The sequence below is a fragment of the Leopardus geoffroyi genome, chromosome X, assembly GCF_018350155.1.
Source record: "Leopardus geoffroyi isolate Oge1 chromosome X, O.geoffroyi_Oge1_pat1.0, whole genome shotgun sequence".
Taxonomy (NCBI): domain Eukaryota; kingdom Metazoa; phylum Chordata; class Mammalia; order Carnivora; family Felidae; genus Leopardus; species Leopardus geoffroyi.
Window position 1 is genome coordinate 39,137,805 of NC_059343.1, and position 72,089 is coordinate 39,209,893.

Genomic DNA, 72,089 nt, shown 5'->3' on the forward strand with positions numbered 1-72,089 from the left:
TAGGCAGATTTCAAACTAAGGTGACTTCTGCCTTGGGCAGGACTTCTTTTAAATATCCTTCTGGGGAAGAGGTCAGTCCCCAGACATGGAAAATCCATATTATTTTTTTTAAGTTTATTTATTTATTTTGAGAGAGAGAGAGAGAGAACCAGCAGGGGAGGGGCAGGGAGAGAGGGAGACAGAGGATCTGAAGCAGGCTCTACACTGACAGAAGACAGCCCGAGGTGGGGCTCGAACTCACAAACCGCGAGCTCATGACCTGAGCCGAAGTCCCCACAGGCGCCCTGGAAAATCTGTATTATAACTGTGGGCCCCAAGTGGTTGAGCTGTAGGTGCTAGGTACCCCATTAAGGTTGCTCAAATAGCCAAAGACTTCCTTTGCCCAGACTCGCCCCAATTAAACAACGGAATTTTTCCAACTATAGTTGATAAGAATCAATCTCTTTATCAAAATGTTTAAGCACAGCTAAGTGTGTAAATAAAGAACAGATAAAGTCTGAGCCAAAGGAGGTCTAAATTCTCTCCATTTTCCCTCTACCCCTTAATTGTTTTCATTCCTAATCCCTTTCATCTTTTATCCCCACGTTCTACTTTAGGAGGAAGTGCTCACCTACTTAATTCCATGCCAGAAGTCTTTCCTTGATACAAGATAAGGCCAGTCAACTGACTCAATCTTATTATTTGCTGTGATTACTTTCCTTCCCAGCCTTCCCCCCGAACTTGCCTTTACTACAGCTTTTAATGCGGTTTTCTTCTGGTCTGTTTGAAGTGACTGTTCTCCTCTAGAAAGGACAGGAAATCAACTTTTTTTCATTAGAGGAGCCATGCATTGACGATTGCCAAACCCATTCCTCCCTTGTCTTTCAAACTCGGCTCATTCCCTGACATGATGAAATGCACAGGGCTTTCCTGAGGGTGAAACGTCTCTGTGAGTTTCAGAGAACTCCTGTAACAAATTGCCACAAACCAGGTGGCTGACGACCACAGAAAGGTAGTGTCTCACAGTTCTGGAGGCCGGGAGTCTGAAATCAAGGTGTCCGTAGGGCCACGTTCTGCCTGAAGGCTCTGGGCAAGATTCTTTCCTTGCCTCTCCCGGCCACGCCTTGGCTTTCCTGGGCTGTGGACACAACCCTCCAGGCTCTGCCTCCATTTTCCCGTGGCCTTCGTCCACATTTGTCCCCTGGTTTCTCCTCTTCTAATAAGGTCACTTGTTTTTGGATTTAGCGCCCCCCCCCCCCCCCCCCCCAGTTAATGCAGGACACTCTCATCTCAAGATTTTTAACTTCATTGTATCTGCAAAGACCCTTTATTTCCAAATAAGGTCACATCCACAAGTACCGGCAGCTAAAACTCACACGTACCTTTTGGGGGCTCCCCTTCAACCCCTAATAATAACTAATAACTAATAGCCCCTTAAATCCTATAACCGTTTTTCCCTTTTAAAAAATTTCCTGTGTTTTTGTTATGAGTATATGCTTCCTGTGTAATGGAATCAAAGAAGACATTTTATTTTATGTTTACAGTTTATTTATTTTGACAGGAGGAAGAGAGTGAGAAAGAGACTAGAGAGGGGGAGGGGAAGGGGCAGAGGGAGAGAGAGAATCCCAAGCAGGCTCCAAGTTCAGCACCGAGCCTGACTCGGGGCTCAATCCCACGACCCTGTGATCATGACCTGAGCTAAAATCAAGAGTCGGACGCTCAACCGACTGAGCCACGCAGGCACCCCTTATCACTTTAGAGGTACGGAATCTAAGGCTCAAAGACTTGTGCAAAATCTCTTGTCACTACAAGTCGGGGTTTCTTGAATCTTCCTATTTTCACTACACATCAGATAAGAAAAGAGGGTTTTTTTTCATTGTAAATACATGCAGAACATTTTCGTCTTGAGTAGTAATATTGATAGAAGTGAGAAACCCCACCAGCCTTTCATCTTTAGGACTCAATTAGCTCACTCAATGCAACGGCATCTAACACATATTTGGCAGCCATTTATTTGAGGTCATGTGGTCAAAATATAACCTCTGACCTCCAGCTCATTCGCATACGGTGATCTGCCCAGTACGGGAATGGTGATAGTCTGTGAGTGGTTTGCACGCGTACCTTCTCTCCCGAAGCTGAGGATGTCTTAGATGGCTATAACAGAATCCAGTAGAACCACGGTGATAAATAGACCAGCTCGAGCCAGCAGGAAGGCTTCCCGAAGAGTGGCCAAAGAGGGTCACTTCACAAAATGCGCAAAACGGGTGCTTCTTCCTTCTTCAAGGGACTCTGAGCGCTTGAAAAGCTGGTATGAAGGCAGACAATAACGACTATGATTTTCCCATGAACTTGAGAGAAAACAATATACAGTCATCATGAGTAGCGTCACCTTTGGACCTCTCCGGAAGGCAATATCCTTTCCAAGCGGCCAAAGGCTTGATGGGGTTGGTTCGGTTTTGTGTTTGCTTCTAGTAATAAAAGGGAAGTGGGAGGTTTCTGGCGGCAGGCAGCCTAACCAGTCATCTACAGATTTGGTATGTGTGTGCCCACTTACTTTGAATCATGTCAGTTATTCTTGTCTGATCATTTATATTGGCTTTAAAGAAGGAAACAGTACCTATGTGAAAAGTCAACTTTATCGTGCGCCGCGTTCAGAGATGGCTTCGGATGTTTCGCGTTTCAAAGAAAACGGTGATCTGTCTAATCTCAATCAAGTCCAGGGTGCACGGAACAAAAGATCACGGAGCTAGAGACGAAATAAATAGCACTTGCTGGGTCTTTTGACAGGCATATAAATGATGAGGGGGAAAGTTCTTCGGTAAATATAATGTTAGGTACATTTTTGTGTGCTGTCTGTTCTGGGGGTGCTTTCTCTCTCTCTCTCTCTCTCTCTCTCTCTGCCTGTCAGCAGGCCAAGAGGCTCCATAGACTCACTGCCAGCCTCCATTTCAGCAGTCTACCTATGCACAGTGCCATACTCCAAGATTCTTTAGGAAGACAAGGTGAACAGGCCTTCAGTTATTATCACAGCCTGCAACCTAAAGGAATATTCTGCGAGGATCAGAAGCATACTGAGGAGAATGCAGTTGCAGTCGTTCCCCGACTCAGGAAAGGTGTCGAACAGGCTGATCATAACCCTGACCCTTACAATGGACACTGGTGGTGCCTCGTCCAAACCCCCTTTTCCAGGCCAGTGCACGTGTTTCCCTAGCTGCGGAGGAATGGGAGTTGCTGAGAGCTCACAGCCTCTCCCTTCTCCAGAGAATTGCTCTTGGCCAAACGGAGCCATCTGGCAAGGAAGATTACAACTCACCCCACCACCCCCAGGCAGCCCGAAGCCAACCACTGGCTGGAAAGCACGAAAACGTGCGCCCCCCGCCTTGCCTCAAGGTGCGACCAACTGCGGCGCGGTCTAGCTGCAGAGTTCCCGGGGGATCCAGCTGAAGCTAGTCTCCAATAAGACCACCATGTTTCTTAACATTTCCCCCTGTTCCATCCTTCTTCCCTCCCTTTCCTTCTCCGGAGAGCACTCTCCCAAGAAATCACTTGCCTAAGAAATCCTCGTCTCAGGTTCCGCTTCTGGAACGTTGTAGAAGACACTTCGAGTGGAGAGCAAGGACATCCCTAGACAGCAGAAATGCTGCCTCTTTGCAGCACCCCACCAGGAGGATCTGCGCTCTGCCCTCTGACCCAGGTCAGGTTCTCCCTCTCCCTCACCCCTGTCGCCAATGAGCCGCCAAATAAAACCCCTATCTCCTCAACATCTTCTTATTCTAAGCCCTCCCCAGTCACCACACCAATTCAGGCTCTTATGGTTTCTTAACTAAATTAATGTCATTTCTTCCTAACTGGTCTTCCTGACTTCTGGCCCATCTGGTATCTTTCTGGATGATAATTCTGATCATGTTGCTTTATCCTCACTCTCCTTGGCTACCTTATTAGTATCAGAGTAATGGTAACAGCCACCCTTCATTCTATACTAAGTGATTTGCATTCACTCTCTTACCCTGTGATGTAAAACGGCAACACAGTTATAATTCCCCCTTTTGCAGGTAAGAACCGTTGCGTCTCTGGAAGGGTCAGGTTCCATCCAAAGTCACACAACTAACGAACGGTTGGTCTGGAAAGTGTTTTAGCTGACTCCTCAGTCATGCTCTTAATCTCATCACTTGGTTGCTTCTCAAGAAATCCAGACTCAGCGTTCTGGCTTTCAAAGCCCTCTGTGGGGGCGCCTGGGTGGCTCAGCGGGTTGAACGTCTGACTCTTGATTTCGGCTCAGGTCGTGATCCCAGGGTTGTGGGATCAAGCCCCTTGTCAGGCTGCACCCTGTGCATAGAGCCTGCTTAAGATTTTCTCTCTCTCTCTCTCTCCGTCCCTTTCTGTTGCTCACACATGCATGCTCTCTCTCTCTCTCTCTCTCTCTCTCAAAAACAAACAAGCAAGCAAGCAAACAAACAAACAGAAAACAAAGCCTTCTGTGGACAGGACCCAAAATTTATCTTTATATTTGTCTTTATATTTATCTTTATATTTATCTTTATCTTTTTATATCTTTATATTTATCTTTATATTTGTCAAATTTATCTTCCCCAACTCGTCATGCCCCTCACCTCACCGCTACTGGACAATTAGCCACTCCTTCAACACACTTTGAACACCCCTCTTTCCTGCTCCTGCTGGTTTATCCGACGAGAAGTCTGTTTGCCCACACCAGCACCCGTCACCCTTGTGGCAGACTGTGTGTTCTCTCCTACAATATGGCCTTGAACCTCGAATCTGAGCTGGCTGCAGCGACCCTCTCCTCACCGACAGGATACGGCAGACGTGGTGTTGGGTGACTTCCAAGGCCGGGTCAGAAAAGTCCACACAGTTTCCGTTTGAGACCACCATGCGACAGAGGCCACGTGCACTTCAGAAGCAGCCCAGCTGAGCTCTCCAATAAATTCCGGCCGAGAGCTGACATCAACACCAGCCCTGTGAGGGCGCCATCTTGGACATCCAGCCACTGGAGCCTTCAGATGACTATAGGGTACCATGTGTGATCGCAGCCACTTAGCAGCCCCCCAGCAAGAACTGCTCTGCTGAGATCTTCCTGAATTCCTGAGCATAAGAGTTTTAGAAAATTAAGATGACTGCTTAATGCCTCTAAGTTTGGGGTAAATTATACAACCATAGTAACCATGATAGCCTGACAATCTTCCAGTGCCCTAATTAAATGCCAATCGCTGTAGGAAGCCTCTCTAGTCAGATTGAATTTCCACCCCTGGGAACTCGCATAACAATTAGCCTCTCAAATATGGCACTTATTAAAATGGGCCCTATGTTATTTGTGTGCTTGCCTTTTCCCTCTAATCCGCACATCTTGAGGGTAGGAAGAGTGCAGTATTGATTCTCATTAATCTTTAGATTCCATTACTGCTAACCCTGTGCCTAGTACTAGGTAGACAATAAATGTTTGTTGTCCTGAATTGAAGAGATAAGGAATATCTTATTCTCCACCGATAGGAGAGAGTTGCAAATCTCCTGTTGTAGAGGTTCAAATGGAATTGTAGGTGCAATGGAACTATAGCCTTTGCTGCATCCGAGACCCAGATAAAACAGTAAAATGTGCCGGGGCGCCTGGGTGGCTCAGTCGGTTAAGCGTCCAACTTCGGCTCAGGTCATGATCTCACAGTTCGTGGGTTCGAGCCCCCCCGTCAGGCTCTGTGGTGACAGCTCGGAGCCTGGAGCCTGCTTCGGATTCTGTGTCTCCTTCTCTCTCTGTTCCTCCCCTGCTCATGCTCTGTCTCTCTCTCTCTCTCTCTCTCAAAAATAAATAAAGATTAAAAAAACCAGTAAAATGTCTTTTATAGACTAAAAAGCCCTCATTAGACAGGAGAGACAGTATAAAGTCATATCATCGAAGAGAACGTCATCTGCCAACCCGGGTAGGGATATTTGCTCTACCACTTACTAGCTACGTGATCTTGGTAAGCTACTTCTCATCTCAGAACGTCACTTGTCTCCTCTATAAAATGGATGAATAGTGCCTACCAACTAGGGTTGTCCTGAGGATAAAGTGAGATCATTTCTGTAAAGCACTTAATCTGATCTTTCAACAATAAGCTTTCAATGAAGGATACCTACTCATATCATCGGTAGGGAGTGTACATTAGAATTCCTAGGACACCACCAATTTCATAATTCCATTCTTTGAAAACACAATGATTTGTCATACAACTCGCACAAAGTCACTACTTGTATGAGTCCTTTCAAATATATTCACAGACCACGAGTGAACCTTCGCCAGACCCTTTGTCCTGATTTTTGTTTGAAAAGTATGGTCACCGTATCGGATAAAGGGGTAGTATCGAAAATCTATAAAGAACTTACCAAACTCAACACCCAAAAGACAAATAGTCCAGTGAAGAAACGGGCAGAAGACATGAGTAGACACTTGTCCGAAGAAGGCATCCAGATGGCCAACAGACACATGAAAAGATGCTCAACGTCGCTCCTCATCAGGGAAATACAAATCAAAGGCCCACTGAGATACCACCTCACGCTGGTCAGAGTGGCTCAAATGAACGACTCAGGAAACCACAGATGCTGGCGAGGTTGTGGAGAAATGGGAACCCTCTTACACCGTTGGTGGGAATGCAAACTGGTGCAGCCGCTCTGGAAAACAGTGTGGAGGTTTCTCAAAAAATTAAAACTAGAACTACCCTACGACCCAGCAATAGCACTGCTAGGAACTTACCCAAGGGATACAGGAGTGCTGATGCATAGGGGCACTTGTACCCCAATGTTTATAGCAGCGCTTTCAACAGTAGCCAAATTATGGAAAGAGCCTAAATGTCCATTGACAGGTGAATGGATAAAGAAGATGTGGCTTATATATACAATGGAACACTACTTGGCAATGAGAAGGAATGAAATCCTGCCATTTACAGCAACGTGGATGGAACTGGAGGGTATTATGCTAAGTGAAATAAGTCAGAGAAAGACAGGTATCATAGGTTTTTACTCATGTGGAACTTGAGAAACTTAACAGAGGACCATGGGGGAAGGGAAGGGGAAAAAATAGTTACAAAGAGAGAAGGAGGGAGGCAAACCATAAGAGACTCTTTTTTTTTTTTTTAATTTTTTTTTTTTTCAACGTTTATTTATTTTTGGGACAGAGAGAGACAGAGCATGAACAGGGGAGGGGCAGAGAGAGAGGGAGACACAGAATCGGAAACAGGCTCCAGGCTCTGAGCCATCAGCCCAGAGCCCGACGCGGGGCTCGAACTCACGGACCGCGAGATCGTGACCTGGCTGAAGTCGGGCGCTTAACCGACTGCGCCACCCAGGCGCCCCTATAAGAGACTCTTAAATAACAGAGAACAAAGTGAGGGTCGATTGGGGGGGTGGGGAAGAGGGGGAAATGGGTGATGGGCATTGAGGAGGGCACTTGCTGGGATGAGCACTAGGTGTTGTATGGAAGCGATGAATCATGGGAATCAACCCCCAAAAGCAAGAGCACGCTGTATACACTGTATGTTCCCCAACTTGACGATAAATTATATTAAAAAATAATAAATAAATAATATGGCCACCATACCCATAGACTGCAGGATCAACATCTCCTGCTTTTTATTTTAAATGTTTATTTATTTTTGAGAGAGAGAGAGAGAGAGAGAGCAAGCGAGCAAGTGGGGGAGGGGCAGACAGAGAGTGGAACAGAAGATCCAAAGCTGACAGCAGCGAGCCCGATGCAGGGCTCGAACCCAGGAACCGTGAGATCAAGACCCGAGCTGAAGTTGGACGCTCAGCCGACTAAGCCACCCAGGTGCCCCCCCCCCACATCCCCTGCTTTTGATGAGTCACCCACTGTGCCTGGAGTACCATGGGGGACCAAGCCTTAGTCCACACCCCAGTGGAACTCAAAGAAGAGTATCTTACATTGGATTTGGTGGCCAGCTTCTGCCCTGACAACGCCGACCTCGAGTTGTTGCCCCGGGGGCTTGGCCTGTAGCCAGTGCTCCCTAAGGGAAACCAGACGAGGCAAGATCCCCCAAGTGGCATTTGGAAGCAAAATGTGACTTTCCTGAGTGATGCACCATTCTGGGGCTCACCATTTACGCTGATGGATTCCCCGGGGGTATCATTCACTTGGGATATGATATAATGGTGTCCCCTGGAGGTGTGACCCGTGGCAACCTGGATGCCCATGAATGCTACGGGTGCGCATTTGCCCTAACGGAATCTGCCTTCCCTGCTGCAGAAAAAAAGAAAAAAAAAAAAAAAGCTAGGAGCACAGCTCCAACCCCAATCTGTCAGTCCTCTCAAGGGTGGGTACCGAGGAGTGCTTCGTTCTGGGAAAGAGCACAAGATAATTTGTGCAATGGTTACACTGCAGGAGGTAAAGAGATATTCCGAAACCATTATCTAACATGAGAGCCTCAGAACGGGGCTGGCTTTCTCAGCTTTTCAAAACAGAGAAAACCCTTTCGGCATAAACTTTCGTTAAATCAATGTTCCCATGTTCCTTTCTCAAGAACGTCTCCCTTCCTCCATCAAAGCAAATAAGCCAATAAAGTTGTTCACAGCCCTGCTCTTTATACAACATCAACACTTAGGAGCAGGACGTCAGTGGGGAATATAATGGAAGCAGATAATTTGAAACTTCCCCCCATAATGGTTTTAAACATAATGAAGGGTTAAAAAAACAAACCAACCAACCCAACCCTTGGCTTTGCTCTTTTTTTTATCTTTGAGTTTTTAATATTTTAATTTTATTACCCTTTCTTTAATTTAAATTTTAGTTAACATACCGTGCAATATTGGTTTCAGGAATAGAATTCGGTGACTCATCACTTACATATAACACCCAGTGCTCGTCACAACAAGTACCCTCCTTAATACCCATCACCCATCTAGCCCATTCCCCCCCCGGCCGACCTCCCTCCATCAGCCCTCAGTTTGTTCTCTATCCTTAAGAGTCTTGTGGTTTGCTTCCCTCTCTTCTCTTTTTTCCCCCTTTCCATATGCTCATCTGTTTTGGTTTCAATTTTTTTTAAGTTTATTTATTTATTTTGAGAGAGAGAAAGCACAAGTGAGGGAGGGGCAGAGAGAGCGGGAGAGAGAGAGAGAGAGAGAGAGAGAATCCCAAGCAGGTTCCCCGCTGTCAGCGCAGAGCCCGACGCGGGGCTCGAACTCACGAACTGTGAGATCATAACTTGAGCCAAAACCAACAGTTGGGTGCTTAACCAGCTGAGCCACCCAGGCGCCCCTCCTACTCCCTTTTCAATGCTCTTTACAGAACCCCTTCCAGGGACCAAACACACTGAATCTTCATAATCACTTGGCAAGACAGGTATTATTGTTTCACCAAAAAGGAAACCAAGCTTCAGAGACAAGGTCCCCGAGTTACGAGCCAGCCACAGCTCGGATTGGATCCCAAGTCTGCTGACCTAGAAGCCCACAGCTGGCTGCTTCTGGCTTACGCAGACCACACAACAGCTCAAACCATATACCACGGGAAAACATTGGTCCAGTTTGGATCCAGAAGCAAAATCTCCCTGTGGGTCCCAAAGATTTTCCTCCCATTTGGGTATTCTGTGCGTTGTCAAGATTTCAAACAAAAAAATGAGACACCAGCCCGTCTACCTTGTTCTAACCTCAAATAAACGAATCATTTCTAACCCTTCCCTTTGCCTGATGCGCCCCTGCACCCATGCCATCTACTTCTCAGCACTTGCTGGCAGTCACAGCAAAAGGAAGGGCCGTGGAGTCGGTGGTCACACGGCTGTTGAGATGGAAACGTAACTTCTTTTAAAAATTTTTTTTAACATGTATTCATTTTTGAGAGAGAGAGAGAGACAGAGTGTGAGCGGGGAGGGGGGGACAGAGGGAGAGAGACCCAGAATCCGAAGCAGGCTCCGGGCTCTGAGCTGTCAGCACAGAGCCCAACGAGGGGGGGGGGTCGAACTCACGAACCGCGAGATCATGACCTGACCCGAAGTTGGACGCTCAACCGACTGAGCCACCCAGACGCCCCGGAAACATAGCTTTTCAAGCAGACATGTGTCCCTGTTCCTCGGGAAACAAACAAACAAACAAGTATGGCCACACTGCACCAAACGTACCATCACCAAAATAAGATATGGCACATATTCATTCTTTCACTAATATGTGTTGAGTAATGAAGATGATAAGATTTTTTTCCCTAGCACTTTCTTACATTACTAGGATGGGTCTACACTGCTAGAACCTCTATGGAGGGCAACTGAGGGACACCTGTGAAATCCATAAAAATTACATGGGCACATACCATTTGTGTTGGACTACGTTCCCTAGAAACAGAGGCTGAAACGGGGATCTTTGTGCCGATGACTCATTGAGGGAATGTTCTCAGGAGAAACCTGCAGGGGAGTAAGGGAAGCAGGAGAAGGAACTAGGGCAGGATGTGGCTTCAGATCCATCTAGCCTCAGCCTGATCCCACCAGGAACTCTTCAGTGAAAATTGCACCACGGAGGTTGTCCTGCCCAGAGGCAGAGGCCAGGCGGCCATACCCATGCATCCGTTTAGTCACTGGCCAAGGGCTGCCCCTAGAAGGGTGTATGACTTCGAAGATATCCGCAGGCCAGGAAGCAACTGTCAGTCAACAGCACTTCCCCAGAAAAGAGAGCAGGTGTGAGCTTTTAGCAACCACCACTCGCGACAGCTAGGGGATGGGTGTGCCGGGCCCGTAAAAGAGCTCTGGGCCAGGCACCGACAACATCTGCCATCACTGGACCCAGCAAGTCTGTATCTAGTAATTTATCCTCAGTACGTTTGCACTTGGGCAAAGCCATGCATGTCCAAGTTTATTCATCTCAGCACTCTTTAGAAAGAGGAAAAGGCCCATCAGTAAGCGACGGGTTAGTTACATATGGCACGTCCATACATTGGAATATTGGGTGGATGGGGCAAAAATAAGAGCAAAGAAACTTTCCATGTGTGGATACAGGATGACTTCAAAGTTGTACACGAAAGAAGCAAGGTGCAGAAGGCAATATGTATAGTATGCCACTATATGTCTTTTTTAAGAATAGGGGCGCCTGGGTGGCGCAGTTGGTTAAGCGTCCAACTTCAGCCAGGTCACGATCTCGCGGTCCGTGGGTTCGAGCCCCGCGTCAGGCTCTGGACTGATGGCTCAGAGCTTGGAGCCTGTTTCCGATTCTGTGTCTCCCTCTCTCTCTGCCCCTCCCCCGTTCATGCTCTGTCTCTCTCTGTCCCAAAAATAAATAAACGCTAAGAACATATATACAGGGGCACCTGGGTGGCTCAGTTGGTTGAGCGTCCCAGTCTTGATTTTAGCTCAAGTCATGATCCCAGGGTCTTGGGATCGAGCCCTGAGTTGGGTTATGCTCTAGGAGTAGAGCCTGCTTGAGATTCTCTCTCTCTCTCTCTCTCTCCTTCTGCCCTCGCCCTGTTTGTGCTCTTGTGATCTCTCTCTCTCTCAAAAAAAGAAAGAATGTATGTAACTATTTGTTTATATATGCTGGTTAACCCTGGAAGGGTAGACAAAAAATTGGAAACACCGTGGCTGGAAAAACAGAGTGGAAGGGAAGGTATATAGTGTATATCATTTGGTATCTTCTAATTTTATACTATATGAATATATTACCTATTGAAATGAAATGAATAAGGATGGATGGACAGATGGATACATACATACATACATACATACATACATACGTAATAGATAGATGATGGATATATACATAGATAGATTTGCCCCGAAACCCAGCCAGGAGTTTCTGCCACTCTTTTGACAACCAAAAGAGGCACAACCATGCCCCACAATGTGCATTTTGAATCTACTTGAAGATTCAAGATTCTCTCTAAAACTATTCGCAGAACTGGAGAAGGGCTCGCTCAGTTGGGCAGTTCTGGCTCGAATTCTCTCACTGACTGGACTGATCCGAAGGTTCGACTGAGCTGAATGTCCAAAATGGCTCGTTCATCTGACTGGCAGTTTGGCTGTTGGTCGGGAATTCGGTGGGGCTGTCGGCTGGAGCGCTTCCCTAGGGCCTCGACAGCATGAGGGTCTCAGGGTAGCTGGATTTCTTACATGGCACCTGGCTTCCCCCCAGCAAGCATCCCAAGAACCAAGAACCAAGTGGCTTACTTCTCCTGGTTCTCTTGGTTACAATGGAGTCACTAAAGGCAGCTCTGATTCAAATGGAGAGGCCCCAGAACCCACCCGGGAAGAGCGTCAAAGAATTTGTGGACACGTCTAAAAACTGCCACGATTCGTTTATTCCTATGATTGTACAGATGGGACCCACAAAGTCTATTTGGCCAAAAAAATAATAAAAAAAAAAAAAAACCCGGTTGAATCCATGCTGCAGAAAATGTAAAGTGGTAGTATATGCATTTCACACTCAAATACAGGGTTTCCTTAAGCACTCGGCAGATGCTGTATAAACACGCATTGACATGTCGTCAAAGGCGAAGCTGGTTTCTGCATGAACCCGCTCCGGACTGTGAATCATGTCTATTTGTCGTAGAATCACGCCATGTGTTAACTGCATGCTTCACGGACTTATTTTTGAAAACGGATGGATAAAGCCGGCTTCGAGATTAACTGTGGTGGGGAAGAAGGAAAGAATGGCCAACTACTCTACGTCAATCTATTTGAAAACCATACCGTTTGCAACTATGAAGAAACTATAGCGTTTCTGACCCATTTCACCATGTTTATGAGTATTGAAGTGTGCAGCCTTTCTGAAACTCACATTCGAGGGGATGAAATGATACTCTATGGTTAACTGTGACAAAAAGAACCCAAACCCCATTAACCTTTAGTCGAGGGATTTCGAGTTCCCAGGTTGGATCATCACCATTACTTGAGTCTTTCAACGATATTTGTCTAGGGAAGTAAAGTCGAACATCCAGATGAAAGAAAATGCTGACTCCCTTTACCATCTAACGAAAGCAAGAAAACGCCAGTTGGATTTTATTTCATCAGGACAATAAATCAAGAATGAGGACCCGCCCGCCCACCCACTTAAGCATATTACGGTAGTGAAATCCCCCGTCAGCTAGTCTGAGGATTCTGTAACCGCTGCAAGTACCTTCTCCCCAGTCCAGTAAAATGACATTAGCAGCAAAATCTCAGAATATGTGAGTAATGCATAATTAACCCATTTTGGCAACCACGTGGCTGAGGCAAGTCAATCTTTCACAAGCTCTTAACGTACAAGAGAGATTTTACGTATTCCATGAAGACAGGAGAGCAAAAACAGGCTGAGTGAAGAGGTTTGAAAAAAAAAAAAAAAAAAGATAATTTTTTTTCAGCGGGAAGGAGGCACGGGTTTATGTCCCAGGTCCTGATGCGCTTGGTCGAGCAGATTGGTCAAGGAGACAGAGGAGGCAAAAGTGTTCCTGTCCCCTCCAGCCAAGCTGGAAATAACGACACCGTTCATGAACCAACACCGAGCAAGTAAGCTGGGCCCGGACAGCACATCCTCAGTGGCAGATCATAGCACAAAACTCAGGGGGGCGGAAACAATGGGAGAAAGCTAGGGAGTGGAGGAAGGGCTGGTTTGGGCAGGAAAGCTGAAGTTATAAGAAAAACTAGCTGTGCGGAAGCACTGGGCATCACCTTCCCAATCGCAGGCTCGTGGGCCAAAGGCTCTTGTCACTTTGCTAAGAGTGGTCTGACTTCACAACCTTTCACGTTTTCCTTGCTACTGATGAGAATACAGGGGGCACTGGGGCTCTGTCCAGACCGTGTGAAAGACTCGGCATATCTCAGAACTGGAAAAGACCTTAGAGATCATCTGGTTCATCCATTTTCACTTTGGGAGTCCTCCGGCTCTCAGTACACAACGATGTTCTTGTCTTCAAAGGTCCTCGGGCTCCATTGTATGTTCCCAACTTTGCACAGTTACCTCCTCCTCCTAAGGTCTTCTCCGCAAACTCCATTTCCTCAGAGTTCTCTGTGAACTCCAGACTCTTGGGAATTGCCCATGACTTTCCACTTGGCAGTCACCATGGTCAAATGCCATCATTTCCCAAACTTCTCAAGTTTCCACTCTGCTGCTGGAAAGAAAGCTGGTTGGGTCATTTCTGGACACTTGAGACCTATAAGTCCCTGGAGAACTTTTGAGAACCGCTGGACCCCAGCCGGCGCTTTAGGTTGAAAGCATCCGTGACGGTGACTCCAGCCTTCCACGCGTAGCCGCCGGACCTCACGCCCCACCCCACCCCAGCGTCTCCATAAGCCCTTAGTTTCCTGCAACACACAGAGTGGCTCTGTCTTCCTGACGAAACCCTGTGTTCCTGTCAACGTTTGCTTAAATTGAGAGGTGTCCAAACCTTCCTGCTGCACAGTGAGAACCAAGATTGCTACTCCAAAGCAGGAGTTCTGGGACTGGGAATCCCCCACAGCGTGGGGGGCAGGAATCAAAGACATTTTCAGTGTACCTCTTGATTTTAAGTATCAGAAACCCATTGGAGGGACACCTGGGTGGCTCAGTCGGGTAAGCGTCCCACTCCTGATCTCGGCTCAGGTCATGACATTCTCACAGTTCATGGGATCGAGCCCTGCATCGGGCTCTATGCTGACAGGGCAGAACCTGCTTGGGATTCTCTCTTTCTTTCTCTGCCTTTCCTCTCCCTCTCAAAAGAAATAAATGAACTTAAAAAAAAAAAAAAAAAAAACCATTGGAGCTAGCTTGAGCAGAACTAGGGCAGTATTATAAGGATACTAAGGTGTGCCCTGGAATTAAAGGCACAGTTAGAAAATCAAACTTCAAGAATAACAGACAATGGAGAACTCATGAATTCCTCTCTTTTCATCTTTAGATTTTTGCTTCTCTTTGCATTTCTGCTTTGTTCTTTCCTTTCCCTGCAGAAAGGTTTTCTCTGCCTCCCAAGCAAATGGAAGCAAAGATCCTAGATCATATAGAAGAAGCGGGTAGAAACAGGAAGGGGGCTATTCCTTTGCATCGAACCTCTATCGGGGTCAAGTTCACAAAAATCTGAATGCGGTCTGTACGCGCAGAGGCTGGAGTCTCAGGCTGGAAAGAGGGCATAGCTGCGAACCTGGTAAGAGAGAAGTCTGAACTGGTGCAGAATCACATTCCAAGAGATGCCACAAGTTCATTGTGGATGCGGTGGTTTCATTTTCCACAAAGAGATGGTTGGTCGATAGTATACGGAGTAACAAACCCAGGAGACAGGGTGTGTGTGCCCCTTGCATTCAGTTTCCTGCTGCTAAGGGGTGCTGAGTTGAGGCAAGTGCCCAACCTTTCGACAAAGTCAGAATGTACGTGAAAATAAAACGAAGGAAAAGGAAAACAAAAGAAAGGAAAAGACACTCCGCATGAATGTGCAAACTAAAATTCTAGGGCACACAGAGAAATCTTAGGCGAAGGAAGAAACATCTAACAAAATAATCCGATATGAACTCAGTACAGGCGAAGTCAATGTTATGGAACAGACAAAGACTTCAGAATGATTATGTTTGAGATGCTCTAGATCAGTGAAGGCATAACATCCATTAGAAAGGGGGCAGGGGTCCTTCCCCGCAAACCCCAGGTTTCTGACCACAAGCACCTAACTCCTTGGTGCCACCTCACCCCCGCAGACTCACCTCCCTCCCTTCAGGCCATCAGTCCCATCAGGGCTGGTCCTTTGCCTCTGGTGGCTCTGCTTGGCCATGACTCCAGAAAGCTTGATCCCTTTTTCTCGTCCGGGTTCTCAGCTCTGTGACCACCCTCCCCTGTGCCACAGATGCCACTCTCATCTGGGAGACTTCTTACAGAAGGACAGAAGGTCTTCTCTTTTCCCATGGTTGTGAGTGCTTTTTTTTTTTTAACTGAGTATTTTTTTAGAGCAGTTTTAGATTTACAGAGAAACCAATTGGAAAGTACAGAGAGGTCCCCAATTCCCCCTCTCCCCCACCAACCCATTTTCCCTTATTATTTACATCTTGCATCAATTATTATTTAAATTATTCAAAAAAATTGTTTAATGTTTATCTATAATTGAGAGGCAGAGAGAGACAGCGTGCGAGCAGGGGAGGGGCAGAGAGAGAGGGAGACGCAGAATCGGAAGCAGGCTCCAGGCTCTGAGCCGTCAGCACAGAGCCCGATGCGGGGCTCGAACCCGCAAGCCATGAGATCATGACCCGAGCTGAAGTCGGACGCTTAACTGACTGAGTCATGCAGGCGCCCCGATAAATTATTATTAACTAAAGTCCATGGTACAAATGTATAATGATGTGTAGCCTCCCCAACCTCTAGCAACCACCAATCTTTTTATTGTCTCCATAATTCTGCCTTTTCTAGATCATAGAGTTGGAATCACACAACATGTAGCCTTTTCACGTTGGCTTCTTTCACTTAGTAACGTGCATTTAAGCTTCTTCCATATCTTATCTTGACTTGATAGCTCATTTCTTTTTAGCACTGAATAACATTCCATTTTTATGTATTCACCTACAGAAGGACATTTCGGTTGTTTCCAAGTGTTGGCAATTATGGACAGTTATGCTATAAACATCCACAGGCAGGTTTTTGTGTAGATGTAAGTTTTCAACTCCTTTGGGTAACTGCTAAGGAGCGTGATTGCTGGAGGGTATGATATGACCATATTTAGCTTGGTCAAAAGCTACCAAACTATCTTCCAAAGTGGCTGTACCATGTTGCATTCCCACCAGCCATGAATGAGACTCCTTGTTGCCTCCACCTCCCTGCCAACATTCGGTGTTGTCAGCGTTCTGGAATTTGGCCATTCTAATAACTGTGCGGTGGCATCCCATTTTTATTTGCATTTCCCTAATGACATATGAGGTGGAGCATCTTTTCATATGCTTACTTGCCGTCTGTATATCTTCTTCGGTGCGGTGCCTGTTCAGGTCTTTTGCTCCTTTTCCAGCGGGGTTGTGTCTTTTCTTGTCGTTGAGGTTTCAGTCAGTGGTCTTCTTTAACAACGGGTTTCCGAAAAGCCAGATCTCCAAGTTCTCCCAGGGCCTTAGCTACGAGCCACCGCGCTGTCCCTTGACGTGTTTCACAGATCTTGAGTTGGGATTTTTCCCTCTCTTTTCTGACTCTCTCTTTGTGATCCGTGGACATGCACCACGGAAATGCATGGGGCACCATGGGTGACTTGCTTCTGGGTCCAGTTGATAACAAGAGCTGCAGCCAGCGCATCTGGTCGAGCCTGCTAGCGAGGGAACATTAGCAGCCCACTGTGCTGTTGCCCTCGTGACAAAGAATCCAAAGAGTAACAACTGCCAACACTTGTTTGTAGTCGCGTCGGCACCCCCACAGGATCGCCTCTTTCCCAGACCCTTGAATCTCACTTATTTATTTATTTATTTATTTGCTTATTTTTTTTTTTTTTAATTTTTTTTTTTCAACGTTTATTTATTTCTGGGACAGAGAGAGACAGAGCATGAACGGGGGAGGGGCAGAGAGAGAGGGAGACACAGAATCGGAAACAGGCTCCAGGCTCTGAGCCATCAGCCCAGAGCCCGACGCGGGGCTCAAACTCACGGACCGTGAGATCGTGACCTGGCTGAAGTCGGACGCTTAACCGACTGCGCCACCCAGGCGCCCCTATTTGCTTATTTTTCAGAGAAAGAGAGTGCAAGCAGGGCAGGGGCAGAGAGAAAGGGAAAGAGAGAATCTTAAGTAGGTTCCATACTCAGCATGGAGCCTGATGTGGGGCTCGATCCCACGGCCCTGGGATCCTGGCTTGGGCTGAAATCGAGAGTCCGTCACTTAACCAACTGGGCCACCCAGGGGACCCCAGAATCTCACATTTTTAAAGAAACCTGGGTAAGAGGAAGTTGGGAGAGCAGATGAGCGTTGGGATTGTAAACCGGCTGCAGCAACTCTGCAGATTACATTTGTGTCTTTGACCCAGATGATGAGTGTGCGCAGAGTTCTTCTACCCTGGGTTAGTGAAGAGTGTGCAAAAAAAAAAAAAAAAAAAAAAAAAAAAAAGGCAGAAGGTCTTCAATCTGCAAAGGAGGGCGGAAAGAATCAAAGAAAAGACCAAATATGGGACTTGATTGGTATGGGGGATGCGTATGATGAGTCTGATTCTTCTACTGGCTGATCTGGGCTTGAAGCATATAATGAGCTTTTTCCTGCTTCCCTGACTACGAAGTATGGAGCACTTTACATCAACCTGACAGCCCGCAGTTACAAGCATCGGAATCTGACATGGACTTCACTAGAGAAAAAGAGGAAAACTTACCGAAGAAGTTGAAGGAAGGCAGTAAGAAGAGAAAGAAGAAAAGGAGATGACACTTTCAACAGGAAAGTGAACAAGGAGTGAGCAAAGCCCAGGTTTGCCTCAACTGGTTTCACAGCTCTCAGTCCTGGGAAGAAGAAGAAGAAAAAGAAGAAGAAGAAGAAAGAGGAGGAGGAGAAGGAGAAGGAGAAGTAGAAGGTTCTCTGGGAGCTGGGTGTGTGTGTGTGTGTGTGTGTGTGTGCATCCGAAGGAGCCTCTACGGAAACTTAAAGAAGCTATTGGCAGGGCAATGCCAGAGCAGATGGCCAAGTACAAGGATGAGTGCCAGGCACACACAGAAGCAAAGATTGCAGAGAGGCTGGGAGAGGAGGAAGACAAGGGGCAGAGAGAACAGATTTGTTCTGGAGAAGAGGAAGAAAAGGGGAACAGAGCCTGGAAGAAATTCCGATAGAATGCTGCCATCAGGGAGGCACCCTGTCAGGCAGTGGTTTGGGAAAAGAAACAAAAACCAAAAAAAACACAAGTGCCATTCTGAGGAGCGCTGTGTCAAAGCTTTTCTGGATGCTGAGGTCCAAATTCTCTGGCCCCAAGGCTGGGTGCAGACCAGATCTCTGTGTAAGGACAGCAGACCACACCACGGGCTGCCGACATCCGTACTGACCAAGGAGAAAAGAATGGCTCCTTCAGAGTCAAGGTGAAGGAATCACAGACGAAGCCTCATGAAACGGTTCTCATCCTATCGGCCCAAATCGGCAGCCCCATTGCTTTGCGCAAGAGTCTCAGGTCTTCATGTAAACAAAAGTCAAGAAGGGAATTTTCCCAAGCCCGGCCCTCGGAACCCTCACTCTCTAGCTCTCGGTAATCAGCCTCAGTTTTCTGGCCCAATGGACGGTGACACTGGGGCGGCCCGAGGAGAAAAGTCCCAAGAGTTCTGGCTACAAACAGCGCTCCCGCCAGGCGCCTGTCAGTAAAGCTTTTCCAGATGAACAAGCACTAAGTCACAGCACCGCAGAGCCTGGACCCACGTTGGTCTCGTAGGTGGCGTTGGACACCATGGAAGCTTCACTCCCGCACCCCCAGCTAGTTCCATTTGGTGACAACCTCCCCCCCGGGCCCCAAACCTTCCTCTGAGCCTCAGCGTCCATTCTTCCACGGCAGCCCTTCCGGGAGGCCACCCAAGCAGCCCGTAGCTTTGTGGGTTTGAAAATATATCAGGAGCACTTAATTCATACTCGTTGTGGCTCTTTTAGCCACTTACAGATCTATCAATTGCAAGACAATTGTGATGGGATTTTTTTTTTTTTTTCAACGTTTATTCTTGGGACAGAGAGAGACAGAGCATGAACGGGGGAGGGGCAGAGAGAGAGGGAGACACAGAATCGGAAACAGGCTCCAGGCTCTGAGCCATCAGCCCAGAGCCTGACGCGGGGCTCGAACTCACGGACCGCGAGATCGTGACCTGGCTGAAGTCGGACGCTTAACCGACTACGCCACCCAGGAGCCCCATGAAGACCCAGTTTTTAATAGCATTTTTTTTTAATTTTTTTTTTTCAACGTTTATTTATTTTTGGGACAGAGAGAGACAGAGCATGAACGGGGGAGGGGCAGAGAGAGAGGGAGACACAGAATCGGAAACAGGCTCCAGGCTCTGAGCCATCAGCCCAGAGCCCGATGCGGGGCTCGAACTCACGGACCGCGAGATCGTGACCTGGCTGAAGTCGGACGCCTAACCGACTGCGCCACCCAGGCGCCCCTGTGATGGGATTTTTTAAAGGCACTTATTTTGGGGCTCCGTGTCGTCACCATTCAGTGCACCGGACAGCATGGTGCTGTTCCTGGCATGTCGCGTGATGGAAAGACATAATTCCAGTGCCTTTATGGGGGGGGGGGGGGGGGCGGAATGACACGATTCACATCCGTTTCAGCCCCCTGCACGCTTCTCCAAGACCTTTGTAAAAAGACATGCCCGTGTTTTTGAGACACAGCCAGTTTTATTTAGTTGAGCTTTTCACAGCTGAGTTCTGTAAATCTGTGTCATTCTGACTTAAAAGTCATCGGAGCCCAGAAAACCTGATTTCTGATTCAGCCAGAGTTTTGTTTTGGTTCTTCCAGAGTTTGTACAGCTGGAGCCCACAGCTCCAAAGCCCTTGTTGGTCAAATCTTCACCTCTTTATGGGCAGAGGTCTCGGGGTGGGGGGGTTCCAAGACACAGACAGACACTGCGATTTGTTTTATTCTTAGAAATCCCCTTAGGCAGGGCCATAGTAACAGGCCTCTGTGAAGTACCTGTCGTATAGAAATAGACCTTGACCTCCTGGAGCTTTCTAAGCAACAGAGTATACATTAACATGAGGGCAACGCGCGGTCAAGCTTGGAGGATGGGGAAAGGACAGACTGGACCAGAGAGTTCCAGGGAGCCGGAGTTCCCAGGTCACCAAGCTGTTCACTGAACTAGCGACTTTTTCACAAGGGTCTCTAAGGTGCTTGCTTGTGCCTGTGCATTTGAACTGCCTGTTCTAGCTAAGCGAATTCAAATATGTCACACGGAAACAGTATTTTATGGTTATGTAATTTATGCAAAAGCTTGAACATCGTAGACTCTATAGAACAAATGACTCATTTTCTTCTACAAATAAATTGCAAGGGTGGGGAGGGGGGAGAAGAGGAACGTATAAGCTGAAAGAAATTTAAGACACGTATCAACCCAAGTGCCGTGTTGTGTGAAGCTTGTTAGGATATGGATTTATAGGGATCAACTTAAAAAAAAAAATAAAAGGAGACGACGGGGAAAATTGGAACATTTATTGGATATTTGGTGACAATGGGGAATTGTTTTAATTTTCTAGGTGTGATAATGGTATTGTGGGAAGGAAGGAAGGAAGGAAGGAAGGAAGGAAGGAAGGGAAGGAAGGAAGGAAAGGAAGGAAGGAAGGGATAGATGGATTTAGCTGGTCTTTGTTCCTAGTTCCTGGGAGCTAACCGCTAAACCCTTAAAAATTCCTAAGTGATTGGAGTGTCTTTGTTATTCACAGTGGGTGCTTCAGCTTTTTCAGGGTAGGGGCTGGCCAAGACAGAAAGACCAAGCGTGTAATTAGAGGGTTGGGGCTGTGAGCCACTCTGGGAGCAGAGGGGGCCTGGAGATTGAGTTCAACCACATGGGCAAGGATTCAATCAATCGTGCCTACATAATGAGACCCTGATAAAAAGTCTGGCCGCCAAAGCTTGAGTGAGCTTTCTGGGTTGGCAATACTCCATATACGTATGGCCACATGTCAATGCTGGGAGGGTAACGCATCCCTGAGGGCATGAAAGCTTTATATTTGGAACCCTCCCAGACCAAGTTTCTGCCCTATGCGTGTCTTCTAATTTGCATCCTTTGCCTCTAATAAATGTGACGGTGAATATACTAGGTTTCTGTGAGCTCCCCGCATCTTTCTAGCAAATTGGCAACCCCAAGAGTGGTTTTGGGAAATTTCTGAACTTGCAGTTTGTTATCAGGAGTCTTGGGCAGACTTGGTGGCCTGGAGAACGGTGTCCTTAGCCTTGAATTTGGCCCATTCCAGGTAGAAAGAAAAGAAGTCATTGCCTTTAAAGATACCTATGTCAAGATTTACAGACCACCTAGTATGTCTTGCATTGGCTAAAAAATAATCTGCAGGAGGGCGTGGGAAGAAGGCAGTCGGGACATAGATGAAACAAGATTAGCCATGTGAAACCACCGAAGTAGGGTACTGGGGGCACAGGGGTTCACGACATTATTTTCTCTGCTTTTGTATATGTCCTAAAGGTTTCCAAAATGAAATTAGTGATCCATTTGGAAAAAATGTGGATCCTTACTTTATATCGTGCAGTAGACAGAATTCTAAGATGGCCCCTAAGATTGCGGAGCCCGTGGTATACCCACAGCTTCTCCTAGTTATTTAATCAAACACGAACCTGGGTGCGGTGGTGTAGGAATGTTGCAGATGCAACTACGATCCCAAATCAGTTGACTTGAAACAGGGAGATTATTCTGGGTGGGCCTGACTTAATCAGGTGAGCCCTTAGAAAGGACAGGGCTCTTCCTGAAGAAGAGATTCTCAGTCAGAGAGATTTGAAGCATGGAGAGGGATTTCACACGAGACGGTTTCCTTGCAGATAGATGGCTTGGAAGATAGAGGTTGGGGGGGGGCATGGCAAGGAATGTGGGTGGCCTCTAGGTGCTTGAGCTCCCCTGGCTAACAGCCATCGAGGAAATGAGACCCGCGGTCCCACAGCGGCAAAGAACTAAATTTTGCCACAACCACGTGAGCCTGGAAGATGAGCACACAGATGGTCAACAACTAGATTTCAGCCTTGTAAGATCATTAGCAGAGAACCCAGCTCGTTTCTTATTAGACTTTTGACCCCCAGAACTGTGAGCTGATAAATTTGTGCCATTGTAAGCTGCTGTCCAGAGTACCTTGTTAAACAGCCACAGAGAACTAAAAGACACAATAAGCAAAAACAAATTCCCGCTGTGAAAACGAAAGCTTTACAGAGCTTTGAACCGAATTTAGAAAATATATATGTAGGGAAGGATTTCTTAAACACACAAAAGGCAAGATCAATAAATTCAACTATACTAAAATTACATACTTCTGACCTATAAAATGCTCCAAAATTTTGGAGCTAGAAGATGCTACTTGCAAGACATAAGACTACAAAGCGTATTTTTTAAAGGAGACAAATCAGTAGGAGAAAAAACCCCCCAAATAAGCCGATAGAATAGAAATTGGGAACTCACAGAGAAGGAAGCTTCAAGGCCGAAGGATGTATGGAAAGATATCCGATATGACTATTCATCAGAGAAATACAAATTGAAACAGTTAGGGAATGCAATTTGACCCCCATTGGGCCAAGAAAAATTAAAAATTCAGATACTGCTGAATTTCAGTGAAGATGCACAATAACCAAAAATCTCCTGTCCTGCTGATGGAGGTATAAATTGGTACAGGCGTTTTGGAGAGCCATGTGATGATATCTAGTGAAATTAAAGATGTATGTACCCTCTGACACAGCAATTCTACTTATAGGAATATATGCTAGAGGAAATCTTTTTTTTTTTAATGTTTATTGATTTTTTGAGAGACAGAGACAGAGCATGAGCAGGGGAGGGGCAGAGAGAGGGGGAGACACAGAATCTGAAGCAGGCTCCAGGCTCTGAGCTGTCAGCACAGAGCCCGACGCGGGGTTCGAACCCACGAACCGTGAGATCACGACCTGGGCTGAAGTCAGACGCTTCACCGACTGAGCCACCCAGGTGCCCCTTAGAGGAAATCTTATACAGCTACGAGTATCAGTGCAATATTATTTGTAATACTGAAAAACTGCAAACAACCTAAAATGTCCACGGGCGGGAGAAGGAAGTTAATTAAGTTTTCGGGGTTTTTTTCCAATCCTCAATATGCTGCTTTAATCTTGACTGCCAAACCATCTGCTAATCTGTGAGAGAACCACACCAATTGAAAACGAACTGCTTATTTCCCTGGTTCTAAGAATTTCCCCGTAATTCTCACAATTGTTGTCATCCACAGAAAAATGTTTTTACCGACTGCGATCTTCAAAGAAGGCCTCTGAGCCAACAGGGATCAAAAGTGCCCAATATATCTGGAAATGCACTTCCGCCCAAGGATGAAATGACTTTCTAAAACGAGCTGGAAATTGCTGAGCTGAAAGAGAATACGGGGAGTGAGGCAAATGAAGGCTTCTAAGCTACTGAAAAGGGAATATGCTTTTGAAAGGTGCTCCCCTGGACCACGTGAGAATTAATTTCGTTTAATGAGCAAAGCGTTAAGCTGAGGTTAGTGTCTAAAAATCAGCCTGGGGACTCCTCCAAACACACGAGCGCTGGGTATCATGTTCTGCTATTTGGGACACAGCCAGCTTGTTAAATTACCTTCAAACTTGCCATCTTCGTCTGGGTTTTTTTTATGCACACCTTCCTATCTCAGATGGCCAATAAGATACTGGCTAGTAAAAGCATTAATACCCTCCCAAAGTACTTTTGTGTGGATCTGACACAGCAAAGAAAACAGAGAAAGGGTTTTTGGTTCCTTATCTGCCCATGACAAACTTTTACTTTTAAGGGTTTTTTTTTTTTTTAATATCCACTCTAGTCCCAATGTATATTTCCTTGTTTACATTGGATGTTTATCAGGGAATACACATTAGAAACAGGCACACATTGCATTACTTATCATTGTATGTCTTAGACACTATCTAACACCCTTCCATTGCAATAATTGACTGGACAGAACTAGCCGAGAGACATGTTTCCATTTTTGCTGATAAATTGCTACAACGGAGTGATTGATAGGCTTTAAATTCAAATACTGTATTTTCCTAAAAGATCCCCATTGCCAAGTCATGTGTATGAGATGCTACAAAATATATGTGAGTTTGATTAACAGTTTTGAGGGGCGTTTGATTAACAGGTTTGTGAATAATCGTATCACATAATTACCCAGCTTTATCACTTGAAGTTAAATGAAAACTCTTTGTGGCAGAAGGTTTGTATGAATATGAGTGTTGATTTTTGTTCTCATTTGCTCAGTTTGAACCATTGCCACGTTGTGACTTGCAAAGCCATTCTCTCTTTGTGCTAATTATCCAAAAGTGAGTTCGGAGTGCTTTTCCATTTACCTAAGTGTGCAAAATCAAAAACTTAATTGCTAAGCCAAAATGCTAAGCAAAGGATTTAGAGTTCTTCAATTCCAACCGTAACGACTCAACATGATGACTATTTTATCAAGCTAAAGAAGATTCTACTGCTGGGGCGCCTGGGTGGCTCAGTCGGTTGAGTGTCTGACTTCGGCTCAGGTCATGGTCTCACGTTTCATGAGTTGAAGCCCCGCATCGGGCTCTGTGCTGACAGCTCGGAGCCTGGAGCCTGCTTCGGATTGTATCTCCCCCTCTCTCTGCTCCTCCCCCGCGCATGCTCGTGCTCCCTCTCTCAAAAAATGAATAAATGTTAAAAAAAAAATTAAAAAAAAAAGAAGACTCTACCCCTTAAAGCAATTACCGAGCTCAAGGTGATAGAGTGCGTCATTAGAATAGACTGATGAGAGATTAAAACAATAAATAAGACCCTATCTTAGCGTCTTTGGGCTGCTGTGACAAAAATACCACAGACTTGTGGCTTCTAAACAACAGGTATTTAATTTCTCACAGTTTTGGAAGCCGGAAGTCCCAGATGAAGGTGCCAGCCCATTTGGGGTCTGGTGAGAGCCCACTTCCTGGTTCATTGGCGGCCATCTTGTTGCTGTGTCATATAGTAGAAAAAGCCAGGAAGCTCTCTGGGCTTTATAAGGGCACTAATTCCATTCCTGACAGTTTCACCCTGATGACCTGATCACTTTCCAAAGGCCTCACCTCCTAATACCTTGGGGATTAGGTTTCAACATATGAATTTGGAGAGGACACAAACATTCAGTCTATAGCAGGCCCTTTACACAAATATTCAGGGGTAAATGGGGGCAGTACCACAGCCTAAGAAGTCAGGACAAGAACAGGTGGGCTTGCTCATTGTAGCCACACTTTCTGGGCCAGAGCCTTGTTCCTGTTAACCTGAGCTCTCCTTCCCCCATCATGTGGCCCAGGCGGCGGCTATCCTCTCCCTTCTGGTCGCCTTCACACAGGGTTTATATCGCTTTCTGTTCTCCTGAGATAATTCCACTGGGCCAAAGCATCCAGAAGCAACTCGGATTTTCTGAAGTAGATGTAGGGAGGGATTACGTCACGCCCGACAGAACAAATGCAATCCGGTGGCTATCCAGTCGGGACCCCTCTCACTACTCCTGAGAGCTTTGTTCTTTCCCTCAATAAACTCTATGGCTCTGCTCACTCTGTTGTCATCCATAAGATTCATTCTTCAACTCCGTGAGACAAGGACCGGCGTCCCTCCCACCCACTGCTAACATTTTGGTGCCGAAACCCGGAAACCCGTCAGAGGGTAACAGTGGACTCTTTCCTTTCCTTTTCTGAACGCAGGATCTCCTTACCCAGACTCAAAACCGGGCACCTGTCGGCCAGTTAAAAGCAGGTAGCATGGCCGCCAGTCCTAAGTCTCAGGTGACAGGCTTCGGGGTAAAAGTTTGGTCAATCCCCCCTTGTGAAAGGGGAACGTTGGCCTAACCCTAACCAGTTCCCCTTTCTGCTCTCGGCTTATTCTTCCTTCCCCTGTCCTTCTTAAATGCCTTCTAAAACCTCTCCAACCCCTGGTGATCAACATGCCCCAGCAATTAGGGACTTGTTTGGTGAGACTTAAGTTTTCCTGCCAGATACAACTCAGGCGTAAGTGTGGCCAGGACTCCAGGGCTCCAATATCAGCAGACAATATGAGAATCATACCTTCGTATCCGCTGGGTTTTGAACATTAGGAATGGGAGCGCAGATATACCATCAGTGCCTTCCTTACACACAATTGCAGTGGGAACTTTAAGAAGACACGTTGTTGAAGCTTTCTGGTTTCAACAACAAAAAGGTAGAAACTATAATGCTGCTAGGGTCTCGTGGGTTACACCTTTCAATCGGGATCCATCTGCTGATAGGACGTGAGGCATACAGGAAGGAAGGATGCTGAGGGGGGGGGTGGGAGGTGAGGAAATAATGACCGTGTGGACTAGATTCCATGGGTTGGGGGTGCAAGCAAATTGGTACGACCGCGAAATGAGGGCCCCATCAAGAGGGCTCCGAAGGATGAGGTTGTCAAGAATTTTCTCGGTTACGGGAGAGGTTCATCCGGGGGCACACATAAGGGCTGGCGATCCAGCGCCCTGAACCTGCCCTGTGACTCCCATTGGGCACCCGAGACACGTAAAAGGATGGAGACCGGCCCTGGGGGTCACGGCCCGGGGAAGCCTCCTCTGCACGCAGCACATGCCTCCCCGTAACCTCCCCAGCTGTTTGCTCGCACCCATGAGCTTTACAGATAACAAACCTTGAATCACTAACCTCGCCAAACTCCTTAAGACATTTAGAAGGATCCAGAGGAAGGAAGGCAGGGTTGGGTGGGGGCTAAAGCAGCGGGTCACAATGGCTGCCCCCGCTCGCCCAATCAATCCTTCTTAGACCCAGGGTTCGAGGCCATCCTCTCACCTTGGGGAGGGCGGGTCAGGGACGCCTTGATTCTAAAGGGGAGAGCTGATATGCTGGGATGCTTCATAGTCACTCTATAATATAACAGGTATGGAGATTCTTGAGGTTCTTGACTCCTACTGGGATGGCCAGATGGGTCACAAACGCTTCTCCGCGGGAACTCCTCCGGAATGTGTTCTGAGAAGTTGGGAAAGATTTGACCCACAAATGCTCAAAAGGGAGAGCATGAAGTGTTTTTTGTTCCCAGGCTTGGCCTCAATATGGCCTGGGGCATGGAGAGTCCTGGCCTCCTGAGGGAAGTATTCAGTACAGTACTATCTTACCGTTAGATCTATATCGTAGAAGAGAGGGCGAATGGTCAGAAGTTCCTTATGTAAGACCTGTAAGTTAGGTGCCGACCTCTGGGCCCCGGTAAGGAGCCCAGAAGGGCAAGTACTTGCAGACTTGCCTGCTGAGGCCTCTTCTCAGGAAAAGCTACCTGTTAGACCTTCATGTCTTCCTTATCCGGGATTGCCAGGGATGAGAAATCCTCCCCCTGGAAGGAAGGCACATTCAATGTATCCATTGACCGAAATGCCTCCTGGTGAATTTGGCCCCGTGAGGCTTCCGTTTTTCCTTGGAAGATTCTAAGCAAATAAAAAGGACCTGGGCACATTTGCAGACAGCCATGATCGATACATAGAAGTGTTCCAAAACCTGACCCAGGTTGCTGAAGAACACACAGGCCACCCCTAATGAAGGGGACTCTGACCCTCTCTCACGGTTTCTCCCAATATACTCTGGTTACTCTAACTGTATATGGGGGCTTCTCCCTCATTCATTTCCTGGGTCAATGACCATGATGATTAGGGCCAACTGTCTCTGGTTGGTGTACCTTGAGATAGAGACACTAAGGAATATTCCCAAGCAGCTGCCAAAACTCCTTTTTTGGGGGGAAGGTTCCCTGTCTTCTCTGGCCTGACATGGACTGTCCATTTCCACTTGGTGGAGAACAATCTGTATCTGCTCATCTGTCCGAGCTGACAGGCTCTGGGACCAGGAGACCTCTTTCCCTGCCCTCTGGCCTTTTATCTGCCTCCAGGCTTCTAGGTGACATCACACATCTTCTGTCTTCCCCTCCCCCTCCACCTGGGTGTGGCCTGCATAACTGGCTCCTACGCCATCTTCCAGGCCTCTGGAACCATGGGTTCCCCCCATTCCTCTCTCTGTCAAGGACCGAAGAACACCCCCTTAGGTGTCAGATCTCCTCATTCGTGCCCCAGGTAAACATTGACGGTGGGGAACTTTTAAGGGGACACAGGTGGGACGTAATTAAGATAGACATGTCTTTCAGGGCACCTGGGTGGCTCGGTCGGTTAAGCGTCCGACTTCGGCTCAGGTCACGATCTCGCGGTTCATGAGTTCAAGCCCCGCATCGGGCTCTGTGCCGACGGCTCAGAGCCTGGAGCCTGTTTCGGATTCTGTGTCTCCCTCTCTCTCTGCCCCTCCCCGACTCATTCTCCTCTCTCTCTCTCTCAAAAATAAACAAAACATGAAAACAAATTTTGAGATTGACATGTCCTTAGAGTTATCGCAATAAATACATGAAACATTTTCTACCTAGGTTTACTGAAGATCAAATAAGCTCATGAATGTCTCTGCTGCAATGTGTCAATAAAACACGGCTTCATAAGAGACTCATAAAAACTGAGAATAAACCGAGGGTTGATGGGCGGTGGGAGGGAGGGGAGGGTGGGCGATGGGCATGGAGGAGGGCACCTGTTGGGATGAGCACTGGGTGTTGTATGGAAACCAGTTTGACGATACATTTCAAATTAAAAAGAAAAAAAAACGGCTTCAAATGATGGTCCATTTTGTCTGTCTCAAAGTGTTCACAGGTCATTGTTAAGATAGCTTTCGAGGTCTTTGGTAGCCTGAAACTGTAACGATTTGCTTGGCTGATAAACTGGATTGAATTCATTGGACCTTTAGGCCTTTTCCAAATCGGAGGAAATATTGAAGCATTGCTTCTCAAACACAGGTTTCTGCTTTTGGCTTCTTATGGTGTTGGGCAACATGTTTAGTGCTTACTTGATTCATCAGTTTGCCATCTTAAAAAATTCTGATGTAACAGACCGTTCACCGTTGGTTACTACTTAGTTTTCACTGGGGACTAAGGTTTCCAAGAGTTAAAAATCGGGCAACCGTCATTAAGACGGATGGAAAGAAGGAAAGCAACTCTGCACGTAGAAAATTAGGAGCTGTGTAAGAAAGATACGAGGGATGGGAATACATTTTTATTGAAGGTAACAGAAAGGAATTTGGTCATGAATGACACTGGTTGTTTGGAGAAAAATGCCTTAGGTCAAAGTCTGAAAGCAAAGGACAGTTGTAGAATGTTTGTGACGGGAATCTTTTTTTTTTTTTTTTAATTGATTAATTTTTTTTTTTAACTTTACATCCAAGCTAGCTAGCATACAGTGCAATAATACTTTTAGGAGTAGAATCCGGTAATTTATTCCCTACATATAACCCCCAGTGATCATCCCACGTGTCCTCCTTAATGCCCCTCATGCAGTTAGCCCATCCCCCCACCTGACACCCCACCAGCAGCCCTCAGTTGGTTCTCTGTATTTAAGAGTCTCTTATGTTTTGTCCCCCTCCTCCCTGTTTTTGTATTATTTTTGCCTCTCTCCCCTTATGTTCATCTGTTTTGTATCTTAAATTCTACGTATGAGTGAAGTCATCTGATATTCATCTTTCTCTAACTAATTTTGCTTAGCAAAGTACCCTCTAGTTCCATCCACATTGGTTCAAATGGCAAGATTTCATCCTTTTTGATTGCCGAGTAATACTCCACTGTATAGCTATACCACATCTTCCTTATCCATTCATCCATCGATGGACATTTGGGCTCTTTCCATACTTTGGCTATTGTCGATAGGGCTGCTATAAACATGGGCGCGCACGTGCCCCTTCGAAACAGCATCCCCCGTATCCCTTGGATAAATCCTTAGTAGTGCCATTGCTGGGTCGTAGGGTCGTTCTATTTTTAACTTTTTGAGGAAGCTCCATCCTGTTTTCCAGAGTGGCTGCACCAGCTTGCATTCCCACCAACAGTGCCAAAGAGATCCTCTTTTCTCCGCATCCTCGCCGACATCTGTCGTTGCCTGAGTTGTTCACGTTAGCCATTCTGACAGGTGTGGGGTGGTATCTCATTGTGGTTTTGATTTGTATCTCCCTGCTGATGAGTGACGTGGAGCATTTTTTCATGTGTCTGGTGGCCATCTGGATGTGTGAAGGGAAATCTTTGGAAAGGAATTTTATATGTGGCCAGGATGGACTAAGGTTAAAATGAACGGATTTTAAAAGTACACTGGTCTCAGATCAAAATTCGGCTTTACTCTCTGTTAAAAAGGCAAAGTTTTCTTGGATTGTTGGTCTGCTTCGGATTTAAAAGAAAACGTAAACACGGGTTTTTTTTTTCTCTCTTCTGTCTGCCCCCAAAAGATGGCAAGAACCGTAATTTTAACCAAAAGGGCAGGACGGCACGCCCTTTTGAGTTGTTTTGCTCATACCTTGGCGGAAATTGCCCCTCCTTTGATCCAAAGGCTGGGGAGGCAGTGGCAATGTCCTTGCTGCTGGCCTCCACGTGCTTCGCGCTTCTGTTGTTTCTTCAGGGAAGAAGAATGGGTGCCCGTCCCATATGAAGGCTGGATGACTATGATGTATGAAGGGCTTTTACCGGGATACATGGAAGCCATTTTGCTACACTGAGCCCAGTGTATTCCGATTTGCAACAGCCTAGATAGTCTAAAATGGATATCCACATGGCTGGCACATATTAATGTGGGCATTCATGAAAAAGGCAGGGGAATAAACCTTAACTTTGGCCCTTTACCCCTCTTCAATGGCTGATTTTATCCTTACGAGAAATGGTTTCCGCCACCCTTTTGAAATATATTTGTGAAGAGGAGTACTGTTGGGCCAAAATCAAATTAGTGCATCCTTCTGTGACCAGGAAGTCTTGCTTGGTCATAATCGATACCCCCAAAGTCCTACAGGTGGGAAACGGAGGGGTAGGAGAGATCGGGGAAGAAAGGTCACCTGTTGGAGGTAGGGTCAAGCCTGGGTCCGAGCGACGACTCCCAGCACCTCCTGAGACTGACAAAGCTTTGTCACGTAGCCAGCCACAACACGGGGCCAAGAGATAAGGCTTCTTCTGGGCAGCTATAGGAAATTGAGATAAGGGACGGCTTTTCCTCCTTTTTTCCTACACCTAGGCAATTCCCCCAAACAAGGCCAATGTTCCTTTGGGTTGCATTCTGAACACGTGGGATGATTTTGATCCACAAACCCTGAAGAAAAAGCAACTCCTTGTCTTTTGCGCCGAGCCTTGGCTCCAGTACAAATTGGAGGAGGCAACCTGGCTGCCAGAGGGAAATATCAATTCTAACACGATCCTGCAACTGGACTTGTTTTGCAAACGTGACGGAAAATGGGGAGACGTCTCCTATGTTCAGTGTTTGGGGACCTTAAGAAAAAAATCAAGATATGTGTAAGCGACGTAAGGTTGATCCTGACTTAATGGCAACCCTTTCCAAAGTCCGGCAATTGGGAGGGGAAATAACTAAGGGCCCCTTGCCTGTGCCCAAAGCAGACCTACAGGAGGAGGAAGGGAACTCTTCGTGTGCTTGATCTATATATCCAGACTTAAAAACGTGAACTTCTGCTCCCTGCGGCCCACCTTATCCAGGCCCTCCCCCACAATGTGACAGGCGAGTTTCCCCCACAAGAAGCCGGAACGCCGGGACGAGGGACACAGGGAGGCACCACCATAAGATTACAAGTACCTTTTTCATTACAAGATTTAAGACAGACAAAAAGAGATCAGGTAAATTTTCTGACGATCCAGATAAGTATACAGAGGATTTTCAAAATATTACATATGTTTCGGAGCTGACCTGGAAAGATATGATGTCTTTGTTGAAACAGACGCTTAAAGAGACGGAGAAGCATGGGGTTCTGGCAACGGCTGAAAGACACGGGCACGGGTCACTCATGAATTATCACGGGGCTGGAGTTCCTGTAGGGAATTTCCCGTTCCCTACTGGGGCCCAGGTAGATCCATCCCAAGATCCCAATTGGGACTATGACCATCCCGTTGAGGAAGGATATGGCCGCCACTTCCAAGCTTGTATATTACAACCGAGATCAAGAGGAAAGAACAGGAAAGGAGGCTTAAGGAAAAATCTGAGGCCTCAGCTGAGGCCTCACGCACTATATCAGACCAGACTTCCTGAGGTCCTGGCACCAAATGCCACTTCTGTGGCCATTCAGGGCACTGGAAACGAGACTGCCCTCAGAAGGGACAACAGAGGTCAAAGCCCGGCAAGCCACGCCCCTCGTGTGGAGACAGTCACTGGAAGTCTGAATGCCTTTGGGGACCTCCACAGATAACCAGTGTCCCTGAAAGGGACTGATAGGGCCTGGGACTCTTTGCGATGGCTTCCCGGAACCACCTGTCTATTGGAAGCCCAGAGCCCCGGGGTAACTCTGGAAAACTCAGGTAACTGAAAAGCCAGTTGATTTCCTTCTGGCTACCGAAGCCACCTTTTCTGTCCTTTCCACTTCTGGCCAACTATCCAAACCAAGCATTAACAATTAGAGGCGTCTCCAGAAAACTTATGATTAAATTTTTCTCTCGGGTCCTGGGATGCATACGGGGAACACCTAGTTTTTTCTCATTGTTTCTTGATAATGCCAGAGAGAGCCTTACTCCCTTGCTAGGAAGGGACATTGCAACTCATTTAGAGACGGTGGTGATACTAACTCCAGAAGAGATCCACCATTGTGTGAGTTTTGGGGAATTACTGGCTATGGTAGGCTGTGGATACCAGGGTTCAGAAAATAGCCCGCCTGCTCTATCAGTTGCTAAAGAAGACTCAATCCCACCTACCCTCCCAGGGAAATAAACTGCGGTCTGACTGATGGACACCGTCTCCAGCACTCGGATGGGTACAAACAGAGCAGGGGCGATTACTGTTGCCGAGCTCACAGAGCTAAAAAAGCATTAAAGCACTGCATCAGGCCTTTCATTTAGGGAGGGATAAAACTTATCAAAGGGCCCAAAAGATGTTTACTGGGAAAAATCTGCCAAGGACAGGTCAACGAGTCGTATCAGCCTATGAAGGCTGCCCTAGACACAATCTTCTCAACCACAGACTCGCTCTCCCAGACAATCAAGGACCTGGAGGCTATCCAGGGAAGGCTGACAGATTTCACTCGTATGCCAAGGTCAAAGGGGTTCCAACACCTGTTGGTATGGGTTGATACTTTGAATAGTTGGGTAGAGGCCTTCCCCTGAAAAATGGAAAAAGCACAAGAGGTAATAAAAGCTCTATTTTGCAAAATAATGCCCAGGTCCGGCTTACCTAACAGTTTACGAAGTAATAATGGTAAACGGCTGTCTTGACTCTTTCTCGACTCTTGAAAAACTTTTACACCGTGGAATAAAGCAAACTGCTGATTCAGCAGAACTCTCAATGAACCCTCACAAGTATTAGATGCCTTAAATCAAAAATTGAATAGGGGCGCCTGGGTGGCTCCGTCGGTTACGCGTCCGACTTCGGCTCAGGTCATGATCTCGCCGTTCGTGGGTTCGAGCCCCACGTCCGGCTCCGGGCCGACAGCTCGGAGCCTGGCGCCCGCTTCGGATTCTGTGTCTCCCTCTCTCTCGGCCCCTGCCCCGCTCATGCTCTGTCTTTCTCTCTCTCAAAAATAAAAATCAAAATGAACATTAAAACAAATTAGGTCAAGTGAGGGCCAGACTCTTGGAGAACCGAGCCACCACTGATTATTTTCTGTTCCTCCATCACCTGGGTTGGGAGAGATTCCCTGACGTGTGTTGTTTCCTTCTGACCGACGATTCCCATAGAGTCTCACAACTGATAGATGGCATTTGGGCGCAACTGGACAAAGTCAGGGTCTCTCTGGGATTGTTTGACCGGTTTGGGAACTGGGGGCATCATCTTAGAGACGCGATCTTGGTGGTCAATGTAATCTTTAATTTGTGTTTTATCTCTTCGCGTCTGCCGATGTTTATGCCGCCTCGTGCCTGCCAGCCTTCCGTGAGCCATCCTGTGGGCCCCCCGACCGACCCTTGGGTAGACTCTGACTGCTGTACCCCCACACTCTCCCTTGTCAGCTTGAAGAAGCCAGAACGGTCATGTCCCTGTTCCCTAAGGGCAGTTAGGGACCCTATTCCAGGGGGAGGAATGAGTAGGGAAAGGGTCACATTAGGCAGGGGGAGGTAAGGGGCCTTCAGGGAGGCAGGCTGCAGCTACAGGTGGGAGGCTGAGGAAGCAGCAGGGTTTGAAGGGGGAAAAAAAGGGATAGAAGTGTTCTGGACTCGCCCGGGCTAGGTGCCATGTGCGGAGTCTCACTAACTTTCTGATAAGGTCCCAATAAAAAGCCGGGGACAGGGGCGCCTGGGTGGCTCCGTCAGTTGAGCGTCCGCCTTTGGCTCAAGTCACGATCTCATGTTTCAGGAGTTCGAGTTATTTAACCTTACAGTGCTACCGACTTTTTTCAGTGATTATTTATTCTAATGTGCCCATTTTACAGATGGTACAACTGAAGCCCAGAGACATTAAGTAATTTGCCCCAACAGTTAGTGGTAAAGATTGATTAAAAAAAATTTTTTTTTAATGTTTATTTATTTTGAAGGAGAGAGAGAGAGAGAGAGAGAGAGAGAGAGAGAGAAGCAGCGTGCGAGCAGGGGAGGGGCAGGGAGAGAAGGGGACACAGAATCCGAAGCAGGTTCCAGGCTCTGAGCGGCCATGTGACCATTCACACAGATCTCACGGTTGAAGGAATGGAACAGAAGGCACTATTTACTCTTTTACTAATTCATTTATTCAACAGATATTTATTAGCTACCTACCAGGCTCCAGGCACTGCTCTAAACTCTGAGGATAGAGCAGTGAACAAAAGAGATGGGTAACCCAGGCCCTCGTGAACTTTGCATTCCCGTGGGGAGAAGATGTGATTAAACAAACACATAAAATATCTTAACACGGAGGGTGGTGGAAAACGCTCTGTTGAGACATAAACCAGGGAAGGGGCGTAGGGAGTGTCACGGGGGATAGGGAGAAGTTAGAAATTTTACTTATTTTTTTTTTTATTTTTTAAAATGTGAAATTTATTGTCAAATTGGTTTCCATACAACACCCAGTGCTCATCCCAAAAGGTGCCCTCCTCAATACCCATCACCCACCCTCCCCTCCCTCCCACCCCCCATCAACCCTCAGTTTGTTCTCAGTTTTTAAGAGTCTCTTATCGTTTGGCTCTCTCCCTAACTTTTTTTTCCCCTTCCCCTCCCCCAATGTCGTCTGTTAAGTTTCTCAGGATCCACATAAGAGTGAAAACATATGGTATCTGTCTTTCTCTGTATGACTTATGTCACTTTAGCATCACACTCTCCAGTTCCATCCAGGTTGCTACAAAAGGCCACAGTTCGTTAGAAATTTTAAATAGGAGGATCAGAGAAGTCTTTCCCGAGGGGGGTGACATTGGAGCAAAGACCTAAAAGAGTTGAAGTGTCAAATGATTACTGGGAGAAGAACATTCCTGGCAGAAAGACCAGCCAGTAAAAAGGCCCTTCGTGGGAAGCAGGTCCGGCGCGTTCAAGGAGCAGCCAGGGGCCAGAGTGGGGAGAACAGAATGAACGAGGGGAAGATGAGCAGAGGAGGGCAGAGAGAGGACAGGAATATCGTCGTGGAGGCCCTTACAGGCCACAGTAAGCTGCGGGGCTGTTAATCTGAATGACGGGGCAGGCTAGTGGAGGGGGTTGAGCTGAGGAATGACTTCTACTTTCCCATCACTCCAGCTACCTTCTCCCTCCAACACCACCCACCCAAAGAGGGTTCAGGATGAGGGTGTCATGTCAGTAGGTCCTGGTGGGAAACTGGGGAACCCCTTCTGCTTTCACTGGGACACCTGCTTTTAAAGCTGGCTTTTGGGGGACGCCTGGGTGGCTCAGTCGGTTAAACATCTGACTCTCTCTCCCTCTCCGCTCCTCCCCCACTCTCTCACTCTCTGTATCTCCCAAAATAAATAAAAAGCATTAAAAAAAAATCTTAAATCTGTCTTTCTTGGCAGGAAAAAAAAAAAGAACTGGAGAATGTTTGAGAATCTGGGGGAAGGGTTTTCCAAGACCTCTGCGGGTTGCCTAAAATCTCTTTGCAGAGCAGGAGATAAAGAAAAGCAGGAGATATGAAGTTAGGAGAGAGAGTTGACCCGGGGGGGGGGGTTGGAGGAAGTTAAGAAACAGTGGGCTATCACACAGGTAGAGGAAGAGGTGGGCTAGACCACAAGTAGAGACTCCTTGCCCAGTGCTCCCAGTGCCACTGTGTACTGTTTATATAGCAGCTCACAAAATACAGAAAAACACCCAAAATAGACGAGTGGGACTACATCAAACTAAACAGTTTCTGCACAAAATGAAAGGCAACCTACAGAATGGGAGAAAATATTTGCAAATCACGTATCTCCTAGAGGGTCGCTATCCAAAAATACATACAATATACTCGAGAACAAACAAACAAACAAGCCATTAAGAAAGAAGTCCTTTCATTTGTAACAACATGGATGAAACTTGAGTGCGTTATGCGAAGTGAAATTAGCTACAGAAAGGCAAAAACTGTATGGTCTCACGTATGTGTGACATCTTAAAAAAAACAGACTCATACAGAAAGAGAACAGATGGATGGTTGCCAGAGGCATAGGAGTCAGGGGTGGGGGAAATGGGTGAAAGTGGTCAAAAGGTACGAACTTCCAATTATAAGATAAATAAGTTCTGGGGATGTAATATACAGCATGGTGACGATAGTCAACAATATTGTATATTTAAAAGTTACTGAGAGAGTAAATCTTAAAAGCTCTCATCATAACAAAAAAAATTTGTAACTATGTGAGGCGATGGGTGTTAAACCGAATTCATTGTGGTCATCATTTCACAATGTATACAGATATCAGATCATTGTGTTATATACCCGAAATGAATACGATGGTATATATCAATTATGTCTCAATAAAACTGGGGGAAAAGTAAAATTTCAGTTTGTGGAAAGAAAAGAAAGAAAGAAAGAAAGAAAGGGAGAGAAGGAAGGAAGGAAGGAGGAAGGAAGAAAGAAAAATAGAAGGAAAGGATGAAAGGAAGGAAGGAAGGAAGGAAAAACCCACGCCCTTGTGGACTCTCCATTCTAATGAGGAAGAGACATACTAAACAAATACATAAAATATTTAGCAAGAGGGGCGCCTGGGTGGCGCAGTCGGTTAAGCGTCCGACTTCAGCCAGGTCACGATCTCATGGTCCGAGAGTTCGAGCCCCGCGTCAGGCTCTGGGCTGATGGCTCAGAGCCTGGAGCCTGTTTCCGATTCTGTGTCTCCCTCTCTCTCTGCCCCTCCCCCGTTCATGCTCTGTCTCTGTCCCAAAAATAAATAAAAAAACGTTGAAAAAAAAATATTTAGCAAGCCTACAAGACAAGAAGATTCTGAAAGGGGAAATAAAGGCAGCCCTCCTCAGGAGGAAAGATGTGACCTTGAGGGGGCAGCTCTTTATATTGTCACACACATTTTTCTTTCTAATAGGAATTAGCAAACACAGAGAAGAGTCTGGAGTGGTGTAGAGTGGTGGCCGGGAGAGCAGGTCCCTTGCCTGATGTTCACAAGAAACTCCTCCGTGAGTTCTGGACATTAAACGGGCTCCATAATCTTCTGTGGACTATGGGAAGAACTTAATGAGATGATGGCTGAGCACTTCTCTTGATGGAAGCTGGGGTGACTTCTCTTCCGGAGAGGACCACACTGGCTGGTCCATTATAGCTTCAGCCTAGACACGGTTGATGTTGGAGCCTGGGACTCTGGCCCATCCTTCCCATGTATCTTTCCTACCACATTGAACTTCTAGAAATCCCTCTGGCACTGAAGGTCCTGTGTCTCACACATTCCCTTCTCTCCTTCCCACGTCCTGGACGTCAGAAAACAAACAGGGTCAGAGGGAGAAGCTGTGGCCTGGAGCCTGAGAAGCTGAGTTTCTGGCCTTTGGTAAAATTGCTTCCTCTTCCCAGTTGGCCAGAGCCCCTCGACCTGGCCGTCCCTTTTTATTTTCTCTCCACTAGCCACCCCTAGGTTTCTCTATGGTTTATGTTTTGGGAGGGTGGAGTAGAAAGTTACCAGTTGAGGGGCACCTGGGTGGCTCAGTCGGTTCAGCATCCGGCTCTCGATCTCAGCTCAGGTCTCGATCTCAGGGTTGTGAGTTCAAGCCCCGCGTTGGGCTCCAAGCTGCATGTGGAGCCTGCTTTTAAAAAAGAAAGTCACCCGTTGATGGCATCTCTCTGCCATTTCATCATTCGTCATCACTGTACACTTAGTTACCACTTATTGAAAGCCTGCTACGTACATGTCAAGAAATGCATTCAGTGACCGTAAAACCTTGTGCGCAGAATTCGTTCTAGAAACGTGCTTGTGACCTGAAGCCCTCGTATATCCAAGCGAATTTCAACAACCGTTGGCTGAATCGTGATCGTGTGATGTTCAGCGTCACGTGCTACTCGCGTTGCAAGACATCGCTCGTTTATCAACTGAAATTTTATTAGAAATGTTTGTTCATCTCGTGGAACACTCGCAGAACAAGTCGCTCGCCATCCAAGGTCTTACTGTATTTCTCAAAAACTGCGAAGTGTCAGATTAACGGTTCCACGGGTGCTGGCAAAGGACACTTCATTATCACAACGGTAGCAGTAGCCAGAGGATGAGCATTTAGCCCGGTTTCTTGAACTCCAATTCTCCAAAGGCGATGCCGTGAAAACCAGGCGAAGCCTGTACAACACAGGGGGTTGTATTCCAGGAGAGGAACTCCAGCCTCAAGGAACCCAAGTCTCTTATAATAGGCAGGAAGTCTGCCTGACCTTTGCTCCAGGAAGAGACATTACCTTTATGACACAGGACAAATCTGCCCTCCGCTTTGGAGGGAGACCCGATCTCCCGTTGGAAGTGGTTTGCTATCCCAACACCCATGGAAACATAGTCTGGAACAAAAGCTTTCCGTTTTTGTGAGCAGCACTTCTGCTCATAAGATGTGCAGCTATACAAGAGACCCATGCGGTGGGGTGGGGGTGGGGCGCCTGGGTGGCTCAGTGGGTTCAGGGTCCGACTTCAGCTCAGGTCATGATCTCGCAGTTCGTGAATTCGAGCCCCGCGTGGGGCTCTGTGCTGACAGCTCAGAGCCTGGAGCCTGCTTCGGATTCTGTATCTCTCTCTCTCTCTCTCTCTCTGTCTGCCTCTCCCCTGCTTGTGCTCTGTCTCTGTCTCTCTCAAAAATAAACATTAAAAAACCATTTTTTTTTTAAATAAGAGACCCATGGGGAATTGTCTCCCGACACTGTGAGTCCCGTTAAGCTGAAATAGGCATTGTTTCCCGCATTCTTCACATGAGGAAGAGTGAGGCTCAGAAGCTAACTTGTCTAGGAGTTTACGAGGCAAGGTCTGTATGAGCCCGGGCCACATCCTTATAGACGTAGAGCAGGTAACAGTCAAGGACTCACTGTCACACACAGAAGATACAAACACCTGAAAGGTACAACTCTGCCCGGGAAGGACTTACAACTGGGGAGACAGAACTTGCCCTCCACATCCCCGACAAGTGCAGATGGAACGGGTCAGGGGGTCCAGGGTCACTTCTCACCTCTAACCAACTCCAACAGGGATGGTCTTTCCTCGCTTCTTTTTTCTCCCTCTCTTTCTCACTGTCTGTCTGTCTATCTCTCACACAAGCACACACATGGAAGAACAGGCTAACAGATACAATTCCTTATAAGTTGCTCTCTCCTTGGTGCTTGTTACTGCTTATCTGCTAGAAGTCAATGAAACAAATGAGATATTAAGGGCAAGTGGCTGTCTTTTCTCCGAGACGTGTTTGCTCCTGGCTGTGTCGGTGTCTTTTTTTTAATCTGACATCCTTACAACGTAGTCTTACGTTTGGTAAATATAATCGTTCTGGGTTGCTGTGAGGGAAACATCCCAGCATCTTCTATCTTTCCATAAAAACACCCTGATCCGGGGGCGCCTGGGTGGCTCGATCGGTTAAGCGTCCAACTCTTGGTTTCGGCTCAGGTGGCGATCTCACGGTTCGTGGGTTCGAGCCCCGCATTGGGCTCTGTGCTAGGAGCGCAGGGCCTGCTCGGGATTCTCTGTCTCCCTCTCTCTGCCCCTTTCCTTAAAAGACAAGAATTAAACCAGTTTGGCTGAGGCAGACCAGCCATGGAAGGAGAAATACGGTGATTACACAGACAGCTATAAAATGGGGAGCCAGTCCCAGGAGGCCTTAAACACCAGAACGGATTTTGCTCTGAACAAACACAACCAGTGACAGTTTCTGAGCTGGGAATGACTCAATACAAGCAATTTGTTAGGAAGCTGTACCGACAGACACACAGGGGATAGACCAGAGTGGACATGGCCCAGACACAGTGCTTCTCCACCCTCACTGCACGTTAGAATCACTCAGGGAGCTTTTTAAAAATACTGATGCCCCAGACACACCACTGACTATTTAAATCTAAATCTCTGGGAGTGTGGCCCCTGGCACTGCTATTTTTTTCAAAGCTCCCCAGAAGGATGACTGTTAACAGGTGTGGGATTTCTCTGGGGGGGGGGGGGTGATGAAAATATTCTGGAATTAGGTAGCGGTGATGGTTGGACAACTTTGTGAATATGCTAAAAACCACTGTGGGGGAGGAGTCAACATGGCGGACAAGTGGGGGATCCGAAGTTCCTTTGTCCCTCAAACAGGTATGGGATTTCTTTGGGGGGTGATGAAAATATTCTGGAATTAGATAGTGGTGATGGTTGGACAACTTTGTGAATATGCTAAAAACCACTGTGGGAGAGGAGTCAACATGGCGGAGAAGTAGGGGGACCTGAAGTTCCTTTGTCCCTCAAACACAGCAGTATTGAGGCCAGAAGACCGAGACTTCCGGGAATCTGGGCTACAGAGCGACAGAAACATCTCCGGGGGCCCACGGGGACAACTTGGCAGGCCATAGATTCGGGATTGCAAACTGGGAGAGATAAAATGGGCAGCATAGGCACGGAGGGGAGGGATCCCCTTTCTGCGGAGAGACGAAAGGAAGAGAAAGAGAGGCTGTGGAAGGGTAGGATTGAATTTGGACAAGAGAAAAACCACGGACTGGGGAACAGAAAAAATGGAGAAAGAGTCCATTTCTAACTCGATTCAGGGTGGTGGGGCTTTCTCCGGCTGGGGCCGGCCGCCCTGTGGGCATGCCTGGAGAGGAGGGGAGCCTGCCCCCCGGTAGCGAGCTCAGAGGTGCAGTCTGAGAGACCATTCCCCTCCCTTGAGTGCTGTGGGAAGAAGGCTAGTAGCTGCTCCAAGGTCAAAAGACCCTGCAGGTGCTTGTCAGCCAGAGGCCCTTTGTCGGCTGGGCAGAGTGGCTCTACCCCTGAACCGGGGGCACTTGGAGTGCATCCTTTAAGACACCAGGGTTTGAATCCCAGCTGAGTGCCTGGGAGGCACTGGAGACTGTGGAGCAGGACAAAGTGGCTTGCTCGTACCCATGGCACCGTGAGGATGGCCTGAACAGAGTGGTCTGGGACATCTGGTCCAGGGAGGAGACTGGGGTGTTGCCATTTTTCTCCCCATCACCAACAAGGCGGGGTTTTGGGAAATGGACAGCGGCCCACAGTGGAGGTGGGACGGGCCTACACCAAACCACACCCCTCCATGCCTGGTAACTCCGGATCTACTGGAAAGACATTGACACTGATGGAACCGGACAGTCCCTTATGCAGACCAACGCAGGCACCGGTTCCAAGGCACCATCAGATATCAGTTTTGTATTCTCTGATTTGATTTTTGGTCAGTTCTTACTATATATATATAGTATATATAGTATAGTATATATATATGTATATACATATATACACATTATATATATACTATATATATAGTATATACTATATATATACTACACTATATATTATATATATACTCTATATATACTATATACATACTATATACTATATATATAGTATATATATATACTATATATAGAGTATATATATATATATATACTATATATATACTATATATAGAGTATATATATATATATATACTATATATATACCTTATATATATACTATGTATATATATATACTATGTATATTACTATACCATAGTATACTACTATGTATATACTATATATATATATATAGTATATACTATATATACTATACTATATATAGTATATACTATATATATACTATACTATATATAGTATATACTATATATATACTACACTATATATACTATATATAGTATACTATATATAGACTGTATATACTATAAATATAGTGTATATAATATGTATGTATATTATATATATACATATATATGTATGTATATTACATACATATATATACATATATACACATTATATATATACATATATATACATATATATACATAATATATATACATATATATGTATTATATATACATATATATGTATGTATATATATACATACATAATGTATAATATATATATACTATATATATATACACTATATATATATATATACTATATATACTACACTATATATACTATATATAGTATACTATATATAGTATATATACTCTACACTATATATACTATAGTGTATATATACACGGTATATATACTATATATAGTATATATATATAAATATATAGTATTTATAATATATAAATATATATATATACTATATAGTATAGTATATATATATAGTATATATAGTATATATACTATAAATATATACTATATATTTTTTTCTTCCTTTTCTTCCTCTTATTTCCTCCCTTCTTTATTCTGGTTATTCTGGTTGTTGGTTTGTTTAAGCAGACATTTTAATCTATTCTTTTTACACTTCTTATGTATCCCCTTCTTCTTTATTTTCCTCTCTCTCTCTCTCTCTCTCTGGATTAAGCTGTATAGTTTCTCTGATTCTCTGCCTGGTAATTTTTTTTTCTTTTCCTTTCCCCCCCTCCCCTGTCATTTCTCTCTTTGTAGAGAATAAGGCTTCTTCCACCTCCTCCTTTTTTAAATTTTTTCCAGGGTTACTTCCACAAACAAATCAAAGCACACCTGGTGGAAGTTACAAACCACCACTGCGAGTAGGGAGATAAAGCAACCAGAGTCACAACAACAGAGAGCATGCAACACACTCCAAAAACACCTCTTGAACGGCCAGGCCCTGGACAGTGTATGACCCTTTTTTAATATAGAAGTGTTCGCAGGTGCAGGACACATAGCAAGCTATTAAAACACATAAACGACAGAAAACTAGCCAAAATGATGAAACAGAAGAATTCTCCTCAAAAGAAATTCCAGAAAGAAATGACAGCTAGAGAATTGCTCAAAGCAGATATAAACAATATATATGATCAAGAATTTTGAATAATATTCATAAGATTAATAGCTGGGCTTGAAAAAAGCATAGAAGACAGTAGAGAAACAATTGCTGCAGAGATCAAGTACCTAAGAAATAGTTACGACGAATTAAGAAATGTTGTAAATGGGTGCAAACTAAACTAGATGCAGTGACAGCAAGGATGGAGGAAGCAGAGGGGAGAATAAATGAAATAGAAGATAAAATTATAGAAAATGATGAAGCTGAGAAAAAGAGAGATAAGAAAATACTAGACCACGGCAGGGGAGAATTAGAGAACTAAGTGATTCAACAAAACATAACAATAACCATATGATAGGAGTTCCAGAAGAAGAAGAAGAAGAGAGAGAAAGGGACAGAAGGTTTACTTGAACAAATAAAAGCAGAGAACTTTTGTAATCTAGGGAAGGAAGCAGACATATAAATCCAGGAAGCACAGAGAACTCCCTTCAGATTCAACAAGAATAGACCTTCACCATGGCATATCAGAACGAACCTGGAAAAATACAAAGGGAAAGAGAGGATTCTGAAAGCAGCTAGGGACAAATGGGCCTTAAATTGCAAGGGTAGACACATAAGGGTAGTAGCAGACCTGTCCAGTGAAACTTGGCAGGCCAGAAGGGAGTGGCAGGAAATATTCAATGTACTGAATAGGAAAAATATGCAGCCAAGAATCCATTATACAGCAAGGCTGTCATTCAGAATAGGAGAGATAAAGGCTTTCCCAGACAAACAAAAACTGAAGAAGTTCATGAGCACTAAATCAGCCCTGCAAGAGATCCTAATGGGGACTCTGTGAGTGGAATGCTACAAAGATTACAAAGGACCAGAGACATCACCACAAGCATGAAACCTACAGATGACACAATGACAGTAAATCCATATCTTTCAATAGCTCTGAATAAAAATGGACTAAATGCTCCAATCAAAAGACATAAGGTATCAGAATGGATAAAAAAAAACAAGATCCATCTATACGGTGTCTACAAGAGACTCATTTTAGACCCGAGGACACCTTCAGATTGAAACAGGGGATGGAGAACCATCTATCATGCAACTGGAAGTCAAAAGAAAGCTGGAGTAGCCATACTTATATCAGACAAACTAGATTTTAAACTAAAGGTTGTAACGAGAGATGCGGAAGGGCTTTATATCATAATTATGGGATCTATCCATCAAGAGGAGCTAACAATTGTAAACGTTTATGGCCCCAGCTTGGAGCATCTAAATATATAAATCAGTTAATTGCAAACATAAGCAATCTTACTAAGAAAACAGTAATTGCAGGGGACTTTAATACTCCACTTACAACAATGGACAGATCTCTGGGTAGAAAAATCAATAAAGAAACAATGGCCTTGAATGATACACTGGACCAGATGGACTTGACAGATATATTCAGAATTTTTCATCCAAAAGCAGAAGAATACACAGTCTTCTCAAGTTCACATGAAATATTCTCCAAGATAGATCACATACTGGGTCACAAAACAGCCCTCAATAAATATAAAAGAGTTGAGATCATACCATGCATATTTTCAGATCACAATGCTATGAAACTTAAAATCAATCACAAGAAAAAATTTGGAAAGCCTCCAAATGCAAGGAGATTAAAGAACATCCTACTAAGAACGAATGCGTCAATGAGACAATTAAAGAAGAAATTTAAAAACATATGGAAGCAAATGAAAATGAAAACATGACAGTCCAAACCCTGTGGGATGCAGTAAAGGCAGTCATAAGAGGAAAAATACATCCAGTCCTATCTCAAGAAACAAGAAAAGTCCCAAATACAAAGCCTAACCACACACCTAATGGAACTAGAAGCAGAACAGCAAAGAAACTCCAAGGCCAGCAGAAGAAGAGAAATAATAAAGATTAGAGCAGAAATAAACAATATAGAATCTAAAAATAACCCCAAACAAAAACAGTAGAACAGATCAGTGAATCTAAGAGCTGTTTTTGTTTGAAAAAATAAACAAAATTGATAAGCTCTTAGCCAGACTTCTCAAAAAGAAAAGAGAGAGAACCCAAATAGACAAAATCATGATTGAAAGAGGAGAGATCACAACCAACACCACAGAAATACAAACAATTATTAGAGAATATTATGAAAAATTATATGCCAACAAACCTGACAACCTGGAAGAAATGGATAAATTCCTAGACACCCACACACTACCAGAACTCAAACAGGGAGAAATAGAAAATTTCAACAGACCCATAACCAGCAAAGAAATTGAATCAAAAATCTCCCAAGAAATAAGAGTTCTGGGCCAGATGGCTTCCCGGGGGAATTCTACCAGACATTTAAAGCAGAGTTAATACCTATCCTTCTCAAGCTATTCCAAAAAATGGAAACGGAAGGAAAGCTTCTAGACTCATTTTATGAAGCCAGCATTACCTTGATTCCCAAACCAGACAGAGATCCCACTAAAAAAAGGAGGATTATGGGTCAGTATCCCTGATGGACATAGATGTAAAAATTTTCAACAAGATACTAGCAAATTGAATTCAAGAGTACATTAAAAGAATTACTCACCATGATCAAGTGGGATTCTTTCCTGGGCTGCAGGGCTGGTCCAATATTTGCAAATCAATCAATGTGATATATCACATTAATAGAAGAAAGGTTAAGAACCATATAATCCTGTCAATAGATGCAGAAAAAGCATTTGACAAAATACAGCACCCTTTCTTAATAAAACCCTCAAGAAGGTCGGGATAGGAGGAACATACCTTAACATCACAAAAGCCATATATGAAAAACCCATAGCTAATATCATCTCAAAGGGGAAAAACTGAGAGCTTTTCCTCTGAGATCAGGAACACGACAGGGATGTCCACTCTCACCACTGTTGTTTAACATAGTGTTGAAAGTCCTAGCATCAGCAATCAGACAAAAAAATGAAATAAAAGGCATCCAGATTGGCAAAGAAGTTAAACTTTCACTTTTCACAGATGACATGATACTCTACATGGAAAACCCAAAAGACTCCACCAAAAAGCTGCTAGAAATGATACATGAATTCAGCAAAGTCGCAGGATACAAAATCAATGTACAGAAATCGGTTGCATTTCTATACACCAAAAATGAAGCAACAGCAAGAGAAATCAAGAAAATCAATCCCATTTACAATTGCACCAAGAACCATAAAATCCCTAGGAATAAACCTAACCAGAGATGTAAAAGATCTGTATGCCGAAAACTATAGAAAACTTATGAAAAAAATTGAAGAAGACACAAAGAAATGGAAAAACATTCCATGTTCATGGATTAGAAGAACAAATATTATTAAAATGCCAATACTACCCAAAGGGATCTACACGTTCAATACAATCTCAATCAAAATTGCACCGGCATTCTTGTCAAAGCTAGAACAAGCAAGCCTAAAATTTGTATGGAACCACAAAAGACCCTGAATAGCCAAAGTAACGTTGAAAAAGAAGACCAAAGCAGGAGGCATCACAATCCCGGACTTTAGCCTCTCCTACAAAGCTGTAATCATCAAGACAGTATGGTATTGGCACAAAAACAGACACATAGACCAATGGAATAGAATAGAAAACCCAGAATTGGACCCACAAATGTATGGCAAACTAATCTTTGACAAAGCAGGAAAGAGTATCCAATGGATAAAAGACAGTCTCTTTTAGCAGATGGTGCTGGGAGAACTGGACAGCAACATGCAGAAGAATTAAACTGGACCACTTTCTTACACCATATACAAAAAAAGTCTCAAAATGGATGAAAGACCTAAATGTGAGATAGGAAAGAATCAAAACCCTAGAGGAGAAAACAGGCAACAACCTCTTTGACCTCAGCCACAGCAACTTCTTACTCGACACATCTCCGAAGGCAAGGGAAATAAAAGCAAAAATGAACTATTGGGACCTCATCAAGATAAAAAGCTTCTGCACGGCAAAGGAAACAATCAACAAAATTAAAAGGCAACCGATGGAATGGGGAAAGATATTTGCAAACGACATATCAGATAAAGGGTTAGTATCCAAAATCTGTAAAGAACTTACCAAACTCAACACCTGAAAAACAAATTATCCAGTGAAGAAGTGGGCAGAAGACATGAATAGGCACTTTTCTAAAGAAGACATCCAGATGGCCAACAAACACATGAAAAGATGCTCAACATCACTCATCATCAGGGAAATATAAATCAAAAGCACATTGAGATACCACCTCACACTGGTCAGAGTGGCTAAAATGAACAACTCAGGAAACAGTGGATGCTGGTGAGGATGTGGAGAAATGGGAATCCTCTTACATTGTTGGTGGGAATGCAAACTGGTGCAGCCACTCTGGAAAGCAGCGTGGAGCTTCCTCAGAAAATTAAAAATAGAATTACCCTATGACCCAGCAATAGCACTACTAGGTATTTATCCAAAGGATACAAGAGTGCTGATTCATAGGGGCACATGTACCCCAATGTTTATAGCAGCACTTTCAACAATAGCCAAATTATGGAAAGAGCCCAAATTTCCATTGACAGATGAATGGATAAAGAAGATGTGGTATATATATATATATATATATATATATATATATATATACACACACACACAATGGAGTACTACTTGGCAATGAGAAAGAATGAAATGTTGCCATTTGCAACAACGTGGATGAAACTGGAGAGTATTATGCTAAGTGAAATAAGTCAGTCAGAGAAAGACAGATATCATATGTTTTCACTCATATGTGGAATTTGAGAAACTTAACAGAAGACCATGGGGGAAGGGAAGGGGAAAAAATAGTTTCAAACTGAGAGGGAGGCAAACCATAAGAGACTCTTAAATACAGAGAACAAAATGAGGGGTGATGGGGGGCAGGGGGAAGGGGAAAATGGGTGATGGGCATTGAGGAGGGCACTTGCTGGGATGAGCACTGGGTGTTGTATGTAAGCGATGAATCATGGGAGTCTACTCCCAAAGCCAAGAGCACACTGTCTACACTGTATGTTAGCTAACCTGACAATAAATTATATTTGAAACAAAAAACACAAAACAAAAATAAAAAAAACACTGTTGTACACCTTAAAGGGTGGATTTTATGCTGTATGAATTATATCTCAGAAGGAAGGAAGGAAAGAAAGAAAGAAAATAGAAAGGGAGAGAGAAAAGAAAGAAAAAATAAAGAAAGAAATAAAAAAAGAGAAAAAGGAAGAAAGAAAGAATGAATCGTGGGATTGAACTCCACATTGGGCTCTGTGCTGACAGCATAGAGCCTGCTTAGGATTCTCTCTCTCCCTCTCTCCATCTGCCCCTCCTCCACTCACTCTCTCTCTCCCCAAATAAATAAACACTAAAAAAAATTTTCGAGAAAGCCATACACTGTGGCCACTAGATGGGAAGCACAATACACAACGACGAGGGCAGGATGATTCCTCGGAGGCTCTATGTTATCCTGTCTGCCACTTAGAGCCGTGTGAGTTTAAACAAGCCACTTAACCTCTGTGAATCTGTTTCCATGTATGTGAAATATGGCTAGTAACACTTGCCCTACCTACCTCACAAAGTTGTATGAACAAAACAAACGTCAAAGAGCGTTGAAGGGGCGCCTGGGTGGCGCAGTCGGCTAAGCGTCCGACTTCAGCCAGGTCACGATCTCGCGGTCCGTGAGTTCGAGCCCCGCGTCGGGCTCTGGGCTGATGGCTCAGAGCCTGGAACCTGCTTCCGATTCTGTGTCTCCCTCTCTCTCTGCCCCTCCCCCATTCATGCTGTGTCTCTCTCTGTCCCAAAAATAAATAAACGTTGAAAAAAAAAATTAAAAAAAAAAAAAAAAAAAAAAAAAGAGCGTTGAAAACTATAAAGTGTTATACAACTGTAAGCTGTAGGACACATATGGGCCCATGATTTTCAACAAAGGCCCAAAAGCAATTCAACGGGGGAAAAAAAAAAGTCGTCGGTAAATGGTGACGGGGCGACTGACCTGACCTTTAACCCTGACCCCCTACCTCACGCCACACAAATGTAAGATGTGACCTTTTTCACAGGTTACCACTTCCGGGAACATGAAACCCTCCTAAGGAAACAAAAACAAAATAAATCATTCGCTATTCAATATTATTCATGTTGTGATTCGATTTTGCTGAGCTATGTCAACTGTAAACCACTGGCCATTCAAATGATGTCTTACATTGTTACCAAGGATTTTTTTTTTTTGAGTTTACTTAATTATTTCGAAAGGGAGAGAGAGAGTAGAAGCGGGGAAGGGACAGAGAGAGAGACAGAGAGACAGAGAGAGAGACAGAGAGAGAGAGAGAAGCCCAAGCAGGCTCCATGCTGTCAGCGCAGAGCCCGACCCAGGAAAAAAAAAATACATCTGTTAGTGGTTTGGCTGCAGCTGACTCTGTTCTGAGGCGCAGCTTTGGAAATGCAGTCAGATTTTGAGGAGAGCAGCCTTCAGCCCCTGTGAGAGCTAGAGCTCCTTATCAAGAACGGGAGTATGGGGGCGCCTGGGTGGCGCAGTCGGTTAGGCGTCCGACTTCAGCCAGGTCACGATCTCGCGGTCCGTGAGTTCGAGCCCCGCGTCGGGCTCTGGGCTGATGGCTCAGAGCCTGGAGCCTGTTTCCGATTCTGTGTCTCCCTCTCTCTCTGCCCCTCCCCCGTTCATGCTCTGTCTCTCTCTGTCCCAAAAATAAATAAACGTTGAAAAAAAATTAAAAAAAAAAAAAAGAACGGGAGTATGAAGGCCCTTCTTTCCCTAATACTTTTCCAAGATAGAGGCCAGGCCTCTAGGTGAGCTTCCAAGACTGTGCCTGTCCACCCCGGAGAGTTAAACATAGTTCCCTACGTATCAGACGCTAGTTAGGGTGGATAGTCTGAGTCAAGGCGTTTGCCATTGTCCTCATCTCTGGATAAGATTCCTCTCTCAGGGAGGACAAAGCAGGAGAAGGGGCAGAAGAAGGCAGGAAACCTCAATAACAATGAACTTGTGAGGCCACCAGTGCAGGTGAATTTCTTTCTTTTTTTTTTTTTTTCTTATTTGTTTGTTTATTGATTTAATTTTATTTAAATCCAAGTTAGTTAATATTTAGTGTAATAATGGTTCAGGGGTAGAATTCAGTGGCTCATCACGTACGTATAACACCCAAGGCTCATCCCCACAAGGGCCCTCCTTAATGCCCATCCCCCATTTAGCCCATCCCCCGGCCCGACACCCCCCCTCCAGCAACCCTCAGTTTGTTCTCTGTATTTCAGAGTCTCTTAGGGTTTGCCTCCCTCTCAGTTTGAAACTATTTTTTCCCCTTCCCTTCCCCCATGGTCTTCTGTTAAGTTTCTCAAATTCCACATACGAGTGAAATCATATATTTGTCTTTCTCTGACTGACTTATTTTGCTGAGCGTAATACCCTCCAGTTCCATCCACGTTGTTGCAAATGGCAACACTGCATTCTTCCTGATCGCCCAGTAATATTCCATTTGTCTTCTTCATCCATCCATCAGTCGATGGACATGTGGGCTCAGTGAAAGTGAATTTCGAACCACTGGATGACGTTAAGCACTTGCATTATGTAACGTTTTCACCGTTATCTTTTTATATTCCCACTGCACTGGCAGTAGGGAATCCCACAAAATCTGGTCTTCACTTATTGTGTTAGTTTCCTAGGGCTGCCATAACAAGTACCATGGACTGGGTGGCTTAAAGTAGCGGATACTTGGGGCGCCTGGGTGGCTCAGTCAGTTAAGCATCCAACTTCAGCTCAGGTCATGATCTCATGGTTCGTAGGTTCGAGCCCCTCATCAGGCTCCGTGCTGACAGTGCAGAACTTGCTCGGGATTCTCTGTCTCCCTCTCTCTGCCCCTCCTAGGGCCATGCTCCCTGTGGAACCTATAGTGAATCCTTCCTTGCCTCTTCCTGGTTTCTGGTGGTTTTCCAGCAATCTCTGGTGCTCTCTGCCCTGTCACCGCATGGCATCCTCCTTGTGTCTCCCCGTCTTCACATGACAGTCTTCTTATGAGAACACAAGTCATATTGGATTGGGGGTGTGCCCCACTCCAGTATGACCTCATCTACCTCGTCTGAATTAATTATATCCTCAACAACGCTATTTCTAAATGAGGTCATATTCTGAGGTACTGGGGGTTCAGACTTCCTAAATAGTTTTTTTTTTTCCTTTTTGGGGTGACGGGTGGGGGGCGCAATTCAAGCTATAACACTATTGGAGAACATCGACTCATGCCAGGAATTGCACATAGGATCCAAAATATATTTCCCTACCTGGAAGGAGAAACCAAAATTCAAAATATTATAAACCATCGTAAGATCCAAAAATCTTTAAACAGTTTTTATAGAAATAATTCAAAGGCGGGGCGCCTGGGTGGCTTAGTCGGTTAAGCGGCCAGCTCTTGATTTCGGCTCAGGTCATGATCTCACGGTTTGTGGCTTCAAGCCTTGCATCAGGCTCTGTGCTCACAGCGTGGAGCCTGCCTTGGATCCTCTGTCTCCTTTCTTCCTCTCTCTCTCTTTCTTTCTCACAAATAAATAAGGGTTTCAAAAAAAATTTTTTTTAAAGAAATAATTCCAAGGCAACTTGAATATTCCATTCAGGTGGATGGCAGGGAGCATGCGGATGAAAAAGCGGACGAAATGTCACCACGAGTTAAAGGTGGTACATTAGCAAGAGAGAAAATGAAGCGATCCGTGGTTTCGTCTAGTGTCAAATCATTGTTGGGTTTAAAGCAGCGGACCACGTCAGCAATGCCGCAATCAGACCATTGAATTCATTATGGTGAGAACGGCATCCGAGCCCTTCCTGGAGCCAGTCACAGAATCCTAACATTGTGATAAGTCCACGCAATCCGATTCAACCTCAAATACATTGTGTAGTTTAGCACTACATTTAGCTGCCACAACCACAAGCGGACAGATGTTGTAAGAGGACTATTTATTTAGGCTCTTCACTAACGTGAAGATTTAATCTTCAACCGATAAAACGTACCCCGATTCAATTCTTCGTGGAGCGTGCAACTTAGCGAAACCAAACTGGATCCCGTATCAAACATTTGGTGTAGAATTGCATTTTTTGTAAATCCAATCATAACACAAACCAAGAGCCAGCAAGCTTTACTTGTAAAGGGCCAGACGGCAAATGTTGTGGGTTTCGTGGGCCAGACGATCATCAGCTCTGCTGTTGTTGTCAACAAATGGGTGGTGTGGCTGTGGTTCAATAAAACTTTATTTACAAAACCAGACAGCAGGACAGAAAGAAGACCTCCTGACACTTGATCTTGGATTTCTAGCCTCCAGAGCCGAGAAAATGAATTTTTATTGTTTAAAACACAGACACACAAAATCAGAGAGTGGGCCAGATTTGGCCCGTAGACTGTAGTTCACTGACTGCGGGTTTAAACATACTAGAAGGACACCTTATTGGGTAAATCAAACTTGTAAGGAGGTGTTATATTAAGAAGTCCTTTCTCCCCCCGTCCACTACCCCCAACACTTTTTTTAAAAATCTAAATTGAATCTAGATGATTAGATTTGCTTTGAGCAAGGTAAGCCCATGCTGAGTGTCATTTCCACTGGAAAGAGTCTTGAGCGGTGATTTTGCTCCGTCTCCTAACGTGAAATAAACCTGTGTCTAAATTTCCTCAGGAAGACGAGACTCTGAGGATTACCTAAGAACTACAAGAAAGAGAGATCCATAATTGCCTTAATAGTCCATATTCTCAAAATAAAATTGTGCCTGCTATCTAACCCCGATTTCTTGCTGCTACTTAAAAACCTTTTCCTTTCGGCCTCTCTTCCACAGAGAGAATGGACAGGGAGCTTGTCACTCCCTGTAATGTTCCCCACCTCTGGACGATGATTCACAGTCTGCCGCAGATAATTAAGGTTCACTTGGCTATAGGTGGCCTGTCCCCTCGGGCAGCTCCTTAAAGCCACAGGCATTTTCACAGAGGCGGTGATGTCTTAGCATGGCATCCGTAATCTATTATGCGTCTTTCAGACAGCCTGTATCCCCACGCTCTTTCCTTCCCTGCAACACTTCCACCAGGAAGAGCAAATATAAACACGACGACGACGACGATGACAACACACACACACACACACACACACACACACACACACAGAAAAGACAGAGAAAGGGGCGCCTGGGTGGCGCAGTCGGTTAAGCGTCTGACTTCAGCCAGGTCACGATCTCGCGGTCCGTGAGTTCGAGCCCCGCGTCAGGCTCTGGGCTGATGGCTCAGAGCCTGGAGCCTGTTTCCGACTCTGTGTCTCCCTCTCTCTCTGCCCCTCCCCCGTTCATGCTCTGTCTCTCTCTGTCCCAAAAATAAATAAACGTTGAAAAAAAAATTTAAAAAAGAAAAGACAGAGAAAGACTAAATGGTCATTGGACTGGTTAAAGTATGGATTGAATGGGGCGCCTGGGTGGCGCAGTCGGTTAAGCGTCCGACTTCAGCCAGGTCACGATCTCGCGGTCCGTGAGTTCGAGCCCCGCGTCGGGCTCTGGGCGGATGGCTCAGAGCCTGGAGCCTGTTTCCGATTCTGTGTCTCCCTCTCTCTCTGCCCCTCCCCCGTTCATGCTCTGTCTCTCTCTGTCCCAAAAATAAAAATAAAACGTTGAAAAAAAAAAAAATTAAAAAAAAAAAAAATAAATAAAGTATGGATTGAAAATATCCATTATTTAGCCAACGCATTGGGCTTCTTCTGTAACACTCAGGTAGGGAGCCTGGAAAATATGATTGACCTCGAGAGAGAACTGGCAAAATCCACATGGAAAGGCAAAAGGCCACCTGTGGGAGGAGCGTGACAGGATTGTCGCCGATGAGGCTCCCCTGACCTGGCAGGCATGGTTTCACTGTGAAACTTCAGGGCCCCCATTGCAGGACAATCTTCCAAGGTTCCGGATAGGAGTCCCCTGCCATGGGTTCAGGAAGTCAGACATTTCTACGAAACTTGGAAGTCAGTGTCTTAGTTCGGGCTGCTAAACAAAGTACCATAGCCTGGGTGGCGTGGACAACATTTATTTCCAACAGATCTGGAGGCTGGGAAGTCCAAGATAAGGTGCAGGCTGATTCAGGGTCTGGTGAGAGCCGGCCTCCTTGTTTGCAGACAGCTATCTTCTCATTGTATGCTCACATGGCAGAGAGCAGAGAGAGGGAGTTCTCCAGAGCCTTTTGATTTTATGTACTTATTTTTTAAATGTTTAAGTATTTATTTTGAGAGAGAGAGAGAGAGAGAGAGAGAGAGAGAGAGAGAGAATCCCAAGCAGGCTCCACGCTGTCTGCACCGAGATGGGGGGCCCGAACTCATGAACCGTAGGATCATGACCTGAGCAGAAATCAAGAGTCCGGGGCTTAACCGATTGAGCCACCCAGGTGCCCCCAGGGTGTGGGGGAGGCTGTCTTTTTATAAGGGCACTAATCCCATCATGACCTAATCACTTCTCAAAGGACCCAGTTCCTAATACCATCACACTGGGGGTTAGGGTTTCAACAGACGAATTTGGCGGGGACACAAGCAGTCCATAGCACTCAGTTTGATTAGGGCGCCTGGGTGGCTCAGTCAGTTAAGCATCCGACTTCAGCTCAAGAGCCACTGTCCTAAAGGCTGATACATGGAGATATTTATTCCAGGAAATGACACTGGCATCTCTTATTTCCAGAAAACAGGCATATGTACACCCAGAGACTCCGTCCTTAGAAGATAATTTTCGGGGGCGCCTGGTGGCTTAGTCGGTTAAACCTTCGCCTCTTGCTCTCAGCTCAGGTCATGGTCTCGCGGTTTGTGAGTTCGAGCCCCACATCGGACTCTGCACTGGCGGCGTGGAGCCTGCTTGGGATTCTGTCTCTCCCTCTCTCTCTCTCTGTCTCCCCCACTTTCTCTCTCTCTCTCTCTGTTTCAAAACGATAAATAAAGAAACATGAAAAAATTAACAAAATAATTTTATAAGGTTTTCAGGGGAGGTGTACTGGTATCTCTCATTTATGCTGAAATATTTTTAAAAATATGTGGGATCAAGCGGCAGATGGATAGACGTGATAAAATAAACATAATAAAATGTTAATTATAGAATCTAGGCGGTAGGTATACAAGTGTGCATCATAACATCCTTTAACTTATCTGCATCTTTGAAAAATTATCCTAACATGTTGGGGGGAAAGATTTCATGCATATTTGACTGTCACAGCTAGAAAATCAGGAGGTCCGTTACGCTTTATTATCTTAAATAAAGATAAGAGGAACATATCTCACTGTCAGTACTAACAGGAATATTCTTTTTTCCTTCAAAACCCTGTTGTTAAAGCTAAGTAATTTAATCACATGAAAAACCTACTTTGTAGTCATGGGAAGTTCCAAAAAGTGAGCACTGACTATAGCTAAAAGATGACTCAGACTCGCTAATGTCCCATTTTTTTAATATAAAAAATTATTTTCATGTTTATTTTTGAGAGAGAGATACCAAGTGTGGGCAGAGAGAGAGAGGGAGACACAGAATCCAAAGCAGGCTCCAGGCTCCGAGCTGTCAGCACAGAGCCCAACGCGGGGCTCAAACCCACGGACCGTGAGATCCTGACCTGAGCCGAAGTCGGACGCTCAACTGACTGAGCCACCCAGGCGCCCCTCGTGGTCCCACTTTGTAACTGAAGAAAACAAGTCCAGGGGACAGCGAGCCCTGTGTTTCCCAAGAACTGCTTGACATGGGAGTCTTTTTTGAATCTTTAAGTTTCAAGGATTCTGTCATTATTATGAACATTTATTTAAAAATACTCTTAAACGCTAGTTTCCCCCTTGGAGTTTCACCACCTAATAAAAGGGGTGACACTGAAAATATTCAAGTTAAATCAGACGTATCTCCTTTTGAAACACCCTTCCCACCCTTACTTATGGTAACTGTTACCTTTAAGCATTTCATTGGACCATAATTCAGACAATGTTTATTGAAACCATCGTCTGTCAGAAAACGCGCGTATGGTGCTGACCCTCACAGCACTGTGGATTGTAGAGATTTACACGGTGTGAAACGGCTGTGCGGTTGGTGAGTCGTCTTAACGCTTTGGGAATCAGATGACTCCACAGCACAGCCCAGGGGTTTTGAGTTTAGTACTGTGTTTTAAACAGCAGACACGGGGGTGCCTAGGTGGCTCAGTTGGTGGAGACCGTTGATTTTGGCTCAGGTCATGATCTCACGGTCACAGGATCTAGCCGCCTGTCGGGCTCTGTGCTGGGCGTGGAGCCTGCTTGGGATTCTCTCTCCCTCTCTTTCTGCCCCTCCCCTGCTCACGCTCCCCCTCTCTTTCAAAAATAAATAAACAAACAAATAAATAGCAGACCCAGATTGAAGAATGCTCCAAATCATAACTCGTCAGAGAAAGGCAAGTTAAAACCACAGTACGGTACGACCATACCCGCCACTAGGATGTCTCAAGTTCAAACACCTGATGATTTGAGGTGCTAGCAAGGGTGAAGCACGACTGGAACGCTCATGCATCGCTGATAGGAATGGACAGTCGTGCAGCTACTTTGGAAAACGGTGTGGCAGTTGCTTACAGAGTCACGCATGTAACCTACCATATGACTCAGAAATTTCACTCCTAGATATCTATTCGAGATAAATGAGACTCTGTCTAACCAAAGCACTGTACATAAATGTTCATGGCAGCCTTCACACATCAGCCGAAAACCTGAAATATTCCATATCTGTTAGCAGGCAAACAGATAAATGGTGGGTATTTTCATACAGTGGAATACTACTCGAGCAAACTACTAAACGCACGACGTTGATTCACCTCAAAATGATGACGCTGAGAGGAGCCACACTTTTGAGAACTTTACCCTGGCACTTATAAGTTGTTCAGTCCCATCTAGCTACTCAGTTCTCATGATATATTTACTCACTGATGCAACAGAAGTAACACTCCGTTTTACTACGAGCATGGATGGTCTAAGAGATAACTCTATAAGCACTACAACTGCAGAATTAGGTTTAGAACTGTAAGGAAGCTTTGAGGTCAGCCACGACCACTTCCCAAGCCTTTTCAGAAATTTCCCTAACGTGCACCAGAGTTCTGCTCTCTTCCCTGTGAAACCCAGAAAGTTCCAAAACACGGAATTTTCATTGATTTGCAGTTCTTCCAGTTGTTTATCCCAAATACCAATTTTTATTTTATAGCATGACCCATGTAGACAGCGGATTTGCAGATTTACCTGAATATTTGTGGTTGCCTTTGATTTCTACTCCTGAGCTTCCCACCTCTAGCAGTTCTTTAAGACTTGGTTTCCCCCCACACACCTCACCATTTGGTCAGTTTATTCTCAAATTAATCTCAAATTAAGAGCATTTTCTTCGTCTTTTTTTTTTTTTTTTTTTTTTCCACTTCTCAGTCAATAAATGACTGATACTGACAGGGTTTTGCTTGTTTGGTTGTTTTCTGTTTTGTTTTGATATGTGTCTCCAGCTATAAAAATTCTGTTTCTACAGTCTTATATGCCTGGATTCTTCTCAATCTTTTCAGACTCGCCAGAAACCTTGCCATTCATGTGCCATTTTCCTGATATTTTACTGAATATTTATTTAATATTCCCACACAAAATATGTTTTCAAGCAACCCTGACTCAGGATAAGAGATTACAAATTAAATTACTATCCTCAGGCAGCTTAGCACTGACTTTACTAGCCAGCTGATCTCATTCATTCATGTTTGGTCAATTTCTCTTTAAAAAAGAATCTATTATCAGAGTGAATCTATCTCAGCTTCATCCAAACTCCCAATCCACTGTTGCTTTATAGAAAACAAAAGTGCCTCTACTCCTCTCAATCTAAATGTTTGTTTATTTATTTTGAGAGCACGATGGGAGGGAGGGGCAGAGAGAGAGAGGGAGAGGGAGAATCCCAAGCAGGCTCTGTGCTGTCAGCACACAGCCCAGTGTGGGGCTTGATCTCACGAACTGTGAGATCATGACCTGAGCCCAAAGCAAGAGTCAGACACTTAATGACTGAGCCACCCAGGCACCCTTACTCCTCTCAATCTAAAAATGAACAGGTGGGCACCTGGGTGGCTCAGCTGGTTAAACATGTGACTTCGGCTCGTGTCATGATCTCGCGGTCCGTGAGTTCGAGCCCCGCGTCGGGCTCTGTGCTGACAGCTCAGAGCCTGGAGCTTGCTTAGGATTCTGTGTCTCCCTCTCTCTCTCTCCCCTTTCCCTCCCCTCTCTCTCTCTCTCAAAACTAAACATTAAACGAATTTTTAATTAAGAATAAAGAACTCATAATAAAAATGAGCAGGTAATAATCTGTTTCTCTGGTTACCATAAACCAGAGACTCTCCAGTGTAGGAGAGGAACAAGTTTTCCTTGACCCTTTTAAGGTGCCTGGCTAGGTCTGAAAATTAAACCGACGAAGATAGATTAACAGGAGAAAAGCATACAAATTTACTTAACGTAAGTTTTACATGACAAGGAGCCTTCATAAGGCAATGAAGACCCAAAGAAACAGACCTGAGTATTTGTATACGGGGATCGACAAAGGGCGGGCAGTCACGGAGATACACCATAGGGTCAGAGGGTATGAGGTAAGTGTAGCAAACTGGAAACTTAGCAAGGCCAGTTAGCATTCTTCTCAGTTCCCTTTGTCTTTGGAGATAAGGCTGCTCCTTACCTCTGGGTATAGAGTGGGTACCTCTCACATGGGGGTCTTATGACCTACTTGGGGGAGGGGTGGGGGTCAGAGTAACCTTCCTGCTTCTGCTGTTTTCTCAAACTCCTTCAACTCAGAATATTCAAGACACTAAGGCGTCACATTTTAGGGCAGTGTGTGCCGAACCCAGTCACCAGTCTTTGTTAAAAATAAAGGCATTCATTGGAAAAGATGAATAGTTTTCCCATTGTTGGCTGTAATACATTATCGCACTTCCTCAATTTAAACAGCAAACGGGAGGCTCTAGGTCAGCTTTATACCTTGCATTGGTTTAATTTTGTAAGAATATAGTAGGGGCGCCTGGGTGGCTCAGTCGGTTGAGCGTCGGACTTCGGCTCAGGTCATGATCTCGCAGTCTGTGAGTTCGAGCCCCGCGTCAGGCCCTGTGCTGACAGCTCGGAGCCTGGAGCCTGCTTCGGATTCTGTGTCTCCCTCTCTCTGCCCCTTCCCTGCTCATGCTCTGTCTCTCTCTGTCTCTCAAAAATTAAAAAACGTTAAAAAGAGTAAAAAAAAAACAAAGAATATAGTAGACATGCATGATTCAAAAACCAAAATAAAAGTCTGGATATTGAGAAGCCACACTCCCAATGAGATTCCTTTAACCCCACTTCCTCCTCCACCCCATGTAGATAACCACTTTGACTTATTTCATATCTATCTTCCCCTTTTCCTAAGGAAATACACCCAAACCCACATGCATATACTTCATATAGCCCCACCTCTTGCTTTCAGAAAAGATAGCATTCACTACTCTCCCCTGCCTTTCTCATTGAATAATAAAGCCTCTTGATTGTGTATTTCAGTACATAAAGCATTTTTGTAGCTAAATAGTATTCCACCATGTGAACATACAGATCTTCCTCAGCTTACGATGGGGTTACATCCCAATAAACATTGTAAGTTGAAAATACGGCAAGTCAAAAATGCAGCTAGGGGCACCTGGGTGGCTCCGACAGTTAAGCATCCCACTTCGGCTCAGGTCATGATCGCACGGTTCCTGAGATCAAGCCCCGCATCAGGCTCTGCACTGACAGCACGGAGCCTGCTTGGGAGTCTCTCTCTCCCTTTCTCTCTGCCCCTCCCCGCCCCTTTCTCAATAAATAAACCTTAAAGAAGAAAAATGCATTTAATACATCTAACCTACTGAACATCATAGCTTAGCCTAGCCTACCTTTAACATGCTCAGAACACTGACATCAGCCTCCAGTTGAGCAAAATCATCTAACACAAAGCCTATTTTATATCGCCAGTCCAGGAGGAGATCAAAATTCAAAATTCAAAGTACAGTTTCTACTAAACGCATACCGCTTTTGCCACATCTTTAAGTGGAAAACTCGTATGTCGCACCATCCTAAGTCGGGGACTGTCTATATCATGATTTATTAAATTTGGTCACTAATTAATGGACACGTGGGTTGTTTCCATGCTTCTGCTGTTATAAACAATGCTGTGATAAATAACTTGATACATACGTCAAGAAAATTTAATGGTGATTATCTCGTCTCTGGGAAATAATATTACGAGTTTGTTTTCATTCTCCTCTTCTCCATTTCTACATTTACGACTGACACATATTATTTTCATCAGGAAAAATAAGAAATGCTCTTATTTTTATAGGACGTATTTTGAAGCATCTAACTCTTTTTGCAAACAAAAGTTTGTAGCTAGACTTCTTTTTTTTAATTTTTTTTAATGTTTATTTATTTTTGAGACAGACGGAGCATGAATGGGGGAGGGTCAGAGAGAGAGGGAGACACAGAATCGGAAGCAGGCTCCAGGCTCTGAGCTGTCAGCACAGAGCTCGTCGCGGGGCTCGAACTCACGGACCGTGAGATCATGACCCGAGCCGAAGTCGGACGCTCAACCGACTGAGCCACCCAGGCGCCCCTGTAGCTAGACTTCTTAGAGATGCTGAAAGTTGGCAGCCTATGGCATATCCTGGTGTGTACAGCAAATTTAAAACAGTGGATCCAGTCGATCTAAAAGTGGTTTTACGGGCGTTCGCTACGTCTCAAACAGCACATCCCTACAGCCATAGCTTTTCCCCGCAAAATCCCAAAATAAGTACCACCACTAAGCACAACGAGAGACCACTATCGACAACGCAGGACAAAGGAAACTGCAAAATGGTTTGCCTTGATCTCATGTCACCTCATGACATTTCGTGGTGCTTATGATCTCCCCTAACCTTAGTATCCTTTCTGCTTGCCCATGACACAAAATCATCCTCAAGCTAGTTAACACCCTCCTTTCTCCCTCCCAAAAAACAGTATACTTAGGCTCATCACTGGCTCTTCCTTTTTTTTTTTTTTTCCTGTTCACTTGTTTCTAGAAGTAGGCGAAACAAACCAAAAGCAGCACTGGGGATGAACAAAACCAACATACGCCTGTCATTCCAAAGCAGACATTGACATTGCGAAATCATTTCTTTTGGTTCTGTTTTTATTTTTATTTTTAAATGTTTATTTTTTGAGAGAGAGAGAGACACACACACAATGTGAGCAGGAGGGGCAGAGAGAGAAGAAGTCACAAAATCTGAGGCAGGCTCCAGGTTCTGAGCTGTCAGCACAGAGCCTGATGTGGGGCTCGAACTCATGAACCATGAGATCATGACCTGAGCTAAAGTCAGACGCTCTACCAACTGAGCCACCCAGGCGCCCCATGGTTCTGTTTTTAAATATGACTTTATACTTCATAATTACCTTTTGTTTTCCAATATGCAGATGTTAATGGATTGTGACCCAGTAATAGGACTTCATTTTCCTGCAGTCAAGTTTCACTTACAGAAAACATGGCAAAGTTTTCCCGGGCTTAACAACCAAAAGAAACAGAGACAATGTTGTTTCATTTCTGAATTATACCTCTTTGAAAATTCCTAATTCGAGAAGGCTCTTTTTCTTGGATGCTTCCACATCTTTAACTTTTCACTTGTTTTATGTTGAAATGATTTTTAGTTACACTGAAATACTGACCCACTCAATATTTACTGAAAACCAACAGGGTTAGATGGCATCCTTTTTCTTTTTAATTTCTAATGTTTATTTATCTTTGAGAGCGAGACAGGGACAGAGACAGAGTGTGAGCAGGGGAGAGGCAGAGAGAGAGGGAGACACAGAATCTGAAACAGGCTCCAGGCTCTGAGCCGTCAGCACAGAGCCCGACGCGGGGCTCGAACTCACGGACCGTTGAGATCATGACCTGAGCCGAAGTCGGAGGCTTAGCCGACTGAGCCACCCAGGCGCCCCTGTTAGATGGCATTCTTAAAAGAGAAAAGTTCAGGTAAAGATTTGGATGAAACTAGAACGACTCTTCACCAAGTAGAGGAATGAGACACATGTTTTATGATAAAAGTGGATCAGAGAATACTACTCAGCTATAAAAGGGCATGAAAAATGGATCAGAGAGTACTACTCAGCCATGAAAAGGAGTGAAATTCTGATACCCGTTACAACGGGGCTAGACCTTGAAAAAATTTTGCTTAATAACACAAGGCAGAAATAGAAAGACAAATGTTGTGTGGTTCCACTTATCTGAGGTACTTAGAAGAAGCAAATTCATAGAGATGGAAAGGAGAACAAAGGTTGCCAGGGGCTGGGGAAGTGGCGAAGGGGCAGTTATTATTTACTGGGTACAGAGTTTATGTCGGGGATGATGAAAAGGTTTGGGGCAGAGACAGGGGTGATGCGTCCACAAGACTGTGGACGTATTTAATGCCTCTGAACTGTACGGCTACCAATGGTTAGGATGATAAATATTAGGTCAGGTGTATTTTTACCACGAGAGAAAAAAAATGAATTTAAAGGAAGTGGGCAAGGCAGAAAAAAAATGGATCGGGACTTCTGGTCCCATGGGAAAGACTGAACACACATGTAATACTCCATCCCATAATGCCCAAATTCCACTGGTATGACACAAATCATACTTTTGTTGTTGTTACTGTTTTTATGTTTGTTTTAATGTTTGTTTATTTATTCTGAGAGAAAGAAAGAGAGCCAGCAGGGGAGGGGCAGAGAGAGAGAGAGAGAATCTCAAGCAGGCTCCGCGCTGTGAGATCATGACCTGAGATCATGACCTGAGCTGAAATCAAGAGCCAGATGTTCTGTTCAACCGGCTGAGCCACCCAGGTGTCCCCAAATCATGCTTTTTTTCAAAAAAAAAAAAAAAAAAGAAATAACAATTCTAGACATAAACGTAACAAGAAGGGCTCAACACTTATGTGAGGGAAATTACCAAACTCAAAGACCAAAAGGAGACTTGACATGATGGAAAAATACCTTAGCTTGGGAGAGGCAGACCTAACATCATAAAGGACATCCATTCATTTCAGGTCAGTATGTATAGTTAATACAATCACAATACGATCATCCAATTTTTGTTCTCTGGGGTTGATTATAAAGCTTTGAGGGAGGACAAACAACCAACAATAGCCAGGAAACACCTGAAAAAGATAGACAATCATGAGGGCTTGCCCTATCAGATACTAAAACGTTATATAACCCAACGTAGAAAGTAAATATCTAGGGGCGCCTGGGTGGCGCAGTCGGTGAAGCGTCCGACTTCAGCCAGGTCACGATCTCGCGGTCCGTGAGTTCGAGCCCCGCGTCGGGCTCTGGGCTGATGGCTCAGAGCCTGGAGCCTGTTTCCGATTCTGTGTCTCCCTCTCTCTCTGCCCCTCCCCCGTTCATGCTCTGTCTCTCTCTGTCCCAAAAATAAATAAACGTTGAAAGTAAATATCTAAGCGTTCATACTGATAGAGATAAGGGAATGGGGAAGAGACAAGTGTCTTGTGCATTATTTCATCTCATTTATGTACTTCCTTGACCTCCAAGAAGAAGAGCTTAAGTCCCCACTCTTCCTATGTGGGCTGCACATAGTGACTTCCTTCCAAAGAGGGCAATATGGAAAACAAGGACAAATGACATTAGGGCAAAACTAAGATCTGAAGGAAGTATGCACGTTAGTTACCAATAATGTATCAGCACTGGTTCATTCATTTTAATAAATGTGCCATGCTAACGTAGGATGTTAATAACAGGGGAAAGGGTGTAGGGGATGTCAGAACTCTACAATCTTCTCAGATTTGTTTTTTGTACATCTAAAGCTGTCCTTGAAAATAGTCTACTAAAGGGGCGCCTGGGTGGCTCAGGTCGGTTGAGCGTCCGGCTTCGGCTCAGGTTGTGATCTCACAGTTTGTGGGTTCGAGCCCCGCATCGGGCTCTGTGCTGATGGCTCAGGGAATTTTTTTTTTTTTTTTTTAAAGAAAATAGTCTACTAAAAAGAAGGCTGCCTGAAACGCTTTTGTAGATGTCACCTTGTGGCCTTTGCCGTAGGTGAACTGGAGAATATACCTACAAGTGGCATTGCTGGGTCACAGAATGCAGTATTACTAGATATCAAATTGACCTTGAGACGCTCATACCAATTTTCACCTCCACTATCACGGTATGAAAAATCGAATTCCACCCTCCTTTCCCAGGAATACATGCACCCTCAACGATTTTTATTATTTTCAGACTCTTCCTTAATTTTCTGAAAATTTCCTGGGCAGGAACGTGATGTGGACATGATTCATGTCCTTTTATGTCGACCCGGTTCCTACATACTGAGTTGCCTAGTTTACATTTTAATTTGTAGTTCTTTGTATATTGTAGACTATTTGGATGTTCTATATATGTCAAATGTGTTTTCGCATCCTTGATTTTAAACATTTGTGATGTCTTTTATGCCACCAAACTTTTTAATGACACTACTTTTAAATATAGTCAAATTTATCATATTTTTTTCCCTTACGGTATATACATTCCATTGCTGCTTTGAAAAATTCAGCCTATTGAAATAACAAAGCGTTCTCCTCTATTTCCATCTGAAAAAAAAATGCTTGTCTTTTTTTTTAAGACTTTATCTTATTTTTCAGGTAATGTCTACACCCAACGTGGGGCTTGAACTCACAACCCCGAGATCAAGAATCACACGTTCTACCAGCTGAGCCAGCCAACTGCCCCAATGACTCCAGTTTTGTTTTTTTTTTAACTTATTAAAAAGCTTCAGAAACTTAAAGTGGGGCATTGGCAGGTGAGCAGAATATCCAGAAATAGGTCCACCTGCATATGAAAAGATAGCATATGATAAAGGTGGCATCTCAGTACAATGAGGGAAAAATGGTATGGGGTGGGGGGCGTCTGGGTGGCTCAGTCAGTTAAGTGTCTGGCTCAGGTTATGATCTCAAGGTTTGTGAGTTCGAGCCCCGCGTCGGGCTCTGTGCTGACAGCTCAGAGCCTGGAGCCTGCTTTGGATTCTGTGTCTCCCTCTCTCTGCCCCTCCCTGCTCATGCCTTGTCTCTCTCTCTCTCTCTTTCAAAGAAAAATAAATAAGCATTTTTTTAAAAATTAAAAATGTTGTGGGGTGGGGGGGCGCCTGGGTGGCTCAGTCGGTTAAGCATCTGACTTCAGCTCAGATCATGGAAGTTTGAGCCCCGCATCGGGCTCACTGTTGTCAGCATGGAACCCTCTTTGGATCTGTCTCCCTCTCTCTGCCCCTCCCCTGTTTGCTCTCTCTCTCTCTCTCTCAAAAATACTAAATAAACATTAAAAAATAATAAAAATGGTATTGGGATAACTTCTTAGGTATGTAGAAAAAGATAAAACAGAGTGTGATAAATTCCAAATACAGTGGAGATTTAAAGGTAGAAAAATGTAAACCATACATGCCCAGAAGAAATCATAGGTAAATTCTTCTATACTCAGTGCAAAACACCTTCCTATCTAGGAATCCAAATCCAGAAACTGGGGAAATATATCGCTAAATCTGACCCCGTAAAATTTGAAAAACCAGAAAACAAAACAAAAAACAATAACAAAGAAAACTCCGTGCCCCCAAAACACCATAAACCATGGAAAAAGACAAATGGCAAATCGGGAAAAAATACTTGCAACTCGTATTGCAGATAAAGGTTTAATTTGCTTTGAGTATGTGTTTAAAAATAGAAGAATAACAGGCCACGTGCCCCCTAGGAAAATGAGAAAGAGAAAGGAACACACGTTTCCCGAAAAAGAAATGCAAATGGTCCTTAAGTATGAAGCAACGTTCAACCTGCTTGATAAGAAAAAGATGCAAATTAAGTTTCACAAGGATACCATTTCTCACCCAGCAGAACGACAGACTGGCCAGGGCCTCTGGCGCAAAGTTGAACAGAAGCTGTTAAAATCAACTTCCGCTCTCATTCCTAATCCCCATACTTCACCATTAAGTATGATGTATACTTTTTGTAGAAAGTTCCCCTCTTAGTTTCTCAATCTTAATCAGATTGAGAAAGTTCCCCTCTTAGTTTGTTGAGAGTCTACGTTTTTTTATGATAAATAATTGTTTAATTTCATGAAATGCTTTTTCTGCATCTGATGAAACGTGTCCCCCCCCCCCCCCGCCCCTTTGTTCTGTTAAGGAGGCAAAATACGTTGATTTTCAAATGTTAACCCTATCTTGCATTCCTGAAATGTATCCCACTTGGTCATGATATACTGTCTTTTCTTACACATCGCTGGATGTGATCTGCAATATTTTTTCCTAGGGGTTTGGAGTTTATAATCCTGGGAATATCCGGAGTGCCTGGGTGGCTCTGTCAGTTAAGCGTCCGACTCCAGCTCAGGCCATGATCTCAGGGTTCATGAGTTTGAGCCCCGCGTCGGGCTCTGGGCTGACAGCTCGGAGCCTGGATCCTGCTTCGGATTCTGTGTCTCCCTCTCTCTCTGCTCCTCCCCTGCTCATGCTCTGTCTCTGTCTCAGAAATAAATAAACATTAAAAAAAAAAGTTTATAATCCTGGGAATATCAGCTTTTAATTTTCCTCTTGTAATGTCCTTGTCACCTTTTGGTATTTAAGTTATGATGCCCTCATAAAATAAGTTTGGTGGTGTTTCTGCTGCTTCTATTCTTTGGAAAAGTTTGAGTAAGACAGTGTTATTTATTTATTTATTTATTTATTTATTTATTTAGCTAATCTCTATACCCAACGTCAGGCTCGAACTCCCAGCCCTAAGATCAAGAGCTCCACCGACTGAGCCAATCAGGTCCCCCGTCCTTTTCAAATTTATTAAATGGTGGCATTTCTTTAAATGTTTGAAAGAACTCACCATCAAAGCCATCTGGGCCTGGAGTTTCCATTATGGGCAGCTTTAAACTGCAGATTCAGTTTCTTTAACAGATACAACAATCTTCAGCTTTTATTCAGATTCTTTATACCTTCTTGCATAAATTTTGGTAAATTGTGTTTTTTGAAAGCTTCATTCATTTCATGCAAATTTTCACATACTGCCTTTCCTGTAACTAACTGTGACTGAGCGTAACCAAACAGCCGATGAGGAAATGTTTTGTTTTTTTAATTCTTTTTTTTTTTTAATGTTTATTGATTTTTGAAAGAGAGACAGAACGTGAGCGGGGGAGAGGCAGAGAAAGGGAGACACAGAATCCGAAGCAGGCTCCAGGCTCCCGAGCTGTCGGCACAGAGCCCGACGTGGGGCTTGAACTCAAGAGACCTGAGATCGTGACCTGAGCCGAAGTCGGACGCTCCACGGACTGAGCCACCCAGGCACCCCTGAATGTTCTCTGTTTTAGAAAGAATTCCAGTTTGTAAATTATTTGTTCAAAAATCAACAGTTAATGTAGACCGTCACTATTTTTTTTTACTCTTTTTTTAAGTAGGCTTCGTGCCTGGCACAGAGCCCAACGCGGGGTTCAAACTCACGTAAGATCAAGACCCGCGCTGCGATCAAGAGTTGGCTGCTCAACTGACTGAGCCACAAGCATGTCACTATTTTGTAACCCCAAATGAAATCATGGATCTAGGCAGTCATTATTAATGGCTGCTCAAAGTATTAAGTGATAAGCTGATGGGAAGGTATATAATGGTTGATTTAGGCTGACCCCACTTGAACCCAGAGATCAATTCTAGTGCTCCCCAAAGAGAAATAACCGGAAATTATGTGTTGCCTCTTGTGATGGAACACAAAATACACACCACCACCTATAAAGTGTTCTTGGCCCTCCCCCTAAGCCAAAACAAACTCGAATCTGATTACGTCTTTATTTAGCTATCGGTGGACAAGTAACACAGGGGCCAAAAGAACAAAGCGCAGTGACACCACAAGGAGGCAACCAGCAACAATAAAAATATAGGAAGTTCTAGGAAAATGCCCTGGTTTCTGTAACAAATAAACTATAAGAAAAAAAAAAAAAAAGGAGCTGGGGTGGATACATGGACAGAATTAACACATTTGACAGGAACCAGGCACAACGTTTGGACCTCGTTTACGGATTTGAAAAAACCAACCGTGGGGCGCCTGGGTGGCTCAGTCGGTTGAGCGTCCCACTCTGGACTTCGCCTTAGGTCATGATCCCCCGGTTCGTGGGTTCCAGCCCCAGGTCGGGCTCTGTGCTCACACTGCGGAGCCTGCTTGGGATTCTCTCTCCCTCCCTCTCCGTCCCTTCCCTGCTTGCTCTCTATCTCTGTCTCAAATAAAAACTTGAAAGAAAGAAAGAAAGAAAGAAAGAAAGAAAGAAAGAAAGAAAGAAAGAGAAACCAATCGTAATAAAAAGAAAAAAAGCCTTAAGCTCATTGGGGAAACTTGAATACTGAGAGGATATTTCATACTATTATGGAATCGTGGTTAAGTTTTTTGGTGCGATAACAGTAATAATGGTTTTGTTTTAAGGGTCTTTATCTTTTAGAGATGTGTAAGAAGTATTTACTGGTGAAATGATATATCTGGGATGTATTTCAAAATAACTGCGGGGGAAAGGGTGATTAAAGGTAGTGGGAGAGTGTAGCTGAAGTAAGACTGGCCACGTGTTGATAAATGTGGAAGCTGAGTGATGGGTATATGGGATTTTGTTATATTATTCCCTCTACTTTTATATGTATTTAGAAATGTCCATAAGAAAGTTTTTAAAAACCCTCACAGTACAGGAAAACAAAGGTGCCATTCACAGACCAAAAATGTGAACTGTGAAACATTTGAAAGCAGATGGGATCAGAAGAGAAGTCAGAAGACAGGAAACCACAGATTAAGTCATCAGAAGGGTTCTTGCCAAAGCAGCCTCGAGAAAAGGGGGTGGGGAAGTATGCCCTCCGAGAGTTATATAGTTTCAAAACTTATTGGCATGAGTTGGAACAATTAGGATGCTGTCTCTCCATTTGACCCTTCCCTGGCCCTCGCACCTGAATAGAACTGCTGGTAGGAGAAGTCCAAGAATGTTCTCTAAAGAAACTAGCCCTAGGGGCACCTGGGTGGCTCAGTCGGTTAAGAGGCCGACTTTGGCTCAGGTCATGATCACGCAGTCCGTGAGTTCAAGCCCCGCGTCGGGCTCTGTGCTGACAGCTCAGAGCCTGGAGCCTATTTCAGATTCTGTGTCTCCCTCTCTCTGACCCTCCCCCGTTCATGCTCTGTCTCTCTCTGTCTCAAAAATGAAATGAACATTAAAAAAAAAATTTTTTTTTAAATAAATAAAGAAACTGGCCCTAATGAGGTCAGGAAAAGCTGACAAAGTAAAATTGGCACTATGACAAGGACAGGCACTAGAAAGTGCACTTGCCTACTATTCTCTGCCCCCCACCTACCTACAAGGAAGGCCTCCGGCAGCTGCGACCTGGCCTCTTGAAGAGCTACAAAGTAAATCCCCTCCAGCTATCGATATCGATCAGAGCAATCCTTGTATTCATAAATACAAACTGAAAGCCAAGAGTTGCCAGATCCTTGAGGAAAAACCAACCCCTCAATGGGAAAGTAGAATACAAAAAGTGAAATACGGAGGGAAGCAAAAAGAATATGAAAACAGGGAGGGGGGCAAAACGTAAGAGGCTCTTAAATATGGAGAACACACAGAGGGTTGCTGGAGGGGCTGTGGGAGGGCGGAGGGGCTAAATGGGGAAGGGGCATGAAGGAATCTCCTCCTGGAATCATTGTGGCACTCTATGCCAACTAACCTGGATGTAAATTTAAAAAATAAATTAAAAAAACAAAGTGAAATACCAACAGATTGCAATGAAAAAGAAGCTACCAGGGATACAAAAAGGAGGCTTAGAAAATAAGCGAATGAACATTAATGACTAACCTGAATCTTTTAATGAACAGGCTGAATGATAAATCAAGCCTGAAAGACCACATTGGTGGGCTGGAAGTAAAATGAAGGAACCGCCCTAGAATACAAAGCAAAAAATAAACAGAAAGTATTAAAAAGTTACCAAGGAAAAATCTAGAAGCTCCAGTGTCTAATCCGGGTTCAGAAGTGGAGGATGGACAGCATGTCAGGGAAGAAATAATCGAAATTATTATTAAAATACGATTTGCTAAACACACTGATCGGGGTATGTCAAAGGGGACACAAGGAGCCAACAGAAAAAGCTCCCAATGGTCAAAACGGGAACAATCAGAACAAAATAGTGTTGGATTACAGCCCAAAGCCTAAAATAAACCTCCTTGAGTCCTTACTGATATAAATGATCTGAGTACATTAATAAATGGGGGAGAAAACCCTCACCTCCTGTGCAGAATATTAAATAATTTATGTAGCTATGCCACACCAAAGAGGGGTATCATCATTCCTCACTCTGTAAGTGCGGGGCTGCCTTTCGCACAGTGCTGCAGTGGGGGCGCCTGGGTGGAGCCTGCTTAGGGTTCTCTCTCTCCCTCTCACTGCCCTCCCCCTCTCGTGCTCTCTCTCTCTCTCTCTCTCTCTCAAAATAAATAAACTTAAGACAGTGGAGACACCCAACCAACAGCCAGGTGATCAGGGCCGACATCAGCAGTGGTAAGTCATGTCAGTTTTTTCTTTTTCTTTTTTTAAGTTTATTTATTTTTTGAGAGAGAGAGAGAGAGAGAGAGAGAGAGAGAGAGAGAGAGACAGTGCCAGCTGGGGAGGGGCAGAGAGAGAGGGAAAGGAACCCAAGCAGGCTCCACGCTGTCAGCGTAGAGCCCGATGCGGGTCTCCATCTCACGAACCATGAGATCGCGACCCGAGCCGAGATCAAGAGCGGGACACTTAACCGACGGAGCCACCCAGGCGCCCCGAAGTCATGCTGATAGTATGAAACCTTGATGTGATGGGATGGAAATGGCACTTCACCTCTATCATCTCCTTCCTCAAAGCCCAGAACTCCAGTCCAATCGTGAACACACATCAGAAGAAGTTCGATACAGGAGCACTCGACAATATACCTGACCACTACCCTTCAAAAACTGTCATCAAAAACAAGATGAGTCTGAAAAGCTGTCACACCAAGAGGAGCTTAAGGAGACATGACAAAACTAAATGTCATGTGCTATATCCTGGATCAGATCCTGGAAAAAAAAATACATAACTAAAAAGGGATATTAGGTACAAATGAAATGGGAATAAAGCATAGACTGCAGTGAATAATAAGGTGTCAACGTCGGTACATTAATTGTAACGAACGTACCACAGTTGTGGGGAAGACGGTGGTGGTCTGGGGGAGATACATGGGAACAAGGTACTAGCTGCTCAATTTTTCGGTGAATCTAAAACTATTCTAAAAAGTCAAGTCTATTTATTTTATTTATTTATTTTTTAACATTTATTTGAGACAGAGAGAGACAGAGCATGAACAGGGGAAGGT

General features: G+C 44.8%; 1 pseudogene; it reads left to right on the forward strand.

Annotated features, from left to right (window-relative positions):
* The first annotated feature begins 12,549 nt into the window (after window positions 1-12,549).
* Window positions 12,550-19,064, forward strand: LOC123594349 (annotated as a pseudogene).
* Window positions 19,065-72,089: the final 53,025 nt, after the last annotated feature.